Genomic DNA, 72,089 nt, shown 5'->3' with positions numbered 1-72,089 from the left:
CTTTACACAAAAGTGAACCGCACCCGAGGGTGGGAGGGGTACATGCGCATGGCACAGTCCACATGAAACATGCACATTTCTGTACTCGAATTTCGTGCAAGCAAATTTTCTTTTATAAACTGTGTTTCTCATGCTTTCACAAAGAAACTGAGTTAAATTTATAGTTTAATATTCATTAAAGTTCTGTTGGTCTCACTGTGCCAGGGACGGACACCAATTATCTGGTTCTTTAAAAACATATTTTAGTATATTTACTTAAAAAAAAAGTGACGATGTTTATTTAACAGGTAACCGAGGCAGTTTTTTTAAATCACGGTTTTTAACAGGGAGATGAGCTTGTAATGTGTAATTGAGTTTCAGGTTTACACATTCTCATACTCAATGGCTCAGCATGCTGGAGTACACATCATCACAGTTCAGCCTAATCAGCAACATGGAGGGGGGGGGGCACCAGAGCAAGTACCATCATGATGACAACACGACTCAATGAGACGTTCATAACAAACCCTGCTAATTACAAGTTGTCAATATTTTTCCAATACAGCCCGGTGTTTGAGAGGTAACTTGTTTATGCAGCCAGGGTGCTTTGAGTGGTTTTTGTGATGGAATGTACAAAATGTAGAAATCCACAATTTTAAGTGTGCTGTTATGGATAAAACCATTACATCAGAGCACCACCCTGCCACGAAACACAGTCAGGGAAAATTTCGTAAATAAAGAAAGAAAACACCATAAAACCAGTTATACAAAAACAAGTATTATATAATAATGTAAAAATGACTGTTTTCATAGGACTCTGTGGAGACTTACTGCTGCTATAGCAATAACTATAAAATACCCTTACAATAAATACCCTTAAGAGGCTAAGTAGCAGCCAGGTGCTGTGAATCAAATGGATTCAATTAACTGAATTCATCATCAGAAACTGTCTTCACTTCTATAAAAGCAGAACTTTTGGCAGTTTGCTGCTCTGGAGCATTCAGGTGTGTGGCAACAAAATGCCAAGGAGGAAATATAATACAGTAGAGATTTTACAGAAGCTATTGTTGCTCCCCATCAGTCTGAAAATGGTTATAAAGGCATTTACAAATAATTTGAAGCCCATCATTCTTCAGTGAGGAAGATTCTCAAGTGGAAAACATCGAGACCATCTTCACCCCCAGATCAGTCTGTGCAATGCTCAGAGTCTGAAAAAGAAACAAAGAGTCTACTCTACTCTACACTTAGCATGTTAAATATTACATGTTTGTGACAGTGCAATGAGGAAAAGAGTGAACAAGCATTGCTTGGTTGGAAGGATTGCCGAGATAAAAACCTCTCTTCTCTAAAAAGAACATGGCAGCAGGGCTTAGTGTACAAAGCTGCATCTGAACAAACTCCAAGACTGGAACAATGTCCTTTGGACCAAAACCAAACACAGCACATGGGCACAAACACCTAATACTGTCAAGCACGGTGGTGGAGGGGTGATGATTTGGACTTGTTTTGCCAAAGAACCTGGGTACCTGCATTTAAGTTGAGCTCCTTTGTATACCAAAGTACTCTAGAGTGAAATATGTTCTAAAATTAAAAGAACAGAGGTGCTGCAATGGCCCAGGCCATGGAAAGCCATTTAAAGAAGCTCTTTACACACTGTTCTTCAGCTCATCTGAAGGCCACATGAAGTCTGGAGGTCTGTAGCGACTGATTCAAAATTAGGCTTAAAACTTTCCTTTTGGATAAAGCATACAGTTAGGGTTGGATCAGGTTATCCTGAATCCTCCCTTAGTTTTGCTGCAGTAGGTCTAGACTGCTGGGGGATTCCCATAATGCACTGAGTGCTTCTTCTTCAGTCACCTCTGTGCATTTAATTATTTTTTTATATTAATCTCCATCTCTCTTCCACAGTGGGTCTTTGTCCTGTCTTCATCCACTCACCCCCAGCCGGTAGTGGCAGATGACCGCCCCTCCCTGAGCCTGGTTCTGCTGGAGGTTTCTTCCTGTTAAAAGGGAGTTTTTCCTTCCCATCGTCACCAAAGCGTTTGCCCATATGATTGTTGCTGTTTTCTCTGTTTTCTTTACCTTGTGAAAAATAAAACTGAACTGAATTGCAGACTTTGTGACTTCTGTGCAGTATGCGCTTCAGCATCCGCTGACCCAGCTCTGTGATCTTATGGCACTTATGGCAGAGTTGCTATCGTTCCCACTTGTTTCCATATTGTTATAATACCGCTAACAGTTGACAGCGGGATATTTCGTTGTGAGGAAATGTCTTGAGGTGCTTGATTTTATACACCTGTGGCCATGGAAGTGATTGACAGGCGTGAATTCATTGATCTGGATGGGAGAGTGAATACTTTAAGCAATGCAGTGTATCCGTTTTACACAGGCTCAAGGAGTCTCAGGCTTTACCTCTGATTTCATTTGAGACAGCAGCTTTTTAATGTCTAACATCTTCTTTCCCAGGCTTGTTGTTATCCAAAACAGATTTCAGGATCAGCAGTGCCACAAACCTTTGATCACGCTCACCCCATAATGAGCTTCATGTTGCCAGAAGTCCAGAGTGTGTTTACAGACGGTGTTTACACCACTTTGGATTGTCACCCATGCTGAGCTCATAATCGCAGGAAGCTGTTTACTGTACACGCATCTTCATATTCTCATTAATAACTTCTCAGCCTATAATCATACACAGAAATCAAGCAGTAAGCACAAAAGCCAACATTTGATCAGATTACCAGTTTGCAGGAGCCCCCCCCAACCACACACACACACTGGCCAGTGTTACAATAGCAAGCAGGCTGCTGACACTATTATTGGTGTCTCAGTGAGAATTTGGGGGCTTTTTGAAACAAAGCTGGGTATTGCTTTTATCAAGTCATTTCACAGAAATATTAAATCATATATTTCATTTTTATATTAAATTAAATCTTGAGTCGGGTTATGTTTTTGTGTATATTTCACCTAGAAACACTGGACCAATAAAATAAGTGGTTTCAGAGGCCATAGGTCGGGACATAGGACTACAATGTGCTCTATACATTAAAGGAATTATTGCATGTTTGCTTTTTTGCCAAGAGGTACAGCAGAGAAGGCCGATGCTACGCTAGTGCCTGAAATCTGTGAAGCTGTCAACGGCTTATTAGCTTAACTTAGCACAAAGCCTGGAAATTGCCTCCATCCAAAATTATTTAAATCTGCTCAATAAATCCTCTTAAATTCCTGATTTAGCTTTGATAATTTGCAACCTGACAGAAAAGACATAAGATTACTGCAACAGGCCAGGAAACAGGCACTACAAAAGGTATACCTTCCTAAAATTGCAACTTGTTGTCATTAATTGATGACTGTTTATTTAAACACCCGTGCTGATAAGGTGTTGGTAGTTTTAGTTAGCGTTAGACATAGTTAGGTCATTTTAAAAGTTTCTGCCAAACTAAGCTGCTTCTTCCTATATTTATAGTACAAATTATATATTGAAACAAAGCAACTTTGAAGTCACTGGTTTATCTGGTTTATGGTCCAGTTTTAAAGCCTCCAGTTAAGCTTTTTTTTCTCCCCTCTTTCCCCAAACTGGATGGAAACATATCACATATTATTCTGAAATTACAGAAAATTAATGCATTATGTTACTTGATGTTCCCTACAGAGAGTAATTAGTTACACTACTCATTAGGTTTCTTTTGTGCCATGCAACTTGAAGACAGAATCTTGCCCTAATGAGGTAACACACAGCATCTTTCTTTAAGTGTTTAGGTACGCTGCTTGGCCAGTCGCCATCTGGATTTAACTAAGCAAATAAGTAAGAGCCTTCCTCTGGATAATCACCGCAGTGATTAATATGTTTCAGCTGGCAACAGGTTATTTAATCCTAAATGATACAGCGAGCAGCTTCTTATATCTTAATCAGCTGTGGTCATGGAAACACAGGTTACTCAACTCCATTTATCGGCCTGCATCAAGCAGATATGGAGATTGCTGAAACGGCTAAAACTGGGTTAAGAACTGTCCAACACTTTATGAAATCCCTGAAGGATGAAGGTGAACCCTCGTCTTTGAGGGAAAAACGTGGTCGTGATCGGGGGTCATTTTTTGGTGAAATCATCCGTCCAACTCAAGACTATGTTTAACAGTGTACGTAAAAGCATTTCCACTTGTTCAAGAGAACTTGATGATTTGGGACTAAATAACTGCATAGTTGTAAGAAAACAAGTTATCCTTGAGGCTAATCATTACAAAATTTGCATATAGATTAGCACATCTCTTTAGACTGTGGGAGGAAGCACTATGGCATTTCTAGAGTCTCTTTGGAATGTAGGCAAAACTTCACAAGGGATCAACCAGTGTTAATCACCATTATGTTATACTGTATGTCAAGCCTATTCAAATGGCGGCCCGCGGGCCAAATGCGGCCCAGAAGCAACCTGCGAGTGGCCCTGCCTGTGGTCCCGGCAGAAACACAGAGAAAACGCAAAAAATTTATTCATTAATTAATTTTTTTTAGATTAAAAAACTAAAAATTCCTACAGCGTAGTGTAGACTGTGAATGCAACACTTCAGTAGCCTAGCAATATTTAACCCACAATGCACCGTGATGTAAACATATTAAACAATCATCGTAATATATGATGCGACAACAGCACGTCTTTCTCAGTCCAAAAGCGCAAAATTGACAATGAACCCTGCCTGGACTGACAAATACTTATTCATTTTACCGCCAAATCCAAATGCCAAACCAATGTGTTTAATTTGCAGTGAGTGTGTTGCTGTACTTACGAAGGCACCACAATGACAAACACCAGACTTTCTACACAAACTTTCCAGAGCAATCTCAGGAGAGGGCTGCAAAAGTACAGTTTAACTGCGAGTTTAATAATCTTACTACCATGGTTGTACTACCATGGTGAGGGTCCTGTACAGTCCAAGAGACAGTTGCAGCAGCTTCCCTTCGTGTTTGCTTCTTGGCGAAGAAGAAAAGGCCTTTCACAGATTCTGAAACAGTGAAATACTGCATGCTGGCCGTGGTGGATGCGGTGATAACAAGTGACGAAAAAATTAAAGTAAGTGTGACATCTGCTATTAAAAACGTACCCCTGTCAGACAGTTCGTAGAGTTGAAGTTCTGGCGTCAGACGAGTTTGAAATGCTGTTAGATGACCTGAGGAAGACTGATGTAATATCTATAGCAGGAGATGGGTTCACAGACAGAACTGATAATGCACAGTTGTGCATATATGTCCGTTTTTTTGGATGGGAAATTGCTCGCTTGCTACCGTTAGAGGGACACACAGCTGGCGAAATAATTGAGAAGATTTCAGCTCTTTTTGAGGAAAATGGTCTGGATATGAAGCGTGTCTGTATACTTGTGACGGATGGGGCTCCATCCATGGCAGGAAAAGTGAGTGGTCAGCAAAATATTTATTTTAATTTGAAAGGGAATTATCAAAATGTTTATTTTATTATTATTATTTCAAATGTGCAAAAAATAGTTTAGTTATAGTTCCCCTTTTTTAAATGGACCTTTTGGTGTGCATTTGTGAGAGGTCACCAGATTTACAGGGGAAAATGGAATAAAAAAAATTACTTGTTTTTCAATACAGTGTGGGTTTGAAATTGATCATGATCTGCTGCTTACTGGCTGCAAAAAAATATCTGGCCCAGATAAATTCCTCGGTTTGAAAATCTGGCCCAACTAACTTCTTAGTTGAATAGCCATGCTGTATGTTATAATTTGACACTAACAAAAAACACTGCAAATTTAAACATTTTCTTATTCTTTAAAGTTTGGTTACAGTGCAGATGTAATTACATGCTCCAGGTCCAAAGACTGCCCTTGGTTATGAAAAGAGCTAAACAGAATCGTGCACACCACTTGCAACAGGACTGAGTCCAGTTTGTCGGGTCTCACTTATGAGGGTTTTATACTCTTCGTGTCCATGAGTCTATTACAGTCTGCTTGGGAGCCAGTCACGTAAATTTCATAATTGGACAGTGAGCGTGAGGCCCAGCGGACTGCAAGCAGAGTTCACAGAAATAAAACAGGAACGACTACTCAGCCATTGGGTTTCCGGCTGTTTGTGTCCGCAAATGAGTATAATCGAGGCTTTAGAAGGTCACATCTGTCCTGCTATCATTGAAAACTTTGCACATTGTCACTGCTTTAGCTTAAAGTTTGACAGTCCTTGGGGCCTCCCACTGGCATGGGACCCCAGTCAGTTGATATGTCTTGTATCCAGAGAAGAACCCATGTAAACAAGCCAGAGCTGGCCAGTGGAATCAAACCTAGGAACTTCTAGCTGTGAGGTGACAGTGCTAACCACCATACCACAGCATAAATGAGAGGCTCACATGAGTAGATAAAAACTCAACAACTCCGCAGTTTCAGTTTTTGTTCTTGGGTGTAACCTTTTTTAAAGTTAGCCATTTTATTACAGTGGTGGGGATGGTGGGGAGGGCATGTATGGGGTCTGAATCCCCTCAGGAGCTGGTTTTAAGTGGCAATTCAAGGAAAAGGTTTCGTTTTTCAGCCCTGGAGGTTGGCATGAGAGGACTGTCAATTTCCAAGAAAAGGGCAATTTTTTAAAATGTCAAACTAATTATTGACAGGCAGAGAGCAGTCTGGGGGAATTAACATTAGCCTGAACAGGAGAGGTGGAAAGAATATGGGTATATTATTAGTTAATATACGTTTGTGTGCCTGGATGTGTGTTTGTGGGGAAAAAATAACAGTACACATTCCTGTATAAAATAGACCCAAATCAGTCCAAGCACAACTGTAACACTGCAATAAAAACAACTCAGTGGTTTGTTTTCTTTTTTTGACTTTTTCTTCTTCTTCTTCTTCTTCTTCTTCTTTTTTTGGTAGTATTCAACATTTTAATTTTTAAGGATTTGGAAGTATTTGGTTTTAGACAGTAACAATCTTTGCAGCAAATTATAGTTACTTACAAAAAAAATCTTCACCTGTATCAATACTTTGGGGATCATTTTTAATCTGCTCACAGCTGAATTTGCCAAACTGGAACAATCTGTTCAGTAGCACACCTCAGTCCCGTGCTCCCCGTTTTGAGTCGACAGATATTGTCACATTATTTACTGTTCCATGATATTCTCAAATAACTTCGGCAACTGCTCGTAGCCCGGGATACGTCGGCGAAATGAGGAGGATATTAAATTTGCTGGTGGGGTTTGTCAACCTGAGAGCGCTTTTCTGTCACAAACAGCAGCAATGAAAGGTAATCGCCTTTCCATGCAGCTGTCGTGATCAAAGGAATCGCACTCCCATGACTATCATGCACAACAACCCACACAGACACATGCACAATGAGGCACGTGGATGCACCATGACTCTTACTTGCACCGGCACCGGCAAAACGAAGCTCGGGGCGTGCAAACGCACAAACACTTACATCGACTGCACAAAGCAAATCTCACCACAGCTCGATGTTGTGTGTTTTCCTTAAGAAGCTTGGCTGGAAGAATAGACACACACACACACACTCAAAGCAGCCGCACAGCAGAATCCAACAAGGGAGTAAGTCATCAGTCGAAGCTCCCACGCCATTTAAACCTGCAGTGTGAGAGGAAAACGTTTCATTTTGGCACATTTTTAGACTTTTGATTTTCATCTCTCTCCAACATTTAATACAGCACTCAAAGACGCAAAGGCTTGTAACTCTTATGTCGATTTGAATTTCTTCAAATAAAAACAGATGTGGCTCCTGCTGTGGCTCCAGTGTGGTTTCAAAGTGTGTGCAGCTGACAGTCTAAAATATTCACCATTTCTCCAAACATTTTTGCAGGCACAAGATTTTTTTTTCCTCCAGAGGTTCACTTGACTGATCTGAAGACAGCAGCTAAGCCATAGAAAATTTGAGACAAATGGGAACGCAGTGGCATTTTTGCTGGTCTCCTGGCCGTTTTCCACCTGCTCCAGTGTACTACAGTTTGTCACCGATGTGCTACTGCAGTCTAACCCATCCACTGTACCAGACCCCCCCTTCCTGCTTCCCAAAGGAAATTACCTAACCCTCCTTTCATGCTTTAGTCATCCCACCCGGGCTGCTGCACCGTCCCTCCTGGCTCGACTCCCAAAGCACTCTTTAGCCCTTACATTGAGAGTCCCCTTTCCCCCACCCCGTCTACTAACACAGTCCCACCACTGGCTTCACAAGGCTGTGTGTTGAATACAAAATCTGGTGTGCCAACCTCCAACCCGTAGCCCAGAGTGTAGTTGTGCACGTCAGGCTGTGATCTGCATTCTGTCGTTACCTGCCACTTTGCTTTGCTCTCCCTGCGGCAGGCTGGTTATCCCTCCTCTCTAAAGGTGGAATCAGCAGAGTCACTTGCTATTTTCCATCATAACCCACAAAACCCGTCTGTTCAATAAACATGTCACATCACCTCTGACTTAAATCTTCTTCTTTTTTATGTTTATTTCCCCGTCTCTGGTGCCTCGCTGCTGTATTTTATACATCAGCACTCAGTAGAGGAGGTAATTCACAGATTCTGTTTGCGGTTATGTCTTTTAGAGAAGAGGGAAAAGTGCTCTTTAATTAAAAGGAAGCGAAAGGCAACAGGAAAGACAGAAGAGAGAGTGATAATGACAACAAGCACCATTAAGAAACGCAGTAGGTACAATAGAGACTGTATGTAAAACAAGAAGCTGAACACTTTGTTGATTTGTGATGTTAAATATAGGTAAAAGTAGTTTGTAAAAGCTGGAAGACTTCTTCCTTTTACTTTGAAAATACCCAAGCACCACTGTTTCACATCATTCTCTTTAAAAAGCTAATAAGAGCACTGAGCAGCAACAATTATTTTGATCAGGTACATTTTGAATCAAAGCCTGATTAATTATTCCAAATTGTGATCAGAATTTCCCGAGGGAATAAAACGAACATTTTCTAATATTTACAAAGATGCAGCAAATGAGGTAAATTATAGCTGCTATTTCTTTAATTTTTTTTTTCAATCTTTGTTGTTTCTCTCCAGGGGGAGAAATTTTGGTTGGCTGATCTGTCACTCAGCAGTCAGTCAATCCTCACGGAGATAGCTTAAACTGCCGTTTGAAGTAACACTATGAGACTTTTTTTAATGGACACCTCAGTGCTTCCCAGAAGACAAAGCTGACTGACTGGGTCATCTCCTGAATTTTGAATGAAATCTTTCAACAAATATATTCTACAGATCTGGTGCACTCGTACCTCGTCTGTGTCTTCGGTGAGCTCCTATCTTCCCAGGGCAAATTTCACATTTTTACCATCATAGTTTGGATTTACGTTTTCCAAACAACATAAAGAAAATATCTTAGGACATTCCCATTGATCTCAGCTGGGTCTAAACAGAAGATTACACAAAATATCAACATTAACAAGATCTAAACATCTAAATGGTGATGCAGCTGTGAATATTTAGCTTTCAGATATTTGGTCGGGGTGGGTGTGGCTCATGAGGAAGAGCAGGTCATCCACTGATTGTAAAGTTGGTCATTCAGTCTCTGCTAGCATGCCAAGTATCCTTGGAAAAGATACATTACTAAACTGAATTGTTCCTGGTGAATTCATTAGAGTGTTAAAGTTAGGTCGAAAGCACTTAAATGTAGAAAAGCGTGCTTGTATGGGAGTGTGCCAATGGCTGAATGAGACATGTTGTCAAGAAGAGCTGAAAAGAACCAGGCCATTATCATGCGCATACAGTATATATAACATTTTTAAAATGCCATAAATTTGCATTTTTATATTGGACTAGAATGTCTGGACCTAAAAGTAAACCCAGACAAATGTTACCGGTTTAACTGTTGTATTTATAGGTAGGGTTATCCAGAATGCAAGTTTCACCTGGGGAGTGAAGGTGAGTGTTGACAGGGAAGCATAACCTGCAGTGCTGGTGTGTTCTGTGTGGGTTACAGTAGGCAGGCATGTAAATTCTTCAGGCAGGAACTTGGGCGGAGAGCTGTCCTGGCCAGTTAGGTTTTTACAGGTGAGAATTTCTATTCAGGGAATTTCCCAATCAAGACACCAACTGTTTGAATCAGGAGAGAACTAGGAAGGAAAATGAGAGCCCAAGATTCTCACTCAGTATTACTGGTGGTAGCACAGAAGTGTGAGTCATTGTACTCTGACATGACCAGCAGAGCAAATGATGAAGCACAGGACAGTCTGTGGTCTAAAACGAGACATCTGCTTGGAGATGTATGTCTCATTGATGCTCTATGCTGTTAAACATGACATGGCATTATAGTCTTGAAACAATTCTGATTTATTTTTTTTTTTTGCCTGTTCTAAATGTTGCTTTTGTAAAACAAGAACCTCTGAGCCCACATAAAGTTTTTCTACAAGTTGTGCACATATAATAACTTTAAATTTTCCTTTTGGCTTGACAGTGTCCTTTGAATGTTCTTTGAGATTGACTTTAAATGAAGGCAGGTCGCATGATTGCAGACTTTGCTCGGCAAGACGTTTTGATGTTACGTTCAAGAGGAATTTAAGATTTGATCAGCAATGTGAGGTTTATTTAAGTTGGATTTGCTTTAAAGATGCACACCTTTACGTATTGCATGTCCTTGTGCTATCCCAATTGAATATCTCCCTGATTTTCCCAATCCAGGCTCCGACTGCTTTCACCAGGAATCAGCAACCAAACACATCAGGAGGGAACAAGGAAGAAAAGCGAGAACCCGAGGTTAAGCAAAGCATAAGATAAGCACAGGTCTGATTACTGTTGCTGAGTACAACAATCTGGCGGAGACTGGTGGAACAGCCTGGTCTTCAAATCCCCAGCAGGTAACAGAGAACAGGTCTGCTGAAGAGGCTGCAGCTGGAGTGGGAATACCTGCCGAGCACTGCCAGGAAAAGAGAGCGGGACGGCTGTGTCTGCAAGGCCATGACAACCCTTTAGCTGGAGGCCTATAGATGGTAGGGAATGTCACCCACTGGTTGGTGGATTACTGTTTTGGAAGCTTTTGGGATTTTAGTCATCGGTTTGTAGAGCGAGATGGCACAATATTTGGAGGAAAGTCTGTGGCTAAAGGCATAGACCAGGTGTGTCAAACATAAAGCCTGGGGGCCAGAATTGGCCTGGCAAAGACTTGAAGCTGGCCCATTGGATAACTTTGGAAAATGTAACATTTTATAACTTTCCCTAATGACCTCCATAGCTAATTATACTACACTAAAGTAAGTCAAACATATAGCAGATGGTAGAAAAGTTCCTGCGTTTTCACACTATAGAAATGTCACTTCAGATCAAAGTGGGCTCCATGTGGCTCATGATGTAAAATGAGTTTGACACCCCTGCCATACTGCTGCAAATACTTGCTAATTGCTAACATATGAATCATTTAAAATTGTAATTTCAGCCAACTAACCAATATTTAAATCCAATAGTTGGCCCATCTAAGCTCAGACATAGAGTAGCAGCTTGCATATTCATCATTATGAGTTAAATATTTGTATTTAGAGCTCCCTATGAATGTGATTGTTCAGTTTGTTCGGATTATAGGCAGTGAATGGTTTGGACTGCTCATTTCAGAAACTTAATTAAAAAGTATTGCTGTTGTATAAACAACAATAAGGTAAAAAAAAAACAAAAAACCCAACAACAACTGTGGATATGAGCAGTCTCTGCTTCTCTGTGGTCGCCTTAATCGCCTCCCCCCCTCCATCCCCAGCTTGGTAAGTGAAGGGAAGGGAGTGCTATTTAATCAGAAAAAGTGTCACATTAATTCAGACAAATTCAAGCAATCTAGTTTTCTAATAAAGCTGTCATATTTGCATCCGGTGACTTACGCTCACCATCGTTTTAGATTAATTCCCGTCACAACCTTTTGATTTATGAATGCATAATAACTCAGGGCAATGTCTGTGACTGTGCGCGCTTTGTGTGTGTGTGTGTGTGTGTGTGTGTGTGTATGTGTGTGTGTGCGTGCGTGAATGTGTGTGCATCAGTGCCTACAAAGCGTTGACTTTTAATCTTACATGTTGCTTGTTTCTAGTCGAGAGAAAATCTCATTCTGAGATAATTGAGTGTGTTAAGAGGAGGAGATCAGACTCCTGGTGCGAAGGAACACGAGTTGCATCACTGTTCCCCTGTTTTAGAGCAACCTCTCATCTGTGCTTATCTGCTTGCCATTCATATCAAAGGATCAAATACATATGAATTTCTTCTCCCCACTTGACATCGTCTTTCCACATCCATTCTTTGCTTATGAAATCCAAAGGTCAGCGTCTGCTCTTTGCAGCATGCACACACAGGAAATCATACATTCTCCCTTGTAGTTGTTTTTTTTAATAACTGTGTCCATCCTTTATTTATGCGCCTGTATTTACAGTTGTTGTTGTTTTTATAATTGTTTTAATTCAATTTCACATTCCTGAAGCAACATTATCAAACACGTCATAATGTTGTCTAAGCTGGTGTCAGGAAAAGTGGAATTATTACCTTTATATATGGCTGCTCCATCCCCCCAAACCCTCGACTCAGTTTATATGTAATTATATGTATTGTGCACAGGCAATACAGCAGTGTTTTCATATCACTGCCCCTGAATAAAGCAACCAAAGAGCACCCATGAGGCTTCACAATGTAGGTAGCCTTGCTATCATGACTCAGTCGAAACTCAAGTGAGTGCTATTTCTGATCATAGCATAGAAGTGTGAGTCTGCCAGCAGTCATCGTACTCTGACATGACCAGCAGAGCAGATGATGAAGCACAGGACAGTCTGTGGTCTAAAAAGAGAGTCTCATACATGCTGTATGCTGGTACACATGACATGGCATTATAGCCTTGGACCAAATCAGATTTTTTTTTTTGCCTCTGAGCCCATTTAAAGTTTTCTAAAAGTTCTGCATGTAGAATAATTTTAAGTTTCCCAGTTGGCTCGACGGTGTCCTTTGAATGTTCTCTGAGATTGGCTTTAAATGAAGGCAGGTCGCATGATTGCAGACTTTGCTCTGCAAGAAGTTTTGAAGTTAAGTTCAAGAGGAATTTGAGATTTGAGCAGAAATGCTGAGTTTATGTCAGTTTGATTTGCTTTTAAGACGCAGTTTTACAAACTGTATCTCCTTGTGCCATCTGCAGGATGTACAGACAGCAGTCACCAGCCTCTAAATCAGAAGTCTTTCTGCATCACTTTGCAGTAATTTTGACCATAGGTTCAAATCTGATATCATCGACCTTACTTTTTTTTTAAAAACATACATGTGATTAATTGATTATAATCTCCTCCTCTGTGTGATACGCTTTTTGGGTCAAAAGTGCTCTGCAGTTACACATTTTTGGCATCTTCATTTTTTCACATGGTCAAATACATGTTTTCCCACTCACTGCTCTTTTATTTATTCAAAATGAATCATTACTTACTTATTTGGAACCAAACATATTAGATATCATCTTGATAGCTGTAAATGAGACCACTAAGTAAGACGGAGACATCTGTTTGGGTTAAGCATTGGCTCCAGTTCAGTATTTTCTGATGCACTGCAGACTTGGCATCATTGAAAAGTTAGGCTAGAGTCCAAATGTGCTCTTAAACTTATCCATTAACGCTCCTGCATTTGCTGAATCGATAGATCCATGATGCCTGATTACCATCTTCTGGCCAAAGCTTGTCACTGCTTCCCCCTCAGATAAAGTAATGGTCACTGAAGCAGCTCGGCAGTAATGTGCCGTATTTGCTTACAGTTTAATTAAAACCAGAAAGACTGAAATATCAAAACAACTTCTGCTGTTTACTGAAACTAAAGCTCAAACCCTGCTGTTAGTATTACTGTTTGCTTTCTCTTCACAGGGACCACCGAAGAAGCTTGAATGCCACAATCAAAAAGCTAAACACAGAGCCGTCGTAGGAGCAGCCAGACGTTTTCACATTCTCAGACACGCTTTGAATGTCATTGCGTAGAGACTGCTATGTTACGCAGTCAGATTCACACAACACTGTTTCATTCCAACAGCATACATGAAGGAAGCTAAGCAGAGCCACCAGGAGCTGTCTCCCCCCCGCAGTAAAGTCTGAGACAGGAGAGAGAAAAAAAAGCACTCCACCTTCTGTCAGCGACTGCCAAAAGGCCTCCAAGAAGAACTCAAACAGTTATATAGACACAAAGACAAACATGCCGCTGCTTCTGACTTCAAGATAGCTTCTCTTTATCTCTCAGCTCTCTGCAGACATACAAAGAGTGAAACACAAATTTGACTGAGCTGTTGGTGAAACTGGCTCTGAGGACAGAGTGAGCACACACATGCTACATGTGCAGAACAATTTTTATTGAGGTTTATTTGAATCTAGTGGACAAGAAGACGTACTAATAAAAATAAAGGAAAAGTTGCCATTTTCAGCTTTTTATAACATTTAAAAACAATTAAAAAAATATTGCTGCTGAAGCTACTATTAAATAGCAGAAAGCTTAATGAACACAGTTAGTGCTGTACTGTGAGAGGTTGCAAGAACATCCTGTACATATGCTCAAAGTTCAACTATTGTGTTAACCCATTTAATCACACCAGCAACAATTGTTGCTGTTTTAACCGCATATTACATTAACAAAATGAAACATATTGTGTGTAGGGGATGTCTAAGGAGTAAAATGCATGCACTTATTCTACAGGGGAAAATTTGAGATTAAACGGTTCCTCACCTTTAAATATCCTGACAGCACATGAAACAAATGAAATCATTTCTTGGTTTTGTCCCTGTTCCTTTTCAAATTAACGCCCTTTAGTGTTCTTTTGAAGTCCACATTTTACTGTGCAAACCTGCACTGAGATGTATTGCAGTGTGTGCACTTTGTACAAGTTGCACTGGCAAAGAAAAACTGTGCACTGCTGCACCCTGCTGGTGTTTTTAATGTTTGCATGCTGAGCTCTTTCAATCTGGCTCTGTAACACAAACTTCAAGTCTTGAAGACTGATGCTGTAGGACTTCGAGTCCCACAGCATCAGTTATATATACTTTTAAAGTTTTAAAGATAAGACACATTGCATGATGTTGTTCTTGTTCGTTTTGGCGAATTGTGTCACAGAGTGCATGACTTTGGATATTTTAGCACCCAGACTTTTTTTTTTAGCAGTCATAGTGGGCGGGGCTGCTCATGAACTCCAATAACCAATGGTTGCTTAAAGCCCTGCGACGTCATAGCATGACCAACCAGTTCAGTCTGTCTACTTTCACTTTCCTTTAACTATAAATGGTGGCGTTTTTGTGATCAAGCTAGGCTACACTGACAATACGATCAATACATCTGAAAGTATTTGGTTTTTTGTTTTGTTTTTTTCATCCCAGCGTCTCTTTTGCGCCCGAAGACCTAGCTTGCACAACAGGTCTGTTTCCACGTTGTTTAGATGTCATGTCGAATCAAAAGCAGAATGGAAACAGGAACTATTCAGTATGAGAAATGTCCAACATCCGTATTCTCTGATTTTTTCTTCTTTTCTGCAGGTGAAATCATGGATGTTTTGCTTGAGGAAATAAGAAGCAAGGATGAAGCAGCAGCCTCTGTGCTGGAACGTAAGTGGCAGCATTTTGAGAATATTAATCCTACACTACTAGAGTAAATAAGATGTAAATATTTATATATGTTTATGTCAATAGGCTCCGTTCTTGCAACAAATGAGTATAGGTGTCAGAAACGACTGGACTGTTGTTTTTGCGCAAACTAACAAGAAAAAAGCCAACAGAACCACACTGAATTCTAATTCAACTCAGTTTTATTTATACAGCACCAAATCAAAACAACGAACAATAATAACTTTAATTTGTATAATCGGGAGACTACTTGATCAATAACAGATCTGCTCTTTCAGAGGCAGATTTACGCAGTGACTCAGATCTCCAGTTACTGACTTTACAAGACCTGGGTGAGCTGTTCCCTGGAGTTAAACATGTCAAACTGAGAAGGAAAATCTTTAATATAATACAGACACTGGTAAGCAAGCAAGCTGTTTATAACTGAGATAAGAGATTCAGATGGACATGTGTAACACATATAGAAAGTCAGGTCTGGATAGTAAACACTTTCATTTGTTTCAGAAACCAATTGATGTGCTCATAAAAGAATTCAAGGGCTTCATTCCACATGAATCTCTCAGGGGTAAGTACAGCCTGCTAACATTGTTGGCTTTTCCATTTGATGGATTTGGATTAGCAGAAGAAAATAGATGGATGGATTTAGGGTGTTTTGCGGCAGTTTTAAAAATACGACATTCAGATTCTTATACATAACTTATACAAAAATTTCCATCCAGCTGCCTTAACCGAACATGGGGTCTTGGTCAACTACCTGAAAATGTTGAAGGAAATGAAGATCGAAATGAATAAAGTGCAGGATTTCCTTGATGCACATATCAATCTACTGGAGGACTTCAGGAAATCTCAACCATCGCAGGACCAGGACAAAGGTTTTTAATCCTGTTTTTTTAATAGCAACGTGCCTTAATTTCATGATTTCAGATTCAAAGCTCTAGTAGAGGGTTTTCAAACTTCAACTTTTCCATAATTAAAGCTTTTTATCTGATCAAGTCCATTTATGCTGAATATTCATAAGCCATGTCCTTTGGTATTGAATAGACACAATATCTGACTATGCCTCAGCTTTCTTTGCTTTTACGTCTGTTTTTACATGAATCCACAAAATGGAAATAACAGAGACATGTAGTCTCAAATAACATGTCATTCTGTCCATACCATTGTCAGAGCAGTCTACTTCAAGTGTTAAATTTTGTACATGAATCACAAAGACATGGAAAAGGTAAAGTCTGTCGAAATTCTGCTATGTTGCCGTTCACAGGATAGATTCTCAGAAACCCCTTACATATAGTATATAACTATGGTATATGACTACATGGTAAATCATTACTACAGTACAGATAAGATTTTTACATACATTCATAAGATTTGTTTTTTATTTCTTGTAAATGTGTTATGCCATTGTACTCAACAGATTCTTCATCAAGTAGTCCAGAGAAGCACCACAATAGCCAAACATGTGAGCCTTCACAAAAACAACAAGGTAAATTTCACTTTCTTTTACTTTACACGCCAGCAACACACAGACACAAGCATATGGAGCTATGTATGGCTATTGTTAAATTTTAATGCTGTTTTACGTGAATGTTTATTAGATACAAGTACCAGTAGTCCAATGTTGTCCCCACCCTCTCCTACCTCCACTGATCACCATCGACAGAAAAGACAAGGTAAATTTAGCTCTTCACTGTTAGAATGTAAGGTGGTATTACTGACCAGGTGTTAAGGTTTCCAACTCCAGGCAATATTCAATATTCACTTAACATATGTTAAAAAAATCTCAAAAATCTAGGTATTCACTCACCCATCCAGATGTTGAACTCACATGTTCTAATCACTTCCATGGTCACAGGTGCATAAAATCAAGCACCCAGCCATGCAAACTGCTTCTACAGACATTTCTGAAAGAAAAGGTCACTCTCAGGAGCTCTGTGAATTCCAGTGTGGTATCATGAGAAGACACCTGCTGTCTAACAAGCGCAGTCGTAAAATTTTGTTGCTGCTAAATATTCCACAGTCAACTCTCAGCAGTATTACAACAAAGTGGAAATGATTGGGAATGACAGCAACTCAGCCACCAAGTGGTAGGCTATGTAAAATCACAGAGTAGGTTCAGCAGAGACACATAGTTTGAAGAGGTTGCCAACTTTCTGCAGAGTCAATCGCTACAGACTTCAGATTAGTTCAAAGAACAGTGCATTCAGAGCTTCATGGGATGGATTTTCATAGACAAGCAGCTAAATCCAAGCTTTACTCCTCTGAGTGTAATGCAAAGTGTTAGATGCTGTAAAGTTTGGTGGAGCGGGGGATTATGGTGTGGGGGCATTTTCACGAGTTGGGCTTGGTCCCTTATTTCAAGTGACATTTAATCTTAATGTTTTAGCAAACCAAGACGTTTTGGATAATTTCATTCTCCCAACTTTGTTGGAGCAGTTTGGGGAGGGCCCCTTCCTGCTCCAACATGACTGCACACCAGTGCACAAAGCAAAGTCCATAAAGATGTGGATTAGCCAGTTTGGTGTGGAAGAACTTGACTGGCTGTGCAGAGTTCTGACTTCAACCCGACAGAACACCTTTGGGATTAATTAGAGTGGAGACTGTGAGCTGGGCCTTCTTGTCCGACATCCGCGTCTGACCTCACAAATGTGGTTTTGGGAGAATGCTCAAAAATTCCCGTTAGACACTCCTAAATCTTGTGGCTAAAATGTGCAGTATATATATCTATGTCTATCTATCTATCTATCTATCTATCTAGCTATCTATATCTATATCTCTATATCTCTCTCTCTCTCTCTCTCTCTCTCTCTCTATATATATATATATATATATATATATATATATGTGTGTGTACATATGCATGACTTTGGATATTTAGGACCCAGACAACAGCTCAAGCTTGTTTGCTTTTTTATCTACTTGTACATGAATCCACAGAATGGAAATAGCACAGACATGAAGTCTCAATTACTGTAACATGTCATTGTCTCCATGTCATGGACAGATTGACAGGCATCCATTATTTTAGTCACTGATTCAAATGCTGTTGGCTTTCATTCAGTTGATTTTATGTATTTCTCACTGGTTAGAATTGTTCATAAAAACAGCAAACATTTGTGAAGTTTTATCTGATTCATGTTCCTGCCACAAAATCCGCTGGTGTTACGTTCACAGTTAGCTTTCAAGTGTTAAATTTTGTACATGAATCACAAAGACTTGGAAAAGGTAAAGTCTGTCGAAATTCTGCTATGTTGCCGTTCACAGGATAGATTCTCAGAAACCCCTTACATATAGTATATAACTATAGTATATGACTATATGGTAAATTATTACTAGAGTATTACAGTTAAGATTTTTTACATACATTCATAAGATTTGTTTTATTTCTTGTAAATGTGTTATGCCATTGTACTCAACAGATTCTTCGTCAAGTAGTCCAGAGAAGCACCACAATAGCCAAACATGTGAGCCTTCACAAAAACAACAAGGTAGATTTCACCTGCTTTTATTTTACATTTCAGTGACATACAGACACATGCATATGGAGCTATGTATAGCTATTGTTAAACTTTAATGCTGTTTTACATAAATGTTTATTAGATACAAGTACCAGTAGTGCAAATTGGTTGTCATCCTTTGCTGTTTTCAACCGTGACCATCCAGAGAAAAGACAAGGTAAATTTAGCTCTTCACTGTTAGAATATAAGGTTGTATTATTGACCAGGCTTTAAGGTTTCCAACTCCAGGCAATATTCAATATTCACTTATTATATGTTAAAAAATCTCAAAATCTAGGTCAGTACACTGTTATACACACTATATTGCCAAAGGTATTCACTCACCCAGTCAGATGATTGAATCCAGATGTTCTAATCACTTCCATGGTCCCAGGTGCATAAAATCTATGGAATGCCAGGACTGCCATAATGAATTAATTAAATACACCATTAAATAATTAATTAAATGTGGTAATAATTAATTCAAATCGGAAATAATTAATTACATAAATATTTATGACACATGTAATTAATTAATTATTGACACATTTAATTAATTATTGACATAATTAATTAATGACACATTTAATAAGTTTGGTGGAGGGGGGGATTATAGTTTGGAACGGGACATTTTGGCAAACAAAGATATTTTGAAATATTTAATTCTCCTAACTTTGTGGGAACAGTTTGGGGATGACCCCTTCCTATTCCAACATAGAATGAAAATGGAAAGAAATGGATGAGCTTGTTTGGTGTGGAAGAACTTGACTGGCCTGGACCTGGCCTGACCTCAACCCGATAGGGTAAATTTCGGTTAAATTAAAGCAGAGATTGCGAGCCAGGGCTTCTCGTCAACATCAATGTCTGACCCCGCAAATGTGCTTCTGGAAGAATGCTCAAAAACTCCCTTAAACACTGGCGGGCAAAAAAATTGTCTGGCATCATATTAAACCACATGGATTAAGAATGGTATGCCACTAAAGTTCATAAGTTTGTGAAAGCAGACAAGCAAATACTTTTGGCAATATAGTGTATCAAATGATTAGGATCTATTAGCCTTTATATTTTGTTCCACCCTAAAAAAAATTGTATTAAAAAATCAACCCTAAAATGTTTAGAATTTTGGCAGCATATTGTAAAGTGTATAGTTGCCTAAGTACACATACTATTTTTGAGCATGCTTAACATTTTTATATTTGCATTTAGATGATCTAAAAGACCATATTTAAAACCTATTCAACTCAAGACTTTATATTTAAAAGACCCAGAAAGCTCTGTTAATCATTCAAATAATTTTTAGGAAGTTTGTGCAAGAATCTTTTGTGCTACATTAATAAATTAATTTCAGTCAATGAATAAAAGCCTTATATTTAATTTTCCATGAATGACTGTATTACAGGAAGTTTAATTTGATTCTCCTGTGAATTTAACATGCTCTTTATTTGTAATTTTTTGTATTATTTCTATAGCCACACTGAAGTACAAGAGGGTGATAAGTGGACAAACCTTTAATGCCCATCAACAGATACTGGAAAAAGTAAAGGCTTTAAGTGAGGATCCAGATTTGAATTTGATCGAACAGAAAGAAAGCAATCGGGATTGCCAGGCCATTATTGTCTTCTGTCCCATTGTTTCACGTATGAGGACAGATATTGAGGCAGCCATGACGCAAGTCAAAGGTAAGGGAAAGAATTAAATTAGTCATCCATTCAAAAAAATTGCAGTTGCATTCTATGAGACATTTTTTGGGCTTGAGAATACGACCTGAAAGTAACTCATAATAATGATGAGCTTTTAAAAGCATCAAGAATAGCATGAATGTTGTCTAATGTTTCTATAGTATAAGAAAATCTGTGGCTTTTGAAATTTATTTATTTTAATACTTTTCCACTGTTATGTTATGTTCTCATAATCCGTCTCCTCTTTTTTGCTCTCTGTAGGTTCTCAGCCTGTCATTCTGGTTTTGATGCATCACACACATGAACCCAGACATGTAACTTTTATGAAAACATGGGATGGCGTTTCTAATGTTGTGTTACTATCCCATGTTTTCTACCATGAGACAGTGCATGGATTGTTGCAGTGTCAGCAAAATAACAGTGCCATTTCTGAAATTCGAAAAGCATTACTGGAGCATGCAGATATCCAGACAATTAAAGATACAAGTGGAAAGACACAGAATGTGGCTGCTGAAAGTAGTAGTGGCTATAGTTTTGGTAGGTTGATACCCAAATACTTTGGTAAGTAATGATAGTGTAAAGTCAGAAACTGTAATGGCTTGTGTCAACAGCAACACTAAAATAAACAATTCAAGACATGAAATACTATTTCTTAAATGTGCCTTTCTTCATCAACCAGTCAGCACCTGCTTAATGCAACTAAGAAATATTAGATTTTACAAGCTAGAGTAAAATAAAAAAAGATACTTATTTCAATGCTTCATTGCAAAAGCTTTTTAACATTCCACTCAGTTATGTAGTGTTTACAACCCGACCAATTCATTGTGTGTGGTCAATAAACATGTAAATATATCCCATGCATTACTCTTTTGTAATCTACTTCTTGTTGCACTATATCACTTGGGTAGTGTAGATTGCTCTGACCATTTGAGTAGGAAGCGAAGATTTTATGGTTTTGGAGAGGCAAAATAATTATTTTGTACATTGTGAAACAAGGGCAGTGCAGATTCTTCTTTGTGACCTTTATTTTAGTACTTTAAGAAATTTCAGCTGTAAGGGTAGTTGCAGAGTCAACAGGTGTGATCATGAAGTGCCAAGTTCAGAGACACAGTATATGGGTGTAGATAGTCATAAAACTAAGTTCAACTGTACAATTGATATTTATCTCTAAAAAACAAATGTGACAGCTACAGCTGTATGTACCCAGTGACACAGTAAGTCTTTTGATCATCAAGATAAATAATCAATGCATTTCTATCAAAGTCAAATGTATTGTGATTAGTTTCATGGTTGCTATGTAAATCTGCAAGTTATTTTCATCTTTCAGAAAAAAAATCAAGCCAATGTTTAAAATTGTGAATACAAATGTAAAAAAAACATCTGTTGTCTTCTTTTTCTTTTTTTTTCCTTTTTTTGTAAAAAATTGAGGCGTCCTGAACAGTTCAAAACACCAGTGTATTTACAGTATAATCTAACCTAGTTCAGCTAATATTTCTGCTTTTATTTTCTATATTCTTGACTTTTATTCACACTAAGAAAGACTAAAGAGTGCAAAGACCACATATTCAATGACAAGCCCACTTTATACATGTATACCATTATATTCATAGAAAATGAAAAATTGTGTGTGACAAAGTTTTTTTTTTCTTTATGGCTGGTGTAAAGTTTGTCATCTAAATAAAAATGAACTAACATAAACTGCTCTGTATTCTAGTATTTGACGGAATAATTACGTTTAATCCGGTCCTTTGATTTGCTAGCAACGCCAAATTAATGTCACATAAATGACGTGTGGTACTTAAACCGTGTTTTGAGGCCCCCTGGGGCGTAGAGCTTCTGCAGAAAGGCATTCATGAAAGGGAAAATTAAGGTGGAAAAAATAGTAAATATGAAGTTAAACTAAGCTGGATGAATATGATTGTGTCTTTAGTGTCTTTGTTTTCCTAAATGGAGAGGACATATAACTTGTACTTTTATTTTGAAAATGTTTGTTTTATTTTTTTTCTAGACCGGAAGTTTGATATTGTTTACAAATGAATGCTTCCGGTAGGTCCTGCTAGTTAGCGCGTTGGCATGAATATTATTTTGTGTTATTTACCTTACCAGTTTTGATACAAACACTACCAGCTCGATATAAAGAAAAGTAAGAAAAATGTGCACGTATTTCGTTTAATTTGATAAACAGTAGCACAGCTCCGTTAGAGAGAGTTAGCTAACAGTTGTGTAGCTCAGCAGATGTTCTGCAGCATGGCTCTGATATATTTCAACAGGTGTTGTAAACCGAGGTAAAGCGAGTCTTTTGAGTTTCATAAAAAGCTGCAGACTTGTGGGTTTTTTTGTTGTTGTTTTTTTTGTGTGGTAGTTGCAATATTGTTCTCTGTGATGCCTACTCCACATATTTCTCTGTTTAAAAATCTAAAAGTTTATATCTAAAATTGAGCAGACTTGTGTGTTATGATCTTCAGCCGTGTGATATTGAGCCTCGGGTCTAAGCGTTCACAAAGCGCGTGTTTACAGAGGATATGTGCTGTTAATGAAGTGCTGCTTAGGAGTCAGTATTCAGTATCTGTCAGTCATTCCCAACAAGCCAGAGCTCTTCGCCTCAAGCCGCCTGCACAGCGGTTCAGATTTCAGGTAATGAAGAGAAAAATCAAGCTGGCTGCAGAAGGTGTAACCTGGAAATGATACATGGCCTTTCTGTTTTAGGTGACAGCACCGTCCTATCATCATCTGCTCACCTTGTGTGATATGCAACCAGCCAGCATCTCCTACGGAAGAGACACAACTGCAGTTGCATCAGATGAGGATGATGAGGGTGATGAAAATCTGGCAGGAAAGGAGGTCGGAGAAGAGCACAAGGACCTGAGAGAGATGGTGATGACTTCAGTCCAGACAGGGGCAGTCGGCATGGAGGTCCAGGAAAGTCCTGCAGATCCTGAAGCTGCCTCGGTGTCCAGTAAGTTTAAAAAAAAAAAGGCTTAAACTGTCATACAATACTGACTAATCTTTGGTTTAATTGAGGAATAGATTCACTTTTTTGTTGGCTTCCTGGTACCACATAATTTGAAATCTGTGTTTTATTTAGCAAAGCAATATTTATCAAATGTGAGCGTGGACAACAATAGACTAGTAAACACGCCTGCCACGTGTCCTTGCATGATTGAATTTAAATGAAAAAAGGTTTCATAACTGCTTTTTAAAATTTTATGAGGTGACCAAATATAACTTTAACGCAATATAAGTTTTTGCCAGAAACTCTTAAGCTTATGGCTTAACACGTTTTATAATGCGGTTCTGCCTGAGTCAAAGTCCAGATGCAATTTAGATGACTACTTGTACTACTCGAACAGGATTTTCTATGCTGGAATTCTGCGATAAGCAACTTAAGCACACTGTAAAAATGTTACGGTGCCAGAAACTTAGTACTCAGTACCAATACCTGTTGTATGATTCTCGGACTTTCAGATTTTGGGTATCATAATTCTGGGTTCTGGTGCTGTTTCTAGCACACTATTTCATGAGCCGTGTCGAGTCTGTGGGTAACACTCCATGCCTGTGACTGCATGTCTGTTCTTTTTTGTATTTGTATATTCAGTTCATGTATATACAGTATGCTAAACTTGTTTGTTTTTTTGACAGCTCCTTCAGGATCAAGTGAGAAGAAGACTAGAAGGAAGTTGAGGAGGGAGAGGAAGAAACTGATGAAGAAAACGCTGAAGTGTTCTGATACTTCTGAAAACTTATTGTCAGAGCTTCCATTTGCTTTGGCCAGCCCAACAACATGGAAAGCACTATGTATGTTCCTAATGTTTTATAATTACTTGAATTAGCAGCATTTTTCCCCACTATTAAGAAGCCTTGATGACAAGTCAAGCGGGCACGTTGTGGCTAATAAGTGGTCTGTTTTCACTGTCCTGATCCTGTATTATATTTATTTTTATGCAAATCCTTAGCATGATGTCCAGTTTTTATGTACTGGTGTTGGTGCTAGAGGAGCGGAATCAGAAGAAACTTCATATTTTCATAGCTTATATTTTACACCTCCAACTCTATTAGAACTACATAACAAAATAGGATGTGCTTTCACGATTTGGGACCTTTCAATTGATATTTTTAATTGCAACTTTCATTTTGCTGTTGTCCATAGTTCCCAGCCAAGAGTCAACTAAGAAAAAGAGAAAGAGAAAGCGAGGAGACAGCGAAGGCCGAGTGGACAGTGAGGACGATGGGGACAAGAAGAAGAAAAAGAAAGAGAGCCAGCGACCCAATTACTTTGTCTCCATCCCCATTACTAACACTCAGGTAAGAAGCTGGAGCAGGTGGAGTTTATGCACATAGCATCTTTCCTTTCTTCATCTATAAAAAGCTGTGTGTTTAGAAAAAAGGGTCTCCTCCAGAAAGTGGGTTTACTGAAAGCTCTGAGTTTGTTAACAGGAAAGTGAAGGAAATCAAGGGACAGTTACTGTGGTAACCAACACTACGAACCTCACCTGGGCCTTGGCAGGTGTTCTTTAACAGACCTCAAGTTTCTCTCAGGCTGATAGCTGTCAGTTTAGTTTCCTCTTTCATACAGTCAATATGAAATCACAGTTTAAGGACGTGGCTTTTAACTGACTTCTGCTCTCTGTCCACTGACAGATAAGCTCAGCTGTGAGTGAGGTCCAAGAGGCCGTGCTCCAGCAGGACCCCCGACTGGCCAAAGCTATGATCCCTGTCCCAACTCTTCACATCACGCTTTTAGTCACTCATCTTGCCAATCAGGAGCAAGTAGACCTGTGAGTTGGTGCGCATGCTGACATCCACATCACATTACACACACAGAAGTTCATATGAATACTATGACACCCAAATTGTCTGAAATGACCTTTGCTTCTTTAACTAACTATAACTACATCGTAGAATGTAAGTGCATGTCATATTTTGGTCATGCTATAGCACACTAACAGTAAAAAGCAGACATTATATTGTTCATGACAGCAATAAATTACGTTTTAGTAGTTACATCAGGAAGTAAACTTTGCTCTGAATAAGAGTTGCCCTCAAACTGAAGAAGTTAATTATCATTTAGATACCCATCCTTTTCTTACTGCGACATAATAAAATGACTTCTATCACAAAAGTCTTCTGTTGATCGCACAACAAAATGATTTTTTTACAGCAGCCATTTTGAACTAAGTTGTTACTCATAGCATTAAAAATGGCCTTGAGTAGTAACAGTAAAAAGACGGCTATTGTTAATGTTATTAGTTACAGCAGAGCTTCTCTCTGTGAGCCTGAAAATGATCATCTAAGTGCTCACAGCGTTGTGGGTTGCTTTTTATATTCCACTTTTCTGGTCTTATTGATCACTGCAGCACTGCGAGCCACATTCACACACACACACATTCTTGCAGCTCTTTGATTCATTCCTTCAGAGCTTTTTTTTTTAAATAACACACATTGGATGCTACATTACAGGGCTGGCCTGAGGCTCATTATTGTACCTAAGAACAGCGGTCCCCAACCCCCGGGCCTCGGACCGGTACCGGTCCGTGAGTCGTTTGGTACCGGGCTGCAAGAGTTGAGGCTGAGGTGTGAAATGTATAGTTTTCAGGGTTTTTATCGGTTTTCAGCGTTATTTTGTTACCGTTTTTATCGTTTACTCGGTTTTCCTTGGTCTTTTCACGTGTGTTATGAATAAATTTTCTTTTTTTTGGTACCGGTACTAGTTTTATTTTGTTGTATTTATCCCCGACACCTTAAAGGCCGGTCCATGAAAATATTGTCGGGCATAAACCGGTCCGTGGCGCAAAAAAGGTTGGGGACCGCTACCTAAGAAGACTCAGATTCAATTCAGTTCAACTCAGGTAAACTTAGTGCCAAATTACAACCACAGTATCCTCATGGTGCTTTATATCGTAAGGTAAAATCCCTAAAATGTCAGAAAGAAACCCTTCGGTATTGCACAACCCTCTATGAGCAAGCACTAGGTGACAGTGGGAAAGAAAAACTCCCTTTTAACAGGAAGGAACCTCCAGCAGACCCAGGCTCAGAGAGGGGCGGCAAATAAAATGACCAAAGCTATGCAACAAAAAACTGTTTTACCAAAACAAATTTTAGCCCTTCACTGAGATCATTGTATCCCCCAGATTACTGTGTTGGGTCGCTCCTCCTCCTCCATGCGGAGAATCCTCAGCAGCTTTTTTCCCCCCCCAAACATGCACACATGCATGTAGCAGCGGTGTACTCAGTGACACCAGGTGTTGTGTCTTGGGATGTAGGTTGACTAGAACAACATCTCTTTTGTTCCGGTTTTTCCATTTTCTTTATTTGTTCTCTGAGCATAAAATGCACAGTAATCCTAAAATGCCGAACTTCAATCAAACAGAGTGCTCTCAAACTAGTTTACTGTCAGAATCAAATTTCCTCATTGAATCCCATTTAGCCTCTTTAAAGCTGCACATTATCACAACATCAGATAGCTCTGATAGCTCGGCAAAATCCTGTTGCAGAAGTAAATATATGGATGCAGTGTCGGCAGTGACTAATTACCAACGTGTCACATTAGGTACGGCTTGTCTTATCTTTTCCTCTCAGCACTTCCACGACAGTCAGGCTGTACATTTTTACGAGTGGTTTGGATGTTTTAGAGTAAGCCTTGTCTTAATCAGCTTAGTCGTTTTCATCTTAAACTTTCTTTTAATCATTTTAAGCATTTTCAGTTATTTTTTACTCTGTCAGCACATATCTGTCCCACACACATCCTAAAGGCTAAAATACTAAATGAGTTCAAATTCTGCCACTGCACATATCATATCATATATAAACGAAGTAATTTGAAAGTCAGTTGGAAAATAAAGATTTGAGTTTGAAATTGCTGTTCTCGCATAGCTTTAGAGGCTGATGGAACTATAAAGGCAGTCTGTGTTTTTGTGAGCTAACTCCGTGACACTCGGGGACATCGGAGCTGCGTTATGTGATGAAGTGATGCTTAATCCCATCAAGAAGAAGATGGTGTTATTAGTAATCACTAGATTCTCCCATTATGTAATGTGACAGGAAGGGAGCGAGAGAGGGGATTAAGTCATGAATGTGTGTGCGTGTTTGTGTGTTGTGCATATTCATGTGTATATTTCCTTTTAGGGCGGCAGCGGTGCTGGCTCAGGTTGAGCCGTCACTGGCTGAGTTGCTGGGTGGGAGGGATCTGGTCTTGCCCTTCTCAGGGATAAGTCATTTCAGGAAGGAGGTGGTGTTTGTCGGACTGGCCTCCGGACAACACAGACACACACTGGACAGCTTGGCAGGTCAGTGGCAAACATTTAGCTTCTTGCTCTTGTGGTCATCCTTCCTCTCTCTGTCTCTTTGGTGTTTAGGTTTGAAAGCACTGAGTGACATTTTTATTCTAATTGCTTTTCACGCTTTAGCAGAGGGTGAAATTCAATGCTAATGTGATATTGTACTTGGCTTGGTGTGCACTCTGGAGGGGTGTCTGAAGTTGGAATCAGCTGCTAGTAGCTAATAGTGTCTGCTTACGTTTCTACATATGAGATCAATTAAAAGTATGTACAGTTGGAGGGTTTTTCCTTCTCGAGACACTACGAAGCTTAAAACACCTTAATGCAGGTGGATGCTTGATGTGGTGGAGCCTTTCTTATGGGTATCAATGATTAGACAACTGCAAGAGAATGAGATGTTTAAGATCTTTAAGATGTTTTAAGTCATAAGTCTCTCATTCAGAAGTCATGGAAAGTCTAAGCCTGACGTTTGTCTCGGAGACAACAGAGGACCTGGTAAAACGAGAATAGCGGAATTCTTAAAATAAATGGCAACCAGTTTGGTAAGAACCTCCGGGTCAAAGTTATACATCGTACAAACGTGTAGAAATGATTAAAGTCATACTCTATGTAGTGCAGAGACTTGAGACTTCACAGTGTGAACACGTCCTCATCTGTAATTTAGTCGATCTGATTAAATAAAATGGAATTTTTGGTGTTTTTCCTTTTCTGTTATGTGTGTGTGTGTGTACATGTCAACATTTCTGTTCCTACATTTTTCTTCTTGTGCCTAAATCCTCGTGTGTGGGTGCCTTCAGAATCTTTTGCGTGTTTGTTTTTGTGTTGTGCCTCTGGCAACAACATTAAGCCATTTCTAAGAGGATTCCAACTCCAATGCTCTTGCACCACTAAAACATACACAAACACACACACACACAGTAAATGAGGTGACCTTCACTTAATACTTTCCATTTGCACCCTTAACAGTTAAATTGGAAGTATGCTGTAATTAATGTGTGTATGATACTTAAGGTTTTTCGATTGTTTCTACCTCTGTGAGATGTTCTATATTAAAGTGAAGATATAGTGTTTGGGCAGCATTACTGTTTTTGTGGGATTTGTAGCTGCTCATGCTGAGATTTGCTGCTGAGAGCCAAAAATGTGCTACATTGGCCAAGCAAAGGCAAATCCCAGAAAGAATTCAGTGTCAGGGTTTGGTGTAATTCAGCAAAACAGAAGCTGTTTTGTTTTATACAGAGCTACAAAGGCAAAGTTTCTACATATTATTACTTTGATCTGAGAGTTTGAGGGGGATTTTATTTTATCTACGTCTCAAAAACACTGAATCAGACAGCGATGGGTTTTGGGCATGGCTGTAATTAGCTGGGGCTAACTTGCCAGAACCAGTGATTTGGGACAAGGTTATCTAACTTAAAAGAAGTGGGATGAAATGCTGATGTGAGTATATAGTGTATCACATCCTGTTATGATACAATTATCAGTAAGCTGGCACCAGATATCAATCTTCTTAGTGAAACTTGAAGCTGTTTGAAGCAGAGAACAGTACCAGGTAATACTAAATGGCGGACAGTGGGGAATGCTAACTGGAGAGCTGGTAACACTTGCATTGAAAGTAAATGGTATTGATGCACGCTGAGACCAAAGTGCAGGGAATAAATTCATATTTCACACCTTTTATGCAGGTTTTTTAATCTTTTGGTTGCATGGATGCCATGATCTGTCAAAGCAGCGTGCCACGTATCGCAGAATCGCTGTGTTGCTTGGCTGATGTTACGTCCGTGCTGGGGTTTCGCTCTTTCCTCCGCTCTCTGCTTCATCGTGTACGTCTCCTGTGCTCCTCCAGGCGAAACAGAAATGCAGACAGAGGAGAGAAAGTGACAATTAAGGTTCAAAGGAAATGCTGATGTTTCTTTGGCTGGGAAGCTTTTACTGCACTAATGTTAATGTATGTAAAAGCTTTGCTTGGATGGCTGTATTGAATTCTCAGCAGCATCACGACCTGTTCCAGGACCTCCTGGTTAAGACATTAATGAACAGGGCTTTTCTCATCTGGTTATCAAAACAAGCTGGAGAATTTGAGAGTGTGGAGGACTCTGGGGGACGAGTTGCAGGCAAGTGGAAGGATAATGCAAAAAGGCTGATATGAAAGTCATAGATCTTTGCATATTAAACAAGTTAAAGGTGTACAGTTACATTTTATGGGATGAATGGAATATTTTAATGGCCCCCCCACCGCCTGTGAATCTCTGAGTTTATAAGGCTTTCCTCATTAGTAGTAACATTAGTACCGCTACAAAGTTTTATGTTGAAACATTAAAGTTTTCACGTAGACTAAAGCTTCTTTTAAGGCCCTGCTTATGAAGCATTTAGAAAAGTTGGAAGTTTAACAAGCAGCATTCATAAAGAACGGCTCCGGTTGTTGTTTTTGCAGAAAATTACTCAAAATTCCTTATGGGAAGTGCTATAAGAAAAGGAAATATAAGACAGGAAGTCAGGCCCTCTCGTCATCTTGTCTGTACTTTCCACCACTGGTATTGATTATATACTAACCTTTCTCTCCCTGTAGAGCTCCTCATCTAAAAATACCTCTGTAGTCTGACTCTAAACACTGTTTGTCTGTATATTTGTCCTTGCAGGCTTGTCTGTGTGTTCACGCCTTTGTTCACTTATCTATCTTTATCTCAGTAGATAAATGATATTTGGGCTAAAAGCTTTTTTCCCCATCATCCGACACACATTCTCAGCCATCTGTGGCCGCTCCATTTGTCTGCTCTGTTATAGCAGTAAAAAAAATCTATAATAGGGAGTCGAGATGCTTGAGGGAAGAAATGGAGTCATGTTACTGTGCATTAGAATCCACGTCATGTTCTCTATATTTATGCATGTGTATCATTATATCAGATATCATCCTTCCTTTTAGTTTATTAAATGTGCTTGTTTTGGTTTGCTGTGAAAATGTGCTGAATTTTTTGATGTGCTTATTTTCAGTATTTAATTGAATGACTCACTGGGAGAAGGTTTATATTAAAAATAAATGTGCGCACGTCTGTTGCAGAGTTGTTGCGGAGCCGTTTTGAGGAGCAGGGGCTTCTGCAAGGAGACTGCCGAGGGTTTGAACCCCACCTCACCATTATGAAGCTGTCCAGAGCTTCAAAACTCCGATCTCAGGTTTGTGTTGTTTTTAATAAAAAGCTGCTTTTAACTACACCATCTGCACTGGTGCTTCTCCCTCCCCTTCCCCTCAGCAGCTGTTAAAATGTTGCAGTTGTAGGTAAATGTCACATTGTGGCTCCAGCAGAAACTGATAATGGGCATTAGAATTAATAACTAAGAAGAAAATTGAATTTATATCACTTTAGAGTTTGTGATGACTACTGTAAAGGTTAAGGACCAAACACCAAGAAGAGAGAGGAGATAAATAAAGAAGATATGAAAGATGGTTGAGGGTGGATGATGAGGGAAGAAGAATTATAGCATCTATCTCGTTCCCTCTGACACTTTATCTTACCTTATCCTTCCTGGTGCCTGCCGGGCGGCGTACTTGTCTTCTTCCTGTCAGTGCGTTTGTGTGCGTGCAGAAATTTCACTTTGTTTACCTCAACCTATGACTAATACGACTTCATTTCTCCTTTGTCTCTCTCAGGGTATAAAGCGTGTGGACCCGGCCCTTTACTCCAACTACACTGACAAGTAGGTACTTTGTTTCTCATACAATGAAAAATTCATAATCTGCACAGCACATTATAAGGTTTGGACTTCTTGTAAGACTCACACAGCTGCTATAGATGACACGGTGCTTGAGCATTATGGCATCTTGTAATGTTTTGACTCAGTTTTTGTGGTTTTTAAGATGCAAATTTACACAGAAACCTAGTGTACCATGTATTTAAAGCCATCTCCCTGGTGCAAAATACATTTGACATCTGATCACTGCAGCATGAGAATAGTGCAGGTAATAATCCTTTGAATTCCCAGCTTACGAGTGCTCATCCTCTCTCTCCCACCTGCCGCGTGTGAAAAAGGCTTAAATTTGGCTGTCACCCCCGCTGCTCTTTGCCATCAAGCGGCTATATGACTGACATATGCCTTTATTATCTGCTGGAGGCCTCGGTGCTCGCTGCGTCTTTATCTTCTGTCATTGTGACTGTTTTTCGTTTCATCACCACAGATTTTTTGGAGATCAGACGGTGGAGCGGGTGGATCTTTGTTCTATGTTGAAGAAGAAGCAGCAAGATGGATATTACCACACTGAAACGTCACTACAGCTCGGTTAGTGAACGCACAAACTCACACAGTTATTTTTGATGCTTGTTTTTTTTGTGTCAGAGGCAAAGCTGAACCACTGGAGGGCGCTGTCAGCTCACATGAGAGTCTCAACAATTTGGTTTTCATAGCTGTGGGTAAAATGTGCTCACAGCAACAACAGTTTGGCTTAATATTTTTGTAATTTGAGAAGTGAACTGGAGCTCAGTTTTGTTATTCATTAGAATGAGGATTTGGTGGTTTTGCTGATTTTTATCTGCCAGTATGACTGCAGTTTTTTCATTTTCTTGCTACTTGCTGTTGGTGGTGGTTTGATCAGGAGTTTTCTTTTTTATTCTAAGGGGATTTGTGTGACACCATCAAATTCAAGTACTTAGCAGAACTTAAGAGAGGCACAGTGGTCTAATCAAACACAGCAGTGTTACACAAGAGAGCTAATTTCCATTTTAGCCATTACCACCCAGCTGTGTATTAACGCCTGCCGGGTCTTTGAAAACTTGGCAGCGGTAGAGAATAATGACTCAAATTTCCTCTAAATGTAAGAAGTACTGGAAGGTTTCTGCTTTAAAAACTTAAGCAGTTTCATTACTGTGAGTGGAACATGTAAAAATGTTAGTGTGCGAAACATGAAGGGGAATGGCTCATGCTTTTAGTTCGGTTTGATGTGAATCGAGTAGAATAATTCTCGTGCCCGTTCAGCTCCTTTGTCATTGATGTCGTGCTGTTTGTTACTCTGTAGCCAGATATGATTTGACACGGCACTGTCGACTTGGGACGCTGCCAGACTGTCAGTACGTTTGTGCTCTTCTTGTCTAGCAGCTACCGGGAGCCGACAGGGAATTGTGTTTAGAGGAAAACGTGTCTTTTAAAGGATTACTTCCATCAGTTTCGTCTGTCTGGGATAAAACAAATTGCCGTGATTAGTTTGTGAGCGGCCACTTCTTGTCATGCGTCATTGAAAAACAATAGACTGATTGTCCTCACATGATGAGATGAGATTGGAGACATTTTGTTATTAAAAAGATGTTAAATTATTGTAATCATTTAATCTGCTTTTAGAAACAAAATGAAAATGTGCCCCTCGGCTCTGAAATACCAACAAAGCAACATGCTGTACTTAGATTAGCAGCACAAATGCTTCTCTCAGGGTCATTTATGGTGCTTTTCATAAAACATCCATCATGTAGTTTTAAGCTGTGACTGATTAGTGTTTCAATCTGCCAACTAAGAAGTCTTAACTTTGGAAACTCTGCTGACCTAATTAATGTGGTCTGTGGTTTAATGAAAATCACTTGTGTGATAATTAAAAACCAAAATAATCATTCAGTTAGTTTCACGGTGGGATGGAAACACTGAGTGACTTGTTTCTGTGCATTGGCCACATGTTTTTCTATTATGAGTAGGATTCACCGAGGAGCCACACCAGTGGTATCACAGTATTTAACGCCCTACAGGGTCACCTGTGATGCTTCATAATATCTGTGAGTAAATGTGAAAGGTACCCCAAGAAAGCTGGAGGAAAAGATGAATGAAATGCTGAATTTAATGACTGATGACCCTCTTTTCAAATTGAGTTGATTAAATTAGCAAATGCTGGATGCAGCTTGCAGCATAAAATATGGTTTGAGTGCTGGGTAAGAGCATAAACCACCTGGTGTCACCCACTTGTTTGTGAAGTCCTGTTTTGAAGCTTTTAGATGTTTTCACGAAAACCTGATGCGATGAGAAGAGGCAGGTCTGAGTGTGAAACCGCATGCTCTTTGGCTAACAACTTGTCAATCACAAGTTCTTATTTTGTGATTGTTGCAAACCCAAAATAATCCTTTCTGAACACAGTATTACCAGAATTTATAAAATCTTAAAAAATGATCCGACTAACTAATGAGTGACTGAGCCCATTAACTCATCAGGAAAGTGTTTACAGAAGCCGTTTGCCCGACTTCTATAGGTACAGAAGTCTTTTTGCAACCACGCAAATCAGCCCCTTTTCCTTGGTTTCACCCAGACGTTACATTCATGTTTTAAGTGTAGCAGAAAACCTAAACAGCACTGACAGAGGCGAGGCTGCCGGATACTGGCGCCACCGGGCCCTCTGACCACCACCAGTAGGCAACGGGTGAAGTGTCTTGCCCAAGGACACAACAACCGAGACTGTCCAAGCCAGGGCTCAAACCAGCAACCTTCCGATTACAAGGCGAACTCCCAACTCTTGAGCTACGATCGCCCGTAAATTATTAAATTAAAATTAATTAAATTAAAAAGCAGATAAAAGCATCAAAATTTGGGGTCCGTGCCAGATGCCATCAAGTAAAACAGGTCCGAAGTACTGAAGGAAGATTCATGGTGGATTTCATCTTCGTCTTTCAGATGAAAGGATCCACTGAATATCTCATTTCTCTTGGCTTCAAAGCAAAAAAATTACAATATTTACTTCAGTAGAAATATTTATATATTTTTATGACTCAGTCTCAGTCATGAGTCTGAAATAAAGTTTGGCTCTGAAAAGTGGCATAAACTTTAGTTAGGGTATTTAGCAGAAAGCTTTCACAAGAAAAAGCACTCCGATATGTCGTCACATCAAAATTTGTCCTACGCTTAGTTACCATGGAGTTAACAGGAGTTGTGTATACCTCAGTCTCACACACACAAGCACTTCCTAAGTCTCGCTGTCAAGTATCTGCAGTAATTGCTGTGTATGCGTGAGTGTGTGTGTGAGTGAGAGAGCTGTCAGTGTAACTAGGCTGTCACAATGTTTTGTGGATCACTGAGCTGTCTGTGAGAGACAAAGAGCGACTGTGTGTGTGTGTGTGTGTGTGTGTGTGTGTGTGTGTGGGAGTGAGAAACAGTCGAGGGGAGGGGGGTGTTTACCTCACACTTCACATCATCAAAAAGCTTGTGTTTTTTGTCAAGTGTTTTTCCAAAACGGCGCTTATTTAAAATGTATGAAAATGGGGGGAAAATATTGCATCCATTGCTCTGATGTTACCATGCAGCCTGCACACTGAATGTTACAGTGAGGAGAGTTTAAATATGATGTGATACTGCTCGCTGTGTGTGAGCAAAATACTAGGAAAGGCAGGATTTAAGTGGATGAGTCCCTCAAGCTTAGAGGTTACGTAAGCTTTAAACCGAGACTATGTAAACTTTAAGAGAAAAACAAAATAGTCCTCGTTCAAAATAAGAACTACAACAACTCAGCTGACATATCGGAGTGATGTTTTGTACTGTGCAAAGTCTCGCGGTCTCACTGCCGCCATTCAACAAGCCTTTAATAATGAAAATAGTGACCTACAAACAACTGCAACAAAAAGAGATGGGAGCCCCGGCTAAAACACACAGAAGAAGACCATGAACCAACCTCAGAGCGGGCTGGCGGATTCAAGCTTCTCCCCTAAACTACTTTTAGTCCATCAGGACTAATACACAACACTAAACACTTGATACACAAACTGTAAAAGCCACATAAAGATAAAGCCACTGCTGATGGAGGTGAGGGAGGAGTAAATTGCGACCAAGACGCCAAATGCTGACCACCATGCTCGTCCTTGTCTGGGTTTTGGAACCCAACTTTGTGAACACAGTAACTTAAGAACAAGGGAACTTAGGGTTTTCAAATTGATGCCATACGTGCATCTACTAGAAATCTCTGACGAGTTCGAATCTCACTTACCTCAATATCAAAAACAAGTTCTGAGGTTTTCTGAAAATGTTGTAAATGCGGTAACTCAAGGTAGCACTGGTGTCTGTCAGTATTCTTTTAAATGTGTTGTATATTTGTGACAGCTGTTAACGTCGTCACCTAACTAAACACCCTAACTCATGGAGGAAAACCCACTTTATGACTCAGAATTCACTCATTGGAATTATACGTGCAGACAGAACAATGCTGACCATAATCACAGCTTCACCAACACGAGACAGAAATCTGACATGAGACCTGAGCATATTTTTAGATCGCTATAACTGGGCTACTTGTTGCAACACTGAGAGCAAGATAAGAGTCTATACCGCAAAAGTCCTCTCCTCTGAGCCATCGATAGTGTTTGATTTTATTCTGTATGAAACCAGGATGGATGGATGCCCTCCAAAGCACACTGTGCTTTTTTATGTTTAGAAACAGAGTTTCTTCATTTTCCCACAAACCACTCAAACACACCAACAAACCGATACTTTTTTCTTTCATCTTGCAGCCAGCCATGCTACAACAGCAGCATTAAGAGCAGAAATGTTGTGTATGATGGATCTACTTATACCGGTGCACAACAATGGCAGAATTGAAGCAGTTAAGAAAAACAAACTATTCATCTTCCCAAACACCTGTGGTTTAAGAGTGACCGGCATCCGCACGAACACTTGAAATCTTTAAAGCAACGAACACATGATGAGCAGCGTGTGTCATCACTCTCTCTGTAGGAGAGCAATTATTCAGCCAGCACACCTGCTGCTGTCTTATGGCTCAACGGAGACGACGATGCAGCGGGAATAGACTTGGCACTTCAACCGTATTTCAAATGGGAAATCGCTAAAAACGTGGCTAATTTAAAGTGGAGCTTTATCGCATACTGTTAGTTTTCATTAAGGCCTCGTACTTGCTTACAAAATATTGCATAAAATATCATAATGCGTTGCAGTTGATAGCAGTAGTTTGGTGTCTATTGCTATTGATTATAGCGTCCGATGAACTGGTCGGGCTTGTTCTCCTCTACATCAGTGTTTCTCACGGGATCATGTCGAGGGTCAGCGAAGCATCTGACTAATACATACAGCAGGGGAAATGATTATTTGATCCCCTGCTGAATTTACAAAGAGATGAACAGTCTCGGTTTAATTTTAATGGAAAGACAGAATATCAACTAAAAATCCAGAAAAACCCTAACGCATTCAAGTTATAAATTGATTGGTAAAAAACATAAAAACCAGAATTATTCAGGCTCTCATTCTGTTTTTTTTTTCACACAGTGGTCAGAGTCTGTATGTGTATATCTTAATCCCATAATCCACACTACAACATAATCCACAGAGCTCATTGAATGTAATCTAAAAGGGCATCTTTTTATGTTTGAGGAAGCAAGACTGTACAGAGTGCAAGAACAAAGAGTGAAGGGGGGGATTTTTGTTGCCTGTTGTAATGTTCTTAAGTTGTATACTTTTATGTTTTCGGTAGAGATCAGTTTGGCGTGGCGGTTACAGTTTAGTAGTACAGGTCCTGAAGCAAGCAGGGATTTCATGCAACAGGGAGCAACTGGTTTGTGTTTGCAGTGTTGCCAAAGAAGCCGATAGTGCCTAACATATACAGCAAAGTGAAGTGCAAACAGTGAGGCTCACACCACATAGTTAAAAATAAGAAAAACTATGTTATTTGCTTTTAACTCACCTGCACAAGAAAAAATTATTTCATCAATCAATACAGGAAATAGTTAAAAAGATACTATGTAGAGTTTGTGTTGCAGATGTAATATAAAACATGTTTATCTGACTTATTTTGTTCTGTGGAGGCCAGAGAATAAATGGAAAAGCTGTTTGTGCACTTTTGTTTGGACAGGTGCTGAAAGTTCAGCACGAAGACGCCAAAAAACACTTGAGTCTCTTCTCGTTCTCTTTCCACTCGCTGGCCTGTTGGAATGTGACATAAATTTAAGCCACGGAGTCAAAACAATGAAAGAAGTCTGTGTGCGTGTGTTGAAAAGTGTCCTCATCACTCATGTCACTACAAAATGTGCCTGGAACATTTAAACTGTTATACTTATCCTGTTTTTTTTAAATCCCCCCCTTAGAAGTAGAACAGTTTCCCATTAGTATGTAGTTACAGCCAAGGGAAATCGAGCCTATAATAAAAGCAGCCTTACATAGGAGATGGTCAGTGTATTATTTCCAGTCTGTGTCTGTGGAGGTAGAATAATACGTCTAGGTCAACTCGGGACCTTTTGGTATTTACAGTATTCACACCTACAGCTTTATGTACAGACACCCAAATAAATGGGTGTAAATGCTTATTAACAGGCATGCACAGACTAGAAGTGCTCAGCAGCACTGTGGGACTGCGTGCACATGGACTCAAGAAGGTGCTTTGTTGCTCTCTGACCCTTTGGTATTTTGTTAAGATAAGGTTACTCACTTCTGCACAGACTGTGCTGCATGTTTTCTTTCTTCTATGAAGTAACTCTTTGGCAGTGCTCGTTTTCCGCTCAGCAGCTCCACAGACTGATGACGCGGTTTTGTTAATTTGAGTGTAAGTGGGCTAATTTCTCTCTGGAGAAATATTGAATCGGGGGTTTACAATATTTAAAGGATGAAAATTGAGCTGTAAAGAGTTTAACGGCATTCAGGGGCCGCTGAAGTTTTGAACATTTAAGAGTTTTGTAAAAAAAAAAAAAAAAAAAAAAAAAAAAAAGATCGATGGTTTCGTTGGATGGATTATTAATTATTAATTTTTTTTCTTTTTACTCCTCTGGTTTGTAGAAGCCACAAGGACGGGTAGGTCCGCTGAATCTTATCTGCCTTGCATTTGTTGAAAGACACATGCCAAACATTCGAGTGCAGGGACCATGGAAAAATGCTTTTTTTGGAATTACTTCGGTAATGGTTCATTGTTTGTTGACACTAAGCAGATAATTTAGATTTTTCTCCCCTTATTTCTCATCTTTTGTTACAAGATGCGTTTTCATGGCTGTCGCTACTGTTTTAAAAGCAGTGATCAGTGTCCTCATTCGACTGTAAGCACAACAATTTTGGGTACGCTAGGGAAATAAAACAGTAAAAACAAACAAGCCTTAATTATACTAAAGGCTCTCACTGTTAATGCTTAAAGCTTCCCGTGTGGTAATATTGGCACATCCGCCTGGCTCTGTTTCTAATAATTGATTTAATTTAATATAGACTACCTCTCTTCCTGTACACGCCTCCTCCTCTGTAATTCCTTGTAAGAAGGGAAGATATGAGTGTCTGTTATACTGGAGCATCTGTGTAAGGCCTTCGATTTAGTGCTATATAGCGCCATCTCATAAAACAGAGGTATTGCCAATTTTGGTGTGACCAGCATAATTTATACTTAAGTAACTCTGGATGTGCTTACAAGGGAGGAAAACATAATTGTACAAAAATAAAAATGTAAACAATTTTCATGTAATCATAAATGTCTTGGGCAGTTTCTGCTTCAAGTTTTTTTTCTTCTTGTGCACTTTTCACTGCTTTCAGAGCCACTTTTAAATCGCAACCTGGAAATCTTTTTATAACTACTTACATGAACATTTGTAGAGCACACTTTAGGATCCTTTCACACCCGGAGTTTTTAGTCCCTTTCAAATTGAGCTCTGGTTCATTTGAGCAGATGTGAGCACTCGTGCTCACCAAAAGAACAGCACCAAGACCATGTACTCCAAGGCGATCCAACCTTAATCTGAAACAGCTACCAGGGGTTTGTTGCAAGACTGAGCTAAGAAAAACTTTCCATAGTCATGTGTGCTGTGTATTCTGGGATGTGGCAAGGGACTATAGTACACTATAATTTAAGTATACACAGTATACTTCTTAATAGTACACAACTTAGCATCTTCTTCCTCTATTTATTTTTGTTGCTCCCGCCTCAGACACATCTGGCCAATAAGCCGATTGAACATTCACACATTGTTTGTAGTCACGCCTTTAGGTTCGCGTGGAGGTCACTTGGATTTTTCTCTGTGAAAAGAAACCAAGTCACGGGGAAAAGCTACAAGTTTCCAAACTTATCAACTGATTCGGACCAGAGTAAGCAAACTATTGGTGTGAAACTTCTCCTTCAAGCTGACCTGATTTTTGTGTGGCAAAGTGGGTCTCTGGCTTTGACCCAGCATGTTTCAGTTGAGGTCCACAGTTCAATCGCAGTCAATCCAGCGACACCAAGTTGTGCCACAATTTAAGTTGTGCACTGTTAATTTGTTCCCTAGGATGAAAATGTCTTGAAGCATGTAAACCTTGCAGTGAGAACCTAGAAGAATACCATCGACTCGACAGATTTATCTCTCGTCAAGTTCCCCTGAAATAAAAATCCAGTTAAAGGATCACCAGTTTGACACACCGGAGAAAAACGACTATTAATCAAAGAGGAAGTTTAAAGGCAGCGAACGAGATTCCCACAGAACTGACTAAAAATAGCAGCAATGCTGAAGCTGAACCATAGGGACTACTGAGGTTGACCTTGAAGGGGAGTTCAGCCCGATTTAAATCAGGAATTGTACACAGTCAGATTACACAATATTAGTCCAATGATCGCAGAACAGTAAAACAGATGCTTGTTTTATTGCATGCTGTGTTACTACTAGAAGTAAACTATAAGACAACTGTCCATCATCTGGGAACAACGTCATTTTCTCAGCTAGTCTGACAAATTCTGCAGTGTGTCATAATCCCGACGAATACCATGAGAATATGTTGACGAGGAAGAGCGTGGACGTTGACAGTGCTGCCATGATTAACACCCCCTTCACAATCACCTTTGTCCTTCATGCACGCTATGAAAATGCCAAGCTGTCGTATGAAGGATTAGGGTCTAGTCTTGTCTCATGGCCAAGTAGCAGTTTCTTGACTCTCACTGCTGTATATCACATCTTAAAAGAAATATCATGATGATCCTGGAATTACACATTATCCCAGATAACAAGGCTCCAGCATCAAGCAGGCCCTGCCAGGAATTTTTCAGATGTTAAAAAAGAACGGTAAAGCTTATGCGCGGCACACAGTTATGTTATCTCAGGTCGACATCTGAATCTGTAGGGAGCGCAGCAAACTATAAGCACCTGACAATTTGCAGTAGTGAACACTAAGGGGACAGCAGGTGTGTTGGAGCAAGATAAAGGAGATGAGAATAGAGAAGGAGAAAGGAGCAAATAATCCGGCCGAATAGATGGGAGGATGGAAGCACAGCAGAAAGAGATTGAAAAGGAGAGAGAGCAAGAAATAAGTAAGATTAATCGAGAACGATAAATGAGTGCGGGAAGAGAATGGAAAGGCGGAGGAGAGGAGGAACGGGCTTGCACAATCAGTAGAATTAAATAGATTGTGCGGATGGAAAGGGCAGATAGGTTGGCCAGACAGATGGTGAGAGAAAATTGGAGATGTGAGTGAAGATGACATTAAACAGACAACCGAATTGAAGCTTGATTTAAAAGGCGAGGTGGAGGAGGCTCGGTCGAGCTAAGGAGACACTGCAATGACAAGAGGGACTGGCAAAAGATGGACGACTGGGTAGTGGCTTTTTAAAAAAAATTAAAAGAATGCTTTTTAATCAGAGTTTAGCATCAAGTCAATTAAATGTCTCGGATACAAATCTACTTAATCAAGTTGGAGAAACAGGAACAGAATTGGTTTTACAGGTGGAGGGCACTGATAATTTTTTTTCCTTTCTCATCTTTTCTGACTGTTTTTCGCCTGTTTTGCTTTTGGCTAGGGTCAGTGTCACTACTGGTAGCATGAGGTGATCCCGGGACGCTGCAGAGGCTGTAAAGGTAATCAATCTCCTCCAGGATGACACATCATTACTCCAGAAGCATGGAGTCTCAAGAGCATGGAGAAGTGCCAGAACAGTTAGAGGACACAGTTAGTTGAGGAGAACTGGACAAGGCTGTCAAAAGTTCTTAACCCATCAACGGGACCAGTATCTGCTCCTTTGTGCAAGGAGGAACAGGCTGAGCGCTGCTAGAACTACAAAATGATCTCCAGCAGGACACTGGTGGGAATCTCTCTGACCAGACAATCAGAAACAGACTTCATGAGGGTGGACTGATGTCTGAATGCTCTCTAGTGAGCCTGGCTGTGTCAAGCCCGTTTGCCACAGAATACCAGACCTGGCAGGTCGACCACTGGCGTCCTGTGCTTTTCACAAATGAGAGGAGGTTCACGCTGAGCACATGTGACAGACGAGAAAGCGTTTGGAGACTGTAACATCGTTCAGCATCACCGGTTTGGTGGTGGGTCAGTGATGGTCTGGTGAAGCATGTCCATGTAGAGATGCACATTCCTCCAGAGACTAGGCAACGGCACCCTGCCTGCCATTAGGTATCAGGATGAAATCCTTGGGCCTTCTGTCAGACTCTAACCTGGCTTCATCTTGGTGCTCTACAATGTCTGGCTTTAGTTGGCAAGAATATATAGGTAGTTCCTGGAGAATGAAGGAATTGATACCACTGATTGCAATAGAAAAACCTCTGGGACATGATGTTTGATTCAATCCAACAACACCAGGCTGCTGATCTCTTCATATGCATGTGAAATATTCAAGATTAAAATACAAAAGAGAATTTTGTTACTTACCTAGATATTACCATAATACTTACCATAATTTCTGTCTTTCTGATGCATATCCAATTGCCAGAATCATGTTACTTTGGGGGGAAAAACATTACCAAAATGACATTTGCAAACAGCCTGAGGGTTTCACATAGTAGTATTGTATGTTTGAGTGAAAGAAGCTCCACCAGCCTGTGAATGAGTAAATACAGATCCCAGCTCAATGGACAGTTTGTTTATTGGAGTGTGAGTGAACGCTGATGGAGCGACCACGTGAAAAATGCTACTTTACATTAGTTTCGCCAAATTGATTCAACACAACAAACAATTGAACATGATAACAAGGCCCGTGTGTGGAGAGGGACGTGCTACTTTAGACGAGCAAACAAGCTACATTATAGCAGCCAAAGTAAAGTGAATTTATGTGGTGTTTTCTGTCTAAATAAAACAGACAATTAGAAAAACCTCATCTGTCGGCACTGTGGAAAGACCACTAAAAAGCCCATTTGGTTTTGTGTTCAGTCTTGGCTGAAATGTGCAATGCAGATGAGTAATCCTTTTTTCCTTTTTAGGTTGATAAGTAGTTTGAGTTTTTATGGTAAAAATCCTACTTCATGGCGACCGCGCCAGGAGAGCAGTAATCTGTAAATCTGCACCTCTGTGCTGAATAGATCTCATCTTCTTTGCAGTGAAAGATGATTTATAATTTACCTTCCCGTAGCTTTAGTTTACCTTAGCAGCAATAAGATAACTTTCAGTTTGTTCATAGTGAATAGATGGAGAGGCGTTGGTTTGATTTGCGTATTTGAAATGCCAAATTATGTGACCAAATGTTTATAGTAATGCTACATAAGTAAGTATTGGTTGATTTTATTGAAATGCCAGGTGTGTTACACAGTCTTACATAACTGTGGGCACTTGTATAGATAATCACACAGCATTGATAACAACAGGCTCTCAGTAGGGCTCGGTTATCTAAAGTATGCAGTTGTCTTGTTTGCTTTGTGTGCATAACCTGTCTTGTGACAAAGTGCTGAGGCACCATGAGTTCAGATCAGCTAAACAAAGTCCACACTGTGTCTTTTTCTTTTCTTTTTTTAGCTATCGCTGTGTGTGCACTGTGAGGCTTAAATAGAAGAGTACTTAAGATACCTCCAATTACTGCTGTGTTAATTTGTAACCCAACTGTTTTTATGGTTTAACATGCGGAGAATAAATGTGTTCTTCTGGGATAAAACATCCTCACATCGCTTTTTGTTTGCATAAGTAACCCTGTGGCTAACCCTGAACATCTGACACTAAAAAGCCCAAAATCAATACCAAGCGTTGCGTGTACACATACTGTATTGTTATGGTGTAACTGATACTCAATAGAAATCGAGGCAAATCAATGAGAACACCTCCTCACAGCTCCGAGTGTGTTTGTGTGAAACGTGGCAGCTGTGAGCTGAATTCTTCAGTTAGAGAAAGGGCTCCACTGTCTACTGACGCAGCTGAGCTCAGCTTATAAAGCTCCACAATGCACATGGTTTACATATATATATGTGTGTACCCTTAGCCCTTGTGTGTAATCCACCATTAATGCTGGAGGGTAGAGGTGTACTTTTAAGCAGACCCACATGAACACTTGCAGCTAGAAAAACGCGTCCCTGGAACTGGTGGAGAGTAATTTATTACTCAAGGGCCAATCCGCAGAGCTTCTGAAGGGAGCTGTTGAGGACACTTGAATGCATCCTTATGTTTTTATGTGTCGTGTGTGTAATCACTCTCCTTCTTCAATCCTCATTGTTTCACACAGTCGTCTGCGTAGCAGCAAAGTGCTTCCAACAAAGACGGCTAGAAATTTTAGCTTAACACTTGTTTGCCTGTAATATGACTTTGCTTTTGTTGGGGGTTTTTTTTTGCCATATTGATGAATATGGAAGCCACAGCCGTGCAGACCGACAGAGCAGTTGGTGAGGCCCTGGCAGCCTCCGGTTGCTGGAGAAAAATGTTTATAGATTTTCATGGTCACCTGTAGTTTCCATGGAAGATGCGCACGTGATTTCAAACACTTACTAACTAACCACAGAGTGGTATTGCAACTTGAAAACATGCAAGGGGAGGTGTTGGTGTTTGACCCATCCAGTTGAGACCTTAAGTTTAGGGAGAATGAGGCTCCTCACTCACCTGATTTAAATTTGTCTTATGTACCCCTGAAAATAGACTCCTTGTGCACCTCTGGATGGTTTCTGGGTCTGCAGTGCACGCTGAATCTGTCTCCTTATTTAAAAAAAAACCCAACTCTTTAACTTTAATTTCATTTTGGAGTATAGGGTGAAGTTGTAGAGAGGAAAATCTGGCAGGTGAAGCTGGTGGTGAACAAGGATTGTGTTGGCAAGGCTTAAAAGATACATAACACACGTGCTGGCACACAGCACAGATCATGCAGCGTGATACTCATGCTCCTGGTTGTAATCTTACCTTGATTACAGCTGTTTGGTCTCTGCCTTATACCTAGAGGCCCAGTTCTCATCACCATCCTCATATAAAATTGATTCTTGCTTCTCTACTTTTTGCAGATTGCATGTTGGCTTGCAGAGCTAGAAAGTGGGATATACATACGTGGATATAATTTCTTCAGCAGCCCATCGTTTTGATTTAGGTGTGAGTTTCCACAGAGAAAGTGTTACAGGGATCATGCGCGTCCATATTTTGTGTTTTGTGCCCTGAGAAGAACTTCATTAAAACAGGCACAATCTGATGGTCTGTTTTGACTCTGTTGGCCATTATCATAATCCATTTTCACAGATGGATGAAGCAAAACATTTTCTTTCCTTTGCTGGAATAGTTGCAATGCCTGTTACACCGAGCTCCATCTGCGATCCTTCTTTGAGGTCAGTGCCTTTGAATGTAGGACCTCACGCTTACCTGAGAGAGGAGCAGGACCATCTGCATTTTTAGGCACCATAATGCACATTACATCATCGCTGTCGAGCAGCTTTTTATAAATATTGAAAAACCTGCTGACATCATTGAGCTGGATTAAGCCAAGGCCAAGAGATGTGCTCGTTAAAGATAAGCACAAGAAACCAATCGATTCACAGACGATACTTTTCACTTATCACTCCTAACAGATGTCACGGCACATAAATCTGCATGCACCTCAGTTCAATACATTTTTCAGTACAGAAGAAACAGGAAATGTATACATAGTAATGTAAAAATGATGTTTTTACCATTTATAAGGAATATAAATGTTAATAAGTGTCTGAAAGGCCAAAAGTCTTAACCATAATAGCATGGAAATGCTGGCATAGGAAAGAAATAGAAAAAGAAATCTCAATAGTACACGTAATAGTACATCTTCTTCAGTTAAAGAGTTACTGTCAGTGATGAAACACTACCTAAGTTAGTTTACATTTCTTCAGTATTGAACAGCAGAAATTCAAACTTTTTAAAATTATGACAAATTGCAAAATGCTTAGCAGCGTCTCTAATAAAACCTCTGTAACTTTGCTGCACTTCAGCAGCATCAGGTAATGTTCATATGCCGAGTCATGTTTTCTTCCGTTTTTGTTCTACTGCAGAATATTTTTAAGGTTATCTGCTATAAAAAGCCAGGCCAGGAAAATCTCCTTCATGTTTTTCTGTGTTTTATCCTCAGTTACTTTGATACGAAGGCATCTGCTGTGATGCTTACACCTCTGATGAAGTCTCACAAGTGTCAGTACTGGTAAATGATCAGAATTGTAATATTTCTGACTGTCTTAGGCAAAATTTACCAGATTCAAATCTAATTGAATTGAATCGAATCGGGACCTCGTGAATCGGAATCGGAATCGAATCGATTCTAGAAATCAGTGACAATACCCAGCCCTACATGTGAGCACAAAAGTAGCCTAAGAAGTGGTTTCCTTTGTAATTTTGACTGCCTGACACACCAGTTTAACAGAAATGTAGATCATTCTTGTAACTCTTCAGGAACTACACAGTATTGTGTAATAAAATATAAAATTGGAAAATATTTTGTGTCGTGGGTCTAGCCCTAGTCATCCTCATGTGGATTCGGTCTGGCTGTACTCGGTGATGTGCTTTAACCTCAAATGGTGAAACGTTTGTTGTTTCCACTGTTAGCAGGATCAGTTTTCCTGCATCATTTACAAAGAACTGTGCTTTTTAGTTTTTAGGCGCTAACACTGCTCTCGCTGTCAGACATGCCTGCCAGTATGGCTCAGCCCTATCTGCTAACTGTATTTCCAGTAATTGACATGCTTATTTCCAATTTAATTTATATCCAGGTTGGATAATGATCGATTGCATCTCTAATAATAAGGAGTAGTCTATGTCGTCTAGAGCGCATTTACCTGATTTTGCAAATAATAACAAAAAAATTAAGACAACTGTCACCAGACAACAAACAAAATAAAGCAAATATTTACCTGCAAAAATTGAGAAACCATGACAAACTTTTTTTCCAAACCCTTTTTGGTTTAGCATTTGAAAATCACTTATTGCCAACTAACTTGCTGTAAAGATGTTAAAAAGAAGACATTAACAGCTCAGCACCCCCAGCTCATTGAGATCCAGGGTGTAAATGCCACACTGAATTACTAGTCATTACATCTGAACGACTGCAACCTTCACAATAAGAGAGTGGATATATATAGGAAGCTGATGATAATCTCCTTATGTGCCTTTCCTTGACCCTCATCTTGGGACGTCGGTGTTTAGCCCGGACTATTGTTTTAGTCATAATCCACACTTGAGTCCAGAATTTTTACTTTTTTTTTATCTGTAATTTATGTTATCCTCTTTATTTCACCACGTCCTAATGCCATTCCAGACCTCATAAATTACACAGATAAACCCAGTAGCAGGCTGCAGCTGCCGGCTGTTCAGCAATCATTATTCAAGCTACAGTGACGAGAGGAGGCGGAGCTTGTAGGCACCCGACCCCTCCACACACACACACACAAACACAGAGTGATGTCCGCCGTCTCCTCATACGCGCTGCTCCCTTTTCCACATCCGAAGGCTTGCTCAGTGTCGTCTCACTGAAGCCTGCTCATACGTGCAGCCCTCCTCCTCTGTCCTCATGTAGTTTCACACACATGCACTCTTTATCTTACTCATGCACGCCCCTCCCCTGCTTTGCTCACTTCAAACCAAAATCACTCTTTATTCGTTCTGTCTTTTTGTCTCCTACACATGCACCGTCCAGCTCTCCCATTCTCTTCTCTTTCTCTCTCCTCCCTCTTTCCCTATCTCTCTCCCTCTCTCTGATACACGCCCCCCTCCTCCCTGTGTTAGTGCAAAGTAGAGCAAGAGCAAGGAATCACTCGTTCATTTTTTTCCAGCGTCTGCTGTGTTTCTCTGTCTTCTTCGGGCTGCGCGGACGGAGAGGGAGGGTTTTTTGGGGGGTTTTCTTGTTTGGTTGCTTTCATCCTCACTGGGTTTGTCTGCCCTTTGAGAGGGGAGGAGAACAAGTGACACAGAGGGCAAGACGGGAGGAGAAGCGGGGCTCTCCCTCCATCCATCAGGCTTAGAACAAGGGGCTGAGGAAAAAGAGGGGTAACAGCAGGGCGAGGGGAACAGGAGGAGAGGGAAGGAGGCGCCATGGGTCAACTGTGCTGCTTCCCTTTCTCCCAAGCCGAGGAGAAAATCAGTAAGTGCCTCCTGCTCCTGTCTCCATGCGTGGGTGTGTGTTGTTGGAGAAACCAATCGGATTGATACTCAGCGGTGCTGCTTTTTTGGAAAAGACTGCATGTGTGCAGTGTAGGAAGATACTGCACATCATATATGTGTGTGTGTGCGCAGTGCTTTGTGTCAGCTGAGTGTGTGCGCACAGCTACATACATGTCAGTGTGTGACCTACACATGGACAAGGAGTGTCTGTGAGAGAGCAGCACCATGTCACAGCATTTGTGTGCAGATTCGTGTTGTGTATGTTTGAGCGTTTGTAGACGAGTGGTCCTATTTCAGCTGTGTAATTCTGTGTCATCGGTGTGTAATTAATCAGTGGCCGAGCAGAGCCACAAAGCAGTGACAGCTTCAGATGAAACACTTTGTGAATAGGGAGTGCAAAACGTGTCTGTAGAAAGCTGCTCTGTGGCTTTTCATTAGTGTTTGTTTGGCTGTTTGTTTTCGGCATCGCTGCTTCTGATAAGCAGGTCCTTAATTTCTTGTGCATGTGCATTATTTTGCACACGAGCCAAACAAAACGGGGCTAAACTGTGACTACTACTTACTACTCCACCTCTATGATATTACATAGCAGTGGTCTTTCACAAATATAAAGTTATTAAATAAATAAGCAAAGGAGCTTTTTGCTTTTGTGGTTGCCTATAAGTTTCTATTTCTATTTCTTATTTAATCGTATAAAATATATTTAATACCTATGAGTATGTTCTTTTATTAACTTTTGCTGCTTTGCTTTAATATAATGGACTGTAAGATAAAGATCCTGTCACACTGACGCACTTTTCCAATAATGCTCCTTGAAGTTAGATCTACTCATCCCCCTTCACAGCTGTTCTAAAATATTTTATTACTCTATGGTTTTTATTTGATTGTTTTAAACTCGATGCCCGCTGTTTCACTGAAACTCTCGGTCTGCGGTCAGCGTATCAGCTGGCCGAGCTACAATTTTGGGCATAATTGGCTCCGATTTGTTGCTTTGCCACAATGTCATCGTCATATGTGGCACGTCTTAAAACTCAGATTCAAGTTGGGCACAAAGAAAGTTTCGACCTTTTAGCAGACAAATACGAAAACGCTCATCTCACAGTCAAGCTCTGCAAGTCACGCTGCGCAGTGAAGGTCAAATATCCGACTGAGGGGAACAATAAGCAAAACGCTTTTCGAGTGGAGGGAGGGGCGGATGTAAAATAACATGTAAATGCCTCTTGGGTTATCATTCTGCATTTGTTTAATCGTCATGTGCCATGGATTGGCCTGTTAACGCGTCTTCTGGAAGATGTTTTTTTGTTCTTCGAGCACCAACTGTTATCTAATGCACGGGGTCGTTGCACAATATGTGCGGTCGGTTAAAGGAAAATTCAAATGAATAAATAGTTAAAGTCGGGGGACAAATTTTCCACTAAGTGACAGCGACAAAAAGAGGCTGCTCTTCATCAGCTTACATGAAATTAAATGAGCTCCAGAGGATAATTATGGGAGCAGTTTTGTGGTTTGATTGTAGCCTTCCCTCTCATTGTTCTGCAGCAGCTGTATTGTTAGTTAATTTGGGTTTTGCATGAATGTGCAGCGTAGTTTTTGGTGCTGCTGCATGTCATAGGACAAGAATTACAATTATTACTCTCTTCCTCCAATATTATCAAAACACACACACAATCTGTTGTGGAGGGTCATAGCATGTCACAACATTTAACGCTACATCAAAGAGTAGTGTTAAAAGTCAATACATCTCGTCTTAAACTGAATGCACACATGCTGCCACATATAGATTTGCTCTAGTTAAAGGAGGGTTTCAGTCAGTGTGAGGGTTTCTCTTTTCTCTTCGGTAAAATTGGATTTGTTTGTCTCAGTCCCAGTAATGAAATGAGAGTCGGTAAATTGAAATTGATCTAATGTAGATACTAATAGGAAAGCTAGTCTCTGTGTGAGGCTACGCTTACGTAGAAGGTAGATGATGCTTTCTACGACCTGTCAGTTAGATTAATAATTAAACAGAGATACAAAGTAATACAATCGTCCACTGATTTATGGTCAGTTAAGGGTATGTTTGTGTGTGCAGGCCTTACATGAGATGTTGATCGTGCTGATCATGAGGTCATAAAGACAGACTTTGACACCAGCTGAAATGGCTCGTCTGCAGAAGGTGTGTGTGTGTGTGTGTGTGTGTGTGTGTGTGTGTGTGTGTGTGGGTGTGTTTTCTTTTTTCGTAAGGGCAGAAATATTAAACTGGGCTGAGTGTGTTCTCCCCTCCTTCTCTCTGTTTTCTCCCCGATGTGTCTCTTTGCTCTTTCCCCCGCTTGCAGCTGCATTGCTATAAACAGTCGAGCCACTGTGCCCTACTTCTGTGTGGAGAGAGAAGGATAGAGAAAAGGAAAGAGCGGCGCAGGGAATGAAAACTAATGAGGGAGAAAGGAGGGATTGGGCTTTAAGAGAAATGGGAATATTGAGACAAAGACAGAGGCAAGTAGAGGGAGCCAACGCACACACACACATACACAACAAATATGTGTGTGTATGTGTGTGTGTGTGTGTTCTGTAGGTCAGATGCTACCCCTGTGATGTGGTGACAGTTGCCCCTCGTGAGCGCAACAAGACACATGCGTACTTGTGTTCCTGCTGTGTATCTGTGTGTGAATAAAACACTGACCAACAAGACAGGGTGTCACACGGTGGTGTTGGCTGTCACTGCTGGTGAAACTTAGAAAATTGAAACAGTGGAATTAATTTATAGCCATTTTTTTGTCATACTCATTAAAATGCCATATGAGAGCTAGATGTGTTCTTACAGTTGTTATTTAGTTGAGTATTAATGAGCACGTGGATTTCCTGGGGATGTTGGAGCTCTGTGCAAGGACGAGTTGTGAAAAATGTAATCGAAACCCAATCCTGGACTTGATCAGCAATAATAATCAGGTATGATGTGGTGTTTAAATGATGCTCGGCTCAAAGTGTTACAAGAAACCATGTCCCACACCGCCACCACTATCCTCGGCCATTGATACAACGTGGGATGGATCTGTTCTTTCACGTTGTTTACACCCAATTTGGACGCCAGTATCTAAATGTTACAGCAGAACTGAAGACTCCTCAAATCAGGCAACATATTTCCAATCATCTGTTGTCCAGTTCTGGTGAGCCTGTGTGAATTATACCCTCAGTTTCCTGTTGTTAATTGACAGGAGTGCCATCCAGTCTGGTCTTCTGTTGCTGTAGCTTATCTGCTTCAACATTCAATGTGTTATGCATTTATGTGTGCTCTTCTATAGCTTGGTCGTAACAGGTGGTTATTTGATTTGCGGCGTTAAAAACAGATGCAGTTAGGTTGTTTTGCATTGTTTGAAGCTGACAGCTGGTTGCTTGCAGAGTTTCCAGGCTCCAGTTGACTAGTGTTGACCCTCGACTACGAAGTCACACGTCAGTCAACAGTATCCTGGGCTCTCATTGGTAGTCGCTTTAATCTCTCACCTGATAGTTCAGAAACATTTATCTCAGGTCCACTCACTCTGTGTTGCCAGTGTTTTTTCACCCATGGTCCACTGAAGTCAGGGAATGTCATTCACTTTGTATGATCACTAGTCATCGTTTTCAGTGTCTAATAGCTTCACTGTTGCCTCAGCTCAACACAATCTGGCCATTCTCCTCTGACTTCTTGACATCAACAAGCCATTTTCACCCAGACAACCTGCTGCTCATTGGATCCTTTCTATTTTTCAGAAAATTATCTGTAAACTCTAGAGATGGTTGTGTGGGGAAATATCAGCAGTTTCTAAAATACTCAGAAACTGTTGTGCAGCTGTTGTTGGTGCCAACAACCATGCCGCATTCAAACTTACTTAAACCAGCTTTCTTAACACTCATGTCCTTTCAGTGCAGTTAATTTGTACCCATATCTTAGATTCTTTTCTTCTTCTAACAGTCTGGTAAAGGTAAACTTTATTCCTGACACAGCATGCTTGGGACAAGCTATCAACAGTCACACAGCCTCTATATGGATATCTGTGTTAGCTTTTCACCTGCATGATCTGTAACTAAAGAGCAGAAATGACCTTGATCGGACATCTTTCCCTGTCGCATGGGTTTGCACAACTGTGACATAAATATCCAGCTGTGTTTGTATTTGTGAGATGTGCTGATGAAGTCAGCAGGGACCACGTGCGGAAGAGGGGAAGCAAGTCGACAACAAAGAGAAACACATAAAGGGAAGAGATGGATGCAGCGCTGCTCATTTCACCTCTTTCCTCCCAGCCACTCCTCTGTGCTAAGATATCTTCTTTTATTCTGGCGCCTCTCTGGTTTCACTCGTCCTTGTTGTATGGAAACATCAGGAAATGAAAGGATTTCTGAAATGATTACCCATCAGATGGGCTCAAGTGTTTATAGACGAAACAATCTGACTGAACTAACAACATACAGGAAGCTGTAATTGATCAGACACACTCGGTAAGTGAAAAAGTAGGGAAACTCTCGAATTTAGTAACATCTCCTTTAGGAGCAACAGTCACCTTTCAAAGCAGCCCAAAATCACCATGCTCCTTCCACCATGCCTCGCAGTTGGGGTAGGATGTTTGTGTTGGTCTGCTTTGACGTCTCTTCAACCGCAGACGTTCGACTTTTGTCTCGTGTGTCCACATAAAACGCTACTCCAAGAGTTTTGTGGAGCACTGAAATCATCTTTCACAAACTTAAAATATGCTGCAGATTTGGTTTTTGGGAACCAGCCTTCCTCTAACACCATTCAGTGTTTTCCTTATGATAGACACATGAACACGACTTTAGGAATTTGTTGATCTGTGCACGTTTTGGTGTTACCCATGGGTTTGGGGGTTTTGTTTGGTTTTGTTTCTAACTTGTCATCATTACATGTCTTGCTTTTTATGTGATCCAAGCCAGATGTCAACTCTAAAGAAGATTGTCAACAGTCTTAAGTTGTTTTGTTTTTTTTGCATGGTTCACACCAAACAGCCTTTTTATTTTTGTAAAGAAAATAAGTGTGTGATTAACTGGATTTTGTGTGTTTTTATTTATAAAACCCACATTTAAAGTTTCCTCTCCTAAATTGAAGATGTTTTATGTTTGTCTTTGATCAAACCACATTGGATTAGTAATCAGATCAGAAGTTTTGCTAATGCCAAAGCACTCAAAAACCTTTCTCTGTACTACTAACACTGAAATATTCCCATTCTTTCATGACCTGTAAGTGTGTTTTTATAAGAGTGGACCTGACAGCCCATGTCACTGAGCAGAAAAGGCCATTTCTGAGTGCTGTCTGCCTTTTCCTCATGTCCTGATACTAAGGAGTGAGTCACATTGGGTTTAAATTACACCACACATGGCCCAAAGAATGGCCTGGGGGCCCTGGGGACTAAGCTTTTGTTACATGAAGACAACCCACTGTCTGCTTTTTTAAGGTGCAATCAATACGTGATGTTCACTTCTTCAGTGCCTTTTCCCCATCAGTGCTTGATTGTGACAGGATTGCAGCCAGCGTCTGTGTTTGTGCAGACTCTGTTTAAGCGCAATTTGTTTTAGAACCGGACCAGACTGTCTCCAGCCGTTATAAAGATCTCCAGCACACACTAAAGCCAAATTAGATACAGTGTAAGTAATAAACCAGTTTACTATCATTGCTTACTGGTGAGGTGTGGAAATGAGCAAACAGACTATGATGTGTTGTTCTGTCACACCAGAGTAAAAGACCGAAACATATCAAATCAAAATGCAGTGGGATTTTTTTTTCCCGTGCTTGTTTTCCATTCACACTAAAAGACCGGGCTGTTTGATGCACAGTCAAACTGAGTTCACAGACGCCGATCATGCCCGGCTCCGCAGCTTTAATGTCTGCTTCCAGTGTCAAACCCACAGGCCGAGTCTTAAAAGATCACGTGCCACTTTTTTTTTCTTAAGTTGATGAAAGCAACGCTGAAACTGTTATCTTTATTCATTGTCGGTCACATGGCTCAATGAAGGCAGCGCTGGTCTTTTGGGCTAGATATCATTGCTCACTGGATCTGCTGACATTTCTCGCAGCTCATCAGTCGGATTTATATTTTTGGACCAGATAAAAATGGCTCAACACAAGTAGAAGATGGACACTTTGGTTTTGTTGCTGCAGTATTTACATTTACTTATTCAGTCAAACTTTCGCATATTAATCAGCCTTTCTTCCTGCATGATGTTCATTTAACTGATTTCCTCTCACTGAGTTTGTGATAATCATTTTTATAAAAAAAAACTACGGTAATTGTTGGAACCACTGCTGCCTAAAAAAATTGAAAACGTACTTTGTTCAAGTATTATTGGACTGCTTCAGTATTAAAGCTGCCACGTTTTCAAAATGTTTGAAAAAATTGGAACTACAGCGTAGGTTGTTGAAATATTTGCAGTTATAGTCCCACAGAGTAATGCTACCCCACTTTACTAAATTTGTTGTTATTATTGGTGATTATTGGTGCCATCTATGAGTCCGCAGCACTTTGTTTCCGTGTGTAATTTTGCAGTCAGCATGGCTTTGGCTCGCTACCAGCCGTGTCCATTTTTAGTTCATTAGCTCAGTTTGCTGAGCGGCGTGGAAATCAGGAAGCTTCCCTCTTTTCAAGTTTATTGAGAGAAACTTGAAATTAACAATCACACTTTTACACTGATCACACTTTATGTATCACCATTGGGTTTTTTTTTTTTTATCTCATTATTTTGTATTTAGAATGATATGAAAGCAGATTAGTGGGTCCCTCCTTGTGTCTCATTTTATTTTAGCCATTAAAATTGTCTTCACTGCGCTGGTTGAGTTGCACACATCTGGGCACCAACACCCTGCTGTATCCCATTGCTCTGGCACGGCGAAGAGATGGTCAGAAACGTAATTAGTTTCTTGTGTTGCAAGATTCATAAAGTAGTGGAAAATTAAGCCACGTTACAGCTGCAGAATTTTCCTCGGTGATAAAACTTTGAATTTTCTTTTCAAAGCCATTTCTGGCAGGTTTATTGATCTGAATTAATGCAGATAAGCAAATGTTTAATCAGGCGGATTAATACTGCGTCCTGCATGTTTTTAGGGAGCGCATTTTTTTGCTTTTTGAGAGGCTAATAATCTAACCTGGTGCTTAATAATAAATGATCCGTGGACAGCTCATCCTCATAAAGTGTATACCAGGATACGGGCTGCTGAGAATCAGGCATAAATGTGCTGCACTCTGCTGCAGTCAGAATCAAGTATGGAAAACTTTCTGGTATATTTCTCTGCAAACTGTCAGTGCTCTATACCCCAACCCACCCCTCCACAGCCTACAAAACCCCGCCGGCCTCTTCTTTTTCAACCTCAGCTTTCTCTCTTCGTCTTTGTCCTCAAATGCACCGAGTTCATTTTTTTCCCCTGCTTTTTCTCATTTCAAGCTCCATCGTATTGCGCAGATATTGTTACCCTCTGCTTCCTAAAGTCACGTACTGAAGAAGACGCTTTTACATTCAGTCTCTTCTACATTATTAGACTACTATGAAATTCTTCTGTTTTCCCAGTTGTTTGCGGATGCTGAGGTCAAAGCACGCACTCATGATACAGCAAGCCTTCCTCTAGGGCCCGAACACGCTCCTCTCCTCCTCCTTTTTATTTACCCATTCCTTTCATCCTCCTTCTGCAGATATGCTCCATTGATGTTCTGCTCAAACCCCTGCGAGAGCTTTCAAAAATGATCAGCTCATTCAAAGTAAAAAGAGTGTATTTATGACAGCAGATTTTTAGATAGTTAGCAAACACAATCCAGTAAATTAGATTCAATTTAATGCAATTATTAAGGATCATTTTAGATACTACAGCTAGTTCCTGTGCACGGTTTTGCATCATCAGTAGCTGCCGTTATCTGGTACGTTTAATTTCCGGTTTGGACTCAGGAGATTATCCATCCATCCAAGAGGTGATATTTTCAAGGGAAATTGACCAGGTTTCAACAGAATCCTGCAAATGGTTCTCTTGAAGAAGAGGCTGTTAAAACCAAGATGAATAAGTAGGGGAGGTTGTGTAAGAGAATTTGCAGTAATGGTGTTTAACAGTCCCTTCAAAGGGCAACATATATTACAGTGGAGTGGTGACTTCGAGCAGACACACACTGCCACTTGACGTTGCACAGACTCAAAGCTGACAGTGTACGGTCAAAATCCTAAACATAGCGTCTGCACACCAAGAACCTTTCAACCTTTGCCTCTCGAAGCAACTATGAGACCTGGAAGATATTAGAGACCGAGACAGCAGGAGCACATCAGGGAGGAACAAAGTTAAAGGAGAACATATCAAGAACACCCAGCAGCTCCGATGCTTTAAACTATATGTTGACATCAGTACACTGACATGCTGTGACTGTGGCAGAGTGACCTTTTTATTTAGAAAACTTAAGAGAAAACCTCTTTGAGTTATTGAAAACCACTCCACATGTTAAGATTAGACTTGTGTTTTATTTAATAAGACAGTTTCTGTTGCTGTTGATTGAATGCATATTCATTTGGTTGAGTTTCTGTGGATCTGAACCAGCAGCAGCAGTAGCAGAATAGTGATTTCATATGTCTTTATGTACCTCGTCACATGTCCTAAACACATTGAGGGAACTAATTACATTTTACACAACTTTTCACATGGACTCAGCAACAGATATAACAATAAACTTAGTAATAAACGTCTTAGAGTTTGTTTGTCAATGGTGACAGTGCCAAGCCCATTCTTGTGAATATGTCATCACAGTAATTCTTGAAAGGAGTCTCCATCTATCTGCTAAAGCCAAGGATGAACTGATAAGATTGTGGCTGTAAAAGATCAAGGGTCAGCTTTTCTGTAATATCAAAAGATTTGCAAAACCCCTTGTTTGGACCATTATTCAGTAGAGGTGGGAATCACCATACATCCCACGATACGATATTATCACAATACTTAACGCACGATACGATATTATTGCAATTTTTTAAAATATTTTGCGATATTCGGATTCTGTACATAAAGGTAAAGTTTATCAATATTCATTTTATCTAATATCAAAGTCTCACACTCAGTCTTTCTCTCATTTCAGTCAGTTTTAATGTTGACAAACTGAACGGTTTGTATTACAGTCTAGTCCAACTTAACTGAATGCAACCATCTGGTACAATTATAGCTATTCTGAACTATGCAATTTGTGAAAACTATGCAGCCCCTTCAGCAACTGAAGAATTTGATAGTAAATTAAAGCAAAATATAATTTTACATTAAATAAAAAAGTTTTAAACTTAATTAAAATAAAACATGTCTTAAATTAAAATAAGTAAACTGTCATGTTTATTGCTGCCATAAAAAAAGTTAAACACATTTGGACAGTGAAGGAATGTCAGGATTCTTGCTCAGAAAAAGGATCAACATGCTCTGAAGTCAGAGCAAAAACTTTTTTGTAACAAAATATCTTTTTTTTTTTTTTTTTTTTTTTTTTGCCTGTCCCATTTGGTTCTTTAGCCGTCAGAATTGTTGTCTGAAGACCAACAAGGATACCCAATGGATTTATTTCGCCAAATGGATCATCATGGCATTGCCGTATTGGTCCATTTGATCGACCTTTGTTTTTATTATTTAATTTATTTAATTTTCAGTTGTTACAGACGGGACAGACATGAGTGAGGGATAAGATGTTAAGAGAAAAAGAATAGAAAACAAGCAAAAAAAAACAAAGCAACATACTAAACACAACACCATCGCATTAATCTAGCTAAGTGTAAACAGCAGTAAATACTAAATATTGAATGTTGTTGTGCAGCACGCAGGACAGACAGCGCACAATGTGCAAAATATCAATTTCTGCCTTCCCTGTATCGATACATTATCAGCAAACAAAATATCACGATACTACACAGTATCAATTTTTCCCCCACCTCTATTATTCAGTGACTCAGGGAAAGATAAGAAACTGAATTACTAATAAAATGAGTTTTAAAGTCTACACTACACCTTGACTGATTACGTGAGGGACACAACTGCAAGGCTGTAATGTAATAATTTTAACTGTAATGCTGTAATTCTAGTTTTGATGTGGATAAAATCAAGTCAATAAAGTTACACTAAAAGATGTATTAGTCATGATAGTTCAGATACATTAGCCTGGATCGAAGTAGAAAACCAATGAACTTCTGCCCCTCTGTTTTAGAGACCAGAACAAAAATTACATTAGCGTATGATTAGGGTCTCTCCTTGATGATGAGACCTCAGTGCAGACCGCTTGCAACTTTTTTCTTTACTCTTTTTTTCTTTCAGTCTAAGACCAAAAAAGCTGTTTTAGAGACTTGAAAAAGGCCAAAAAGTGAGGAAGTGGACCGTAAGAAAGAGGCAAAGAAGCCAAATAGGAAAAGACAAACTGGTTTGGGAGAAGATGATACTTAGAGGCTATAGAGAGTTAAACTTGACAACAAAAACAGATGGAAAGTCGGTACAACCTCCTTTTGCTGTTAAAAGTGTGTGTATGGTTCTCATCACTGTCACCATGACTACACAGCCAGCAAAAAAAAAAAAAAGGTAAAGAGAGGGAGAGCAAGAGGAACAAATGTTTGAATAAAGAGAGAGCGAGGTTAGAGAAGGTAAAAGCAGAGTGGCAGCGAGAGGAGAGGATACGAGGAGGGCTGGCGCTTTGAGAAATTGTGGGAGCACTGAGAGTGTGTGTCAGGGGGAGAGAGAGATAAGTTGAGCGAGTGAGATTCATGTGTCTGTCAGCCTCGTTGCTGTGGAGTCCGTTTATCCGCAGTTTGAAAAGCTTATCTGTTTCTCTGCTAGTGTGTGTGGGTGAGAAACACGTACAGAGGATGGCTTTACTGCCATCATAAAGGCCGTCACTTCGACAGGTCAAGACTGAATAGGCAGATAGAAACACGCAGTCACATTAACAGATACAGACACAGAAGAGACCTTTGACAAGCGAGACGAAACCACCTTACGTAAGGTTGGCATCGAAAGCGATATTTTCTGGGTGTTCAATGCAACGGAAGGAACTCAAGAAGCGCTAAGTCACGGTTTTAGTTCACTCTTACGTCATCGTATCTTGTCCAGTGTTTCATTTTCTGAAGTGCGGCCTCAAAATAAAAGCTTCTGGTATGCAAATGATTTCTTTTAAAAGCCACTTTTACAAGAAGAAAACTTGCCCACGGTATTGTGCCCTGCTTTCCTTCTCCATCCTTCTGTCCAACCTAATGCAGTATTTTGGTAGTATGACTCAGTGGCTTTGGTTAACAGTTTTGCCTTCACAGTATTTCTGCATCCTTTTTAGGCTTCATGTAGCCCCGGGGTCCAAACCTAATGTTTAAAATCACTGCTGTCTAGCACTGAAAGTATCTCCCCCGTGGTAACACACAAAGAGGCTCTTGTAACGGTGCTGTTTGGAGAGTGTGTGCAATCCCTGAGACGCCAGAATATGTCTGCTTTGTTTGTTCGTGCTTACTTAATATTTGATGTTTGTGCTTGTGTTGCAGATTTGGTTCAGGCTCCAGTCCGTGCTAAACGCTCAAGTACGTGTCCTCCTCCCGTCACATGTGTGCAATCAGAGTTGGGAGGGTTCATTCAAAATGTGATCTGCATCTGATTACAAGCTACAACTGCAATGACCCTAAAGCCATCATTCCCCATATACCTTCACAACAATCAAATTCAGGCTGATTAATGGTGTGATTACTTCCGACCTTGGAATAATCTCCAGTTTATTGATTACAAAAGAGGATACCATCTCGTTGCTTTTTTGTATCCAAATCGTCTCTCTGATCATTCTCAGTATTTTTACTAATATTGTTGTAATCCAATCACAGACAATCTCATTCCTCTTTATTAAGTTAGCGTAAATGGTGGAAGCAGAAGCAGCCTCTGTCCTATTTAGAGCATCTGGGCAGGAAGTGATTAAGTAGGCTGTCCATTAATCGTGCTGCTGGGTTTTATGTATTTGTTTCAGTTGCATCCCCCTCATTTGAATTCATCCTGCACTCTAAATCATAATCCTTGTTTACATTTTAGGTTTACCTTTCTTACTTTGGTATTTACTTACACATATTTTATTACAGACATTCCTTCTTCATGTGTTTTATTTTAAATCTATATGCAAATAAATTACTTAAATTGGGTTGAGACCTTTAGAAACTAGTGGACATGTAATGGGTTTAGCATGTGTACAAACTGCAATTCAACTGTAGAACCAGCCACTGAATGAAAACCTGCCTAATCCCAGTGATGTAGGCCTACAAATCATTCTGCAACCAGCTGGTACTTGCTAAGTAGTAATGAAACTTGGAAAAAGTGCAACACAAAGGGGAATTGGAGACTTCACGGAGTAAAAGTTGCACCTTATTGATCTGCTGTTGACCAACACAGTCACAAGGAGGTTTCAGTGCGACTGTCAGCAACCTACAGCAACCACTTGCCAAATAGTCAGGGAACACCCATAGCTACTGGAAGTTGCGCAGACTTGTCGCTAGGCCTGCGGGACTGAGGCCCAAGCCATATTGGCCTCAATTAATTAAGGCAAATATGCTTCATATAGAACCTTTCCTGTTGAGGAATATCTCTTGTAGTCGTCTTGTCCTGTGCAGTAAATTACACAGTTCCCACCGTGATATGATTCTTCTGTTTTGATGAGAGGCGAGGTTTCACCCAGTTTGTTCTGGCTGTAACCGTCACTGACTGGGCTATTTCTCAATTCATAAAATGATGATTAGACCAAACATATTTAAATATGCCAGCTCTAATGCATTCTTATACAAACCCTCAAATATCCAACATAAAATTTAACAAAACATCAATAACAAAACACAATTAACGTACAGTTTTCAGCTTTTATATGTGAACTGCTGCAGAGTTTATCATGGATGTCTTTGTTGAATGTTTAAAAAGAAAATCCAGCCACGCCAACGACATCTTTTACTGTTAACTTGGAGCCAGCACTATATGCAACCTTTATAAATATTAATCATTACTCAACTAAGTTTGAGCCAGCAGTCTCCATTTGGGATGGGTATTGATGAGAGTTTCACGATTCCGATTCCATTTTCGATTCTGTTGATTCTTTATCGATTCTCTTATCGATTCTTTTTAAAAAAAAAGGAGAACACTAAGGTCGATTAGCTTAGAAATTTGTTTTATATCTTCTCTTTGAACAAGATAGAAATTTAGGAGTAACATGGCCTTACAAACCCAACAGTGAGATCTTAGGAGATCCACAGCCTACGGCTCTTCAATGGGGTGTCACAGGGTCCCCAGGAAAAAAAAATTGTAAATGTAAAATAATAAAATAAATATTCTTCTGTAGCAATAACAAAGTATAACATAAATTATTCAGTAGCAATTACACAAGAATATCCAGTAATGTCCCTGCCTACAATTAAACACATTCACTTACCGAATGTCGGGGGCATCTGCTGTGGCAAATGGGTGCAAGCCTTTTACCACAAACTTAGTCACTGCTCAGTGACATTCGTCTATCCTGGTCTGAAAGGAGACGCTACAGGTAGACTGCAGCGAGAACTGCCAGCATCTGAGCCAGACTCTGTCTGTCTCTCTCATCATGGTCACCTAAATGCACAGTAATGGCAGGTTTTGTAATAAGGCAGATCGCGCTAACATAATATGCACTGTTAGTTGATTATTTACCTGCAGCATTAACGGGAGAGGACGTGCAAACGTTACCGCTGCTGCTGGGTTGAGATTCACGAGTCCGGAGCAGAATTAAAAACACGACATTCATTTAAGGTCATCGCGTGTTTTGTGAGCAAATGCTTTTGCATATTCGTAGTGTTTCCTCCCTTAAATGAAATATCTACTTTTCAAGTATTACAAGTTGCCCTGTTGTCATCCGTTCTCATAAAGTATAACCAAACTTTTGAGCATTTGAGCCGCCGTGTTTCCTGCCAGGTAAATGACGCTCCGCAACGCGGTGACGTCATTTGGGGTGACTGGAATCGATTGCAAAAATGGCAAACAATTCCAAGGAATTGAAACAGTGGGAACCGGTTCTCAACAAGAACCGGTTTTCGATACCCATCCCTAGTCTCCATTGTGGTGGGGCAATGTAAAGTTGTTCGAAAGCAATGTGCTTTCTAAAGCTCCTCATTTTTCCCAGCAAGTCAGTTTCTCTCAAAGCAAAAAATATAATTTTTGAAAAGAATGTTGAAGAAGCACTTTTTAAATGTACACTCATCAATATTGGGTTGCATATTGTACTCAGTCTACGTGTGCATCTTCCAACAAACCATCCACCATATTTGAATACAGAGTCTGGGAAGGACATCTCCCTTCCAACTATTGGTGTTTTACACATGTGGCTATAGACCAGTCAAATATGTAGTACTCCAAAGGTGGAGGAGAACATTTTGTATGTAGGCTAAAGTTAGGCTCAAGTGTCTGATAAACACTTTGAATACCCTCTCATACAATGTGAGAATGTATTCAATCAGCTGCCCCAGAGTCTAGTAATGTGTTAGGCCATATCAAAGAAAGTTTAATTAATGCTGACAAACAGCAGCTAACAGATATTAACAACAGCTAAGAGCAACAAAAACTGCTGCGTTTACTCTCAGCAGTTCAGCATACCCTCAACAATTCTCCTCAGCCTGGCTGCCATCAATGTGAAGTAGGATTCTCTGACTCACTCACCCGTACTGGACTGCTTTCACAAAGGTTTACGGCCTCCTCCAGAGTAAATAAAGGTAGACGTCACTCGGCATTGACAGCTGAGGTTAACAGTGGACTGACAGTCTTGCACGGATGGGAAAAAACTCTGAGACAGTTTGGCTCCAAACAGTTGTAGAAACATGCCGTCAGTGTCTGATATGAGGTACAATCTACACCTAATGTTTTTGGTCTCTCTTGGCTGACTCAAACTTTTGTTTGTCCTGTAATAACTATTATAGCTAAGATTAAGCACTTCAATTGGGATGGGTAAGAAAAAACAGAAGTAGTCTACAGATGAACAAGGTGTTGCAACCTGGCTGCAAAGAATGTGACAAAAACAGGGAGACCTCACATAGTCTTAGGGTGTTGTTAAACAGTTTAATTAAATAAAGAAAGCAGAGATTAGTTTGACCAAATTACAGCTTTACTGTTGTTAGGCACAGTTTAATTTAACTACATTTACTGCAGTTTTACTACATTTTAAATGTTGATTAAATGGTTTCTGACAGCAGAGAGGACTGCAAACATCTTAATGTTTGTTTTACTTCAGACTGTCGCCCACTAGGAGGTTGCCTAAGTAAAGTGCAGAATATGCTCCCTGCTTAAAAAATAAATAAATAAGTATTGGCCCAGTTGCTGTTTATCTCATGAATCAGAAACCGGTCATCAGTAATGAGCGGACGGTTTGTGGCGCTGACTGTGAGGGAGTTCTAAGAGTGGAGCAAAGACTAAACAGGGTGACCGTCACATGATTTAAACGATTGCGATCATTAGTGCTAGGAGCGCCACTCTGCGCTACTTAGAAATGTGCCTGCAGTTTTACTGAGAAAAGGCATATTCAGTGAATTCAGTCACTAAAACTAAGGGGTCGATAGAAAAACAAACATCAATCAGAGGTATGACTCACTCAAAAAGACAAGCAGGCAGGTAATCAAATAACATCTCAGTACAACAGCAGCAGCAGTGTTTTGTAGAAATCACAACTCGATAAACCTCAAGTTGCCAAAACAGAACAACATGTTCAAAAACAATAGATGGAAAAGCTGATTCGAGCACACGGGGAAGTTGGAGTGAGAAGCAACTGCTGGCTTGTTCTGACGACTCCTGTTTTCTGTTTGGCGTGCTGTTAGCAGGTTGGACGCTTGGCATAAACAGCATAAATCCACAGTCGCACAGTGCTCGTGTCATCAGACCGTGGCGGAGGTGATATACTCGCGACAGTGACTTATTCCAGTGGTCTAGATAACAGATTTCAGCTCACAGTCGGTCTTTGGTGACTGACGCCACTGTATTATATTCTGCACAGAGGTCAGCAGATGCACTTCACTGATATTTGCATATTAACAGAGGGCACAGCAAGGTCGGTGGCACCTTGTTGTATTTATTATTCATGGGTATGCTAATTTAGCAGTCTGCACAGAAGGATTTTCATATAAAATGACTCATTGTGTGTGTGGATTGTCACTTATGTAACAGTCTAACAGCCGATGACTGAACAATTAACACAGCATCAGAACTTGCTTTAATTTAATTTCACCATCTTGCAGGTTAATATTTAAAAACAACAAAACAAACGGGGAAAAAACATAAGAACAGAATGTGACACATGGCTGGTTTGAGACACCTCTGTCGGATGTAAAAAAACAGATGACAATAAATTACGCATCATACTCTTGGCTGGTTCTGACCTCAGCAAAATTATCATCGTCGTCGTCTCCTGCTGTATGCTCTGTCTCGCTGTATAATGAATAATAGAGCATGACGCTGATTTCAAATGAAACAAACCTATGGGCCCAGTGGGATTCTGTGGTAAAGAGGGTTAGTGTGCGAATCTTGTGCTTGGCCTTGGTAATCAAAAGCTAATGCGGTTATATAGTGTTTGTGCGTCCGTGTCTGTGTGTGTGTTTGTGTGCGCCAGACAGACTGGACGGCTGAATGATTTTTCTATTACTCTCTTTCTGAATGGCTTGCTCCTGCCTGTCCATCCTACAGCCTGCCTGCCTGCTTTGCTCTTTTTCTACATGAATTATTGACTGACTGACCATCTCAGCAATTCTTCTGACTGGCGTTGCTGTCTTTCTGTCTGCCATTTTGTCTGTAGCTGAACTAAACTTAAATGATTTGCTTTGGTGTTCAAACCAAAAAGGAAATTAATATCAGCTGTTTACATCTTCTGTGACTATCATCTCTGCAACGATCACTTCTTTCCTATTGGGACATCAATCTGTTGTCGCCGTGTTCAGTCTGTGATGAGTGGAGAATGCACACAATTAATTATTGTCAGATTAATGGTTATTTTCTGTTTTCATTTTGAGCATATTAGAAAAAGAATGAAACGGGTCGTGCTTTCATCAGAAAGGCACTCAGACACCACAGGAAGCAGCTTAGTGCTGCAATCAAATTTACCGTCGAGTTAAATGTCACTACAGCTAAAAACGGACTAATTCCTGACACATATGGTGAAGTGGAAGCTCAGCTGGAGCCACAAACACAGAGAACAATCAGCAGTTTCGTGATGGGTTTGGATATTTTTCTGTTGAGTACTGATGTTGCTCTAACATGCCCTTTTACAGGCACAAGGGGGCATTTATAGTCTGACAGTTGACGATGGTGGTATAAATCGGGTTTAGAGTTTCATTGGCATCCTTGTTATCACTCCCATGTTTTTATTCTTGGGCTGTGTAGCGTAGCTTTGCATTCAGGTTGATGACAATACTGTGGAAATCTCCTACCACTGACATCATTCAGATGTTTGTGCACTGGTTTGTGTTTAATAGGAGCACCCATCATTATAACAGTGTGTGAAAATATAATAGGTCGCCTTTAACATTGAAGGTGCCAGTTATATAAAATTTGCCTTTATTACATTTTAAAACTACGCGTAATATGGGCTAAAACAAATTTAGACCTCAGTCACACAGGCTTACAGATCAGTCATTGACCCTATGGCAACATCCAGTTGCTAGGGAAACGTACGTGTTCTGCAACCAGTTGGCAAGTGGTTGCTGGAGGTTGCTTGGAGTTGCCAGGTGTAATTGGTAGCAAAGAGTGTGCTGCACCTAGTGCTGCATCATAGATTGAATGGCAGATGCCAGCTTGTCTGAAAATACTCGCCAACAACTTACTCAACAGGAGTCAAACTTGCAAAATTGATATGCAAGCCAGAAACGTGGCAACGTTTGACTTTCAACTTAAAGTCAATGTGTTGAAACATATTGGTTGCACTGGTAAGAAGCAAGTTTTACTCACTAGTTTTACTCACTGGCGTCCCCCATGTGCTGCATCATTGTTGCCACCAACTCCAGCAGCAACTCGGCAACTGCAAGTGGTACACACTTTGCCTAGCAACTGGAGCTAACTAAGGGAAGGAGGGGTCGTTACTGACCAGACTCTCGACCTTGAGGCAATATTTATGTAAAATGTTTTGCTATGTCCAGTAATTTGAATCTGCCTGGATGGCTTCCTCCTTTGGCACAATTCCACTGATCTTCTAAGATTTGTTGATTTTGATCAATTATGTGATTTTCTTTGTTTTTGTTTCCCCGCAATCTTGCTGACAAACTCTTTTATTGGCAAAGTTGATTGATTACTTTTTTCAACTCGCTGTTAATCGACATGACGTGCTCATATACTTGTGCTTTTGCTACCCAGGTGGGCGTCGCCGGTCTGAGCCAGACGAGGCGGAGCTGCTGAAGGTCAGCAAGCGACTGGTCGAGGACGCCGTCAACCGCGCCTTGCAACAGTACAAACAGGAAACACTTCAGAATGGGGGCGGTCCTAATGCTGCCGCACTGAAGCCCCCTGGAAATACAGAGGAAACTGCTACAAAGACGAACACTACAGCCAACTCCATCACAGTGAACAGGAAGTGACCTCACCCGACCGAGGCGCAGTGACTGAAAAACCAGCAGTCCGGACACCATCAGCCAGGCTTGGTTAGACATGAGAAGAGTCAGTAAGACCTGGGTACAAAGCTTGAACCAGCCAACCAGTCAGCCCGCTTTGCTGACCAGCTAACCCAGCTAGCCAGCCACGCTAGCCACCCGCCCACCTGACCTAGCTCGACACAGTGCTAGTTAAATAGGTAATGTAGCTTGAAATTAACGCCAGGTGACCGTCCTAACAGGCCAGCCTGTTTAGCCTGTTGACTTACCGCACCAACTCTGCTGTCCTACATCTAACAGCAAGAGTTTGGCCCCTCCTTCTGCACTGATCTGCGGGGGAGGGGTACATGTTGGCACGTCAAACCCAGAACACAGATGTGAAGCACTCCTGTAGAGACACTCCGTATTTAAGGCTTCACTGTGACCCGTCACTGCAAAACTGCCCTTTTAGAATAAGAAAAATTAAGTTTTGTTTATAGTTTAGTTTACCTTTTAAAATAAACTTGAAATGTTCTTTATTTCCATCTGATAATGAAAAAAAGCCTTTTGCTGAAACGGTTTCAGGTGAAGAGTCTTTCACCATCCTTTAAATGTCTTCTGCTTTCATAGACAGAAAATCATTTGTTCATCTTTGAGGCTGAAGAGGCCGTGTGACTGGCTGGATTCTTCAAACTTAAGTGTGAGACACGCGTCAGTATGCTGGACTTGAATCTGTGCAAGCTTCTGTTGCATTTGGCAGTCCACTTAAATAGATCTTATTTAAATTTCTAGCATTTTATTTTATCTTCTTCACGTCTGGTACAGAAACTGACATAACCTGCCCCCACTCCACAGCTTTGCTTTAAGTGTCATGTATTACAGTTGCATTACCAGAGCGTGTACTACTGAGGCAGCACCGAGACAATCATGGAGTTGAGATAGATTCACTTTGGAAAATTAAGTGATGCTTTTGAGCAAAATCCTATAAATCGACCTCCACTAAGAATAAATAAAAACACTAACTTTGGTGGATTGGGGATGCTACAAAATAAAATGATGTGCTTCAGCGTAACATTACACTATGAGTTGCCAAAAACGTATCTCCGTTAATGCCAAAACCTTCATGATTAAATCCTTGACAAGCTGTTATTACTGTTAGACTCAAGTATTTATTTCAGAACTCACCTTCCTCTCTAATACATTAGTGTGATTTTTCTTTTTTTTGTTTGATTCTCTATGAAATGCAGTTTTAAAGAGCAGCGCGCCGCACGTTGGTCAATTATTAAGTCTGTGACACAGGCTGGAGTCCGTTTGTTTGAGGCTCAGTGTTTTTGTTTTGGGGTGTATCAGTATGCTGATGCTGAGAAGCATCTGATTCTGTAGTACTGTATATGGAAGAGCTGTTAAAGGCAAGCAGTGATTGAGAGTCACACAACAGCTCCTCACAGCTGAGAACCCCACAGCTCCTAATTTCGCTGTCTTCCATCTTTTTTTTTAATGTAAGCTTAATGACATAGGCCCTTATAGCGTTGTGCTCATGAAATCCATCCACTGTTATTCAGAAATACGTACGCACCAGTGTTAAATTAGATATTACTGCAGGAAACAGCTAGAACGGTGATTCTTTTATCTGTTTAGCTGCTTTGTCTTACAGCTGATTTACACGATTTAATGTAAAAACATAAAAAATGAAGACGCTGGATTTTAGTTTGTATTTCGAAAGTGTACAAAGCACAAGATTTTTGTAATTTATGTTTTTAAAAACTGGTTTCGGATTTTACAGAGCAGGTTTATACTGTTCAGATCAAAGTGGCCTTCAGTCACTAAAACAAACTCGTGCGATTCTTGTTTTCCTGAAGGATGTTTTTTACCCCGCGTGTGGGGTACGTTCGGCGATTTGCCAAAGTCTCTTAAACATCAGCCTGAGGCTAAAGGGTTGGATTCTTGAGTTAAATGTTTTAAAAAAAATTAAAAAGTCCACCATAAAACAGAAAATGTGTTATTTCCATTGTAAGAAAAAAGCAAGTGACTTTGATTTTCAGCTGTTTGAGGTTTCATTTCCCTGCAGTGAGAACAGGTGTGGAAAATGCACTCTCATCTCTGTGGAACCTACTTAAACGGTCAATAACACAGACTGATGGGAGGAGGAGGAGGGGGGTAGCTGTCTTACGGTGGACTTTGAAGATTTTCTTTTCGCTTTTTTTTTTGTTGTCACCAGGTCCTTAATCTCCTTAAAATCCCCTTTAATACACAAGTTGTCCTGTTGGCCTGTTCATGTGTCTGTGAAAGCGTGGATGTGTTTGTCTGTGGGACGTTTGATCAGCGGTTCCCCTGAGAAATTCTTGTCTGTATCAATCATGGAAACTCAGACTTGCGTGTGTGTGTGCGCGTGTGTGAACAAGCGTACAAATATGTCTTCTCTGTTTGCCTTTCCATGTTTCCACGTGTATGTCCGACTGAGTGGGTGTGTTGTTTGTACTGTGTTGTATATCTTGTTCTGCCATATTTGAACAATAAAACAGGATATGAGATTCAGAACTAATATCTTCTTATCCCCGTCTCCTTATTTCAGTCTGGGTGCACGTGTGTGTGTGTTACTACATTAAGATTACAGTAAGAAAATTATTTTAACAGCGGCGAGCATTTTAAAGGGACTTTTTTGCTTTGATACAATTGTATATGCTGGAGTCACAGTGGTGGGAGACCGCAGCACGTTCAAAATTACTGCAGTCTTTGAAGTCTTGTTGCCTTTGAAGATGAGTCAAAGATGGGTCTGGAACCACTCAGTCAGTTGCCATCTTCAAAGCAACTTTAGTGCAAACTTTAGGCAAATTGTTGCCATCTACAAACAAAATTTAACCAAAACTTCCCAAATTAACTATTTGCATTCAGAGTAAAGCCTGAACTTCATAGATCTAAAATAGAAATTCCTGCACAAATTGTGATTTAGTTTCTGCAGTATGGTCACTTAACTGCAAAATGACATGGGCGCTTGGCAACCAGTTGCAAACCAGCTGAGTGGAGATGCGGATGAGTTGCACTCACTGTCCCACACTTACTCGGATTGATTGCAGCATGTTGCTAATCTACCTGAGAGTGATTGCAGTCAGCCTGAGGCAGTCTGTGATTATTTGGAGACAGGTTGCCTCCATCCAGGCCACCAGTGCATTTGCAATTGAAACTCTGAGTTTGGGCAACTGTAGGCTGCTGAGTTCCAGTGCATCCCGCTGACAGTCACTGGGATTTTGATCTGAGGAGTTTAGAGGCTGGATGAACACCCTGGGCTCTAGTTTCATGTTCCTCAAGTTTTACTCAGCAGCCTTTTGCAAAGTAGCGGGTTACATGGTCATGCTGTTGTCAAACATGCTATTGCCCTACAGGGTCATATTTGATCTGCTTCACCATTTAGATTTATGGTACTTGCCTAAGTAACATTAATGCAAACACTAAAGTTTCCTCAGAAGAATAAGTTAGATAGATAGATAGATAGATAATATGGTTTCCTGGCGGTAAAAGGCCCAGTTTTTCCCAGAGACATTTTGGAGCAGAAATTTTGTCTGTTGAATCACCACAATTTGCTCTTGCAAAACCAAAATCCATTATCCAAAAAGCAACCAGTCACCATTAACATTTAAATCAGGATTCTTAAGAATGTAAAATCCTTTTAAAGCAATGTTTCTATTTCTATCAGCTTTCCAAGCATCACTGCTAAATTGTGCACATCTCATCTTTTGAAAAGAACATTTACCATTATGCATTTACCATTCACAGGCCCTTCACACCCCAAGCACACCCACACACAATTTTTATTTTGCCTCAGCTGAAACCGAGGAAGGATTGAAATAGAGAGAAAAGGCTCTGTTTACAAATATAACCACCTCAAAGCTGATGTACATGAAGCTCTAGGACAATGTGGGCATGAATCTCTACACTAACTCCCTTTATTGTATTACTATGCATTCAATAATGGTAACTAAGGTCTTTCATTTAACGGCAGAGAGGACTCGGCATCCCACATAACATAGGCTTATAGGCTACAAATCTTTCACTTATAGTTGGTTATTGTAGTCGCAGCACTTCAAACATCCTTATTCAAGCTTATAATGGAAAACATGTACTTCACATCAACTCAAACTGGTAAATTCAACTGGAATTTGTTTAGAAACAACAGCAAAGTGATGGGAATCTTCAAACTGATCTTCTAATAGTGCACTGAAGTACATATTTTGCTGTTATTTTAGTGACAAGCTGTTTTTAAGTTGCCCCCTGTTATTTTTTCCATTTCTGTCTGAATGTACAGTTTCTCACCTGTTAGATGTCAACTTACACCTTGAAACTTTAGAGTGACTTTGGTGGCTTTCAAACATGAGTCTGTTCTACTTGAACCTGTCCAACTAAATCTCTGTGCAAGGCTGATTTCTCTCTCTCCAGTTATATTTTTACGAAACAGAATAAATCTAACCAGTCTAATGGTGCCCATTGATTTATAAATTAACAAGATCAAATTCTTTGGCTACCAATTGTTTAACAAGAAACCCACCTGTCACTCGGAAATAGCCACATCCAAATCGTTCTTAATTTTGACTCACCTGATTCATTCAATCTCTCAAGTCCTCACATCAGAGTCTTCCTATTTCTAAAGAAAATAACTTTTAGGTATGTGTTCATCTACTGCGGATTGTTTTTGTTGATGATGTTTTTTAGGACTGCCACTTCATCTTTTGTCCTCCACTTGTCCAGTTTCCTCAAATTTTTTAGAGACAACCTGCACACCATGCTGAAATGTGCCAGCTTTTCGGCTAAAAGCTCTTTGGGAATCACCAAAATGAGTGAAAAAGCAGAAAATGTCCAAAGAAAAACTTTTAAAGACCTTCTTAAAGCCTGAAGAACTAATGCTCAAGACCACTTTAAAAGTTACACGAAACGCAGGCTCCTTGGAAACAAAATATAAAGAAATGAGAGATGGTTCAAGACTTTTGCACAGTACTGTATTAGACATGAAGGATTTGACAACTGTATTTCTTTTCTCTAGCTTCATGGGAAAGCAAGGCCAAAGAAACCCCTCATGTAGCTTTAAAGGTGAGGCAATGAACCGTATGGATGTGGTTGTGTGTGCTCTCTGTAGATAATTGCTTAATTGCTTAGTGACCAGTAGGAGGCAGATAGCCGGACACTGAGTTTTGGAGCCATCAAGAAACAAAACAACGGTCAATACGTGACTTGGAAATTGTTCAAAGCTCTGCTCCAGCACTCAATCAAAATAACATTCATAATGAAATTATAATAACCTTATTGCTTGTTTACATTAATGACCCTCCATCTCTAGGAAGGCAACCAGCACATACACATAAGTAAAGTACACACTGTTAAAGTCTTTTTTTCTGAGCTTTCCTTTTTTCTTTTTCTTTTTTTACATCATCTTTAAATAAATGGA

At 40.1% G+C, this 72,089-nt stretch overlaps 2 protein-coding genes across 5 annotated transcripts; both read left to right on the top strand.

The window, feature by feature from the left end:
• Window positions 1-15,043: 15,043 nt before the first annotated feature.
• LOC102784914 (uncharacterized) lies at window positions 15,044-21,527 on the top strand. Of its 3 annotated transcripts, XM_087852043.1 has the most exons (12): window positions 15,144-15,189; window positions 15,221-15,297; window positions 15,416-15,484; window positions 15,781-15,902; window positions 16,007-16,067; window positions 16,222-16,374; window positions 16,917-16,985; window positions 17,098-17,172; window positions 18,919-18,987; window positions 19,100-19,174; window positions 20,466-20,675; window positions 20,937-21,527. In XM_087852043.1, the coding sequence occupies exons 3-12, from the start codon at window positions 15,424-15,426 to the stop codon at window positions 21,242-21,244; spliced, it is 1,203 nt and encodes a 400-aa protein (XP_087708169.1). In that variant the 5' UTR covers window positions 15,144-15,189; window positions 15,221-15,297; window positions 15,416-15,423; the 3' UTR covers window positions 21,245-21,527. The 3 variants fall into 3 exon arrangements, with proteins under 3 accessions (XP_087708171.1, XP_087708170.1, XP_087708169.1); XM_087852045.1 differs by lacking the exon at window positions 17,098-17,172 and having other exon boundaries at window positions 15,044-15,297; XM_087852044.1 differs by lacking the exon at window positions 19,100-19,174 and having other exon boundaries at window positions 15,044-15,297.
• A 1,184-nt stretch (window positions 21,528-22,711) lies between these two features.
• Window positions 22,712-69,189, top strand: akap7 (A-kinase anchoring protein 7). Of its 2 annotated transcripts, none has more exons than XM_006793084.3 (10): window positions 22,712-23,309; window positions 23,382-23,631; window positions 24,315-24,470; window positions 24,823-24,977; window positions 25,314-25,450; window positions 27,798-27,958; window positions 31,005-31,117; window positions 31,593-31,639; window positions 32,118-32,218; window positions 66,444-69,189. In XM_006793084.3, exons 1-10 carry the CDS (start codon window positions 23,130-23,132, stop codon window positions 66,662-66,664), a joined length of 1,521 nt encoding a protein of 506 aa, XP_006793147.2. In that variant the 5' UTR covers window positions 22,712-23,129; the 3' UTR covers window positions 66,665-69,189. The 2 variants fall into 2 exon arrangements, with proteins under 2 accessions (XP_006793147.2, XP_006793148.2); XM_006793085.3 differs by lacking the exon at window positions 66,444-69,189 and adding an exon at window positions 41,634-43,848.
• Window positions 69,190-72,089: the final 2,900 nt, after the last annotated feature.

Source organism: Neolamprologus brichardi, chromosome 15, assembly GCF_056152115.1.
Source record: "Neolamprologus brichardi isolate AB-2024 chromosome 15, ASM5615211v1, whole genome shotgun sequence".
NCBI lineage: Eukaryota > Metazoa > Chordata > Actinopteri > Cichliformes > Cichlidae > Neolamprologus > Neolamprologus brichardi.
Note: the sequence above shows the minus strand (reverse complement) of the source record. Positions and strands in the feature narration are given on the sequence as shown.

What these genes read in the sequence shown, in the direction of transcription:
- LOC102784914 (XM_087852043.1), top strand. Translation starts at nt 15,424, where the DNA reads ATGGATGTTTTGCTTGAGGAAATAAGAAGCAAGGATGAAGCAGCAGCC. An exon ending in TCCACATGAATCTCTCAGGG is followed by an intron (nt 16,068 to 16,221) that starts GTAAGTACAGCC and finishes ATTTCCATCCAG; the next exon opens with CTGCCTTAACCGAACATGGG. An exon ending in GCCTTCACAAAAACAACAAG is followed by an intron (nt 16,986 to 17,097) that starts GTAAATTTCACT and finishes AATGTTTATTAG; the next exon opens with ATACAAGTACCAGTAGTCCA.
- akap7 (XM_006793084.3), top strand. Translation starts at nt 23,130, where the DNA reads ATGATCTTCAGCCGTGTGATATTGAGCCTCGGGTCTAAGCGTTCACAA. An exon ending in CACACTGGACAGCTTGGCAG is followed by an intron (nt 27,959 to 31,004) that starts GTCAGTGGCAAA and finishes CGTCTGTTGCAG; the next exon opens with AGTTGTTGCGGAGCCGTTTT. An exon ending in TACTCCAACTACACTGACAA is followed by an intron (nt 31,640 to 32,117) that starts GTAGGTACTTTG and finishes TCATCACCACAG; the next exon opens with ATTTTTTGGAGATCAGACGG.